Consider the following 72,089-nt stretch of genomic DNA (forward strand, 5'->3'; position numbering starts at 1 on the left):
CTGCTGTCTATATTTTGAATAACGTTCCCTCTAAAAGTGTTTCAGAAACACCTTATGAGCTATAGAAAGGGCGTAAAGGCAGTTTACGTCACTTTAGGATTGGGGGATGCCCGGCACACGTGTTGGAGCAAAATCCTAAAAAATTGGAACGTCGTTCAAAACTATGTCTATTTGTAGGTTATCCAAAAGAAACAAAAGGTGGTCTATTTTATGATCTTCAAGAGAATAAGATATTTGTATCGACAAATGCCACATTCTTAGAGGAAAACCACATAAGAAGTCATCAACCTCGCAGTAGACTAGTATTGAATGAAATTTCCAAAGACGCTACAGATAGAGCTAGTTCATCTACTAAAGTAGTAGATAAAACTAGGGCATCTGGTCAGTCACATCCTTCTCAAGAGTTGAGAATGCCTCGACGTAGTGGGAGGGTTGTTCATCAGCCTAACCGTTACTTGGGTTTTACAGAAACACAAGTCGTCATACCTGATGACGGCATAGAGGATCCATCGACCTATAAACAGGCAATAAAAGATGTGGACTGTGATCAGTGGGTCAAAGCCATGGACCTCGAAATGGAGTTTATGTACTTCAATTCTGTCTGGAAACTTGTAGATCAACCAAATGATGTAAAACCAATTGGTTGCAAGTGGATCTACAAGAGAAAATGAGACTAATTTGGTAAAGTACAGACTTTTAAGGCTCGACTTGTGGCAAAGGGTTATACCCAGAGAGAGGGAGTGGACTATGAAGAAACTTTTTCTCTCGTTGCCATGCTTAAGTCGATTAGAATACTCTTATCCATTGCCACCTTTTATGACTATGAAATTTGACAGGTGGATGTCAAGACAGCCTTTCTAAACGGCAATCTTGAGGAGAGTATCTATATGGTTCAACCAGAGGGGTTTATTGCACAAGGTCAAGAGCAAAAGGTTTGTAAGCTTCAAAAATCCATTTATGGGTTGAAACAAGCTTCTAGATGTTGGAATATAAGATTTGATACTGCGATCAAATCTTATGGCATTGAATAGAATGTTGATGAGCCTTGTGTTTACAAGAAGATCGTCAATTCTACGATAGCGTTCTTAGTTTTATATGTTGACGATATTTTACTCATTGGGAATAAAATAGGTTACCTAATTAACATCAAGAAATGGCTAGCAACGCAATTCCAAATGAAAGATTTAGGAAATGCGCAGTATGTTCTCGGGATTCAGATTATTCGAAACCGTAAGAATAGAACACTAGCCATGTCTCAAGCAACTTATATAGACAAAATGTTGTCTAGGTATAAGATGCAAAATTCCAAAAGAGGTCTGTTACCTTATAGATATGAAATTCATTTGTCAATGGATCAATGTCCTAAGACACCTCAAGATGTTGAGGATATGAGACACATTCCCTATGCTTCCACAGTAGGGAGCCTAATGTATGCAATGTTATGTACTAGACCTGACATATGCTACGTAGTAGGGATAGTCAGTAGGTATCAATCCAATCCTGGATATGATCATTGGACTGCCGTTAAAAATATCCTCAAGTATCTTAGGAGAACGAGGAACTACATGCTTGTGTATGGTACTAAGGATTTAATCCTTACTGGATACACTGACTTTGATTTTCAAACTGATAAAGATGCTAGAAAGTCTACATCTGGATCAGTGTTCACTCTTAATGGAGGAGCAGTAGTGTGGAGAAGTGTAAAGCAAAACTGTATTGCGGACTCTACAATGGAAGCTGAATACGTAGCTGCATGTGAAGCAGCAAAGAAAGCAGTATGGTTGAGGAAATTCTTAACAGATTTGGAAGTTGTTCCAAATATTCATCTGCCTATCACCCTATATTGTGATAATAGTGGTGCAGTTGCAAATTCAAGAGACTCAAGAAGTCACAAGCGCGACAAAGCATATTGAGCGCAAATACCATCTAATTCGGGAGATTGTACATCGTGAAGATATTGTAGTAACCCAGATATCTTATGAGCAAAACATTGCTGATCCTTTTACAAAGGCCCTCACAGCTAAAGTGTTTGAAGGTCACCTACAGAGTCTAGGTCTACGAAGTTTGTAAACTAAGACAAGTGGGAGAACTTTTGGGTATATGCGCTAGTTTATTGTATTTATATGTTTATTGTACTCATATGTTTCTCACTTAAATTCAACACTGTGATACTCCACTAGGAGTTTTAGTCCAAGTGGGAGTTTGTTGGATTTTATGTTCTAAAACTCGTAGTTTGTAAATTAATAAATATATTCTGTTTTATTTTTCGATAAAGTTGTTATTGAAATTGTAATTTTGAATCCAATAAACTAAGGTCCTGAGGCTATTTAATGTAGTTTGAACTTTATGTAGTTACATAAAGGTGGATCAAGTTCAAATATATAGCCAAAATGATCTATAGTATATGAATAAGGTTAGGCGTCTTGTTCTGGGGACACTATGGATGTAGTCCACTTTGTAGTTAGTACAAACGATGTGATCCTGAATCGTTCAAATATAGATATGTGAGTGGGGGGATCCTATGCAATGAGTTTGCATAAGACTGAACCATGAAATAGTCACTTTTTACATTCGAAATGACGTTTTATGTATAAAACTGACTATTTCGTTGATTGATGACCTAGGTAACATAATCTTAATCTTAAGCTAACTATGAACTCTTGTTCACTCGAAATTATCCTTAGATCTGCATAGGTGAGGGAAGCTCATCATCCCTGGCTCAATAAGCCTCCCATTTTAAGGGTAAGATTAGGTGGATAGCTGAGATCATAGGGTGCAAGACGGAATTCACTCCTAGCCATTATAGGGATAGTAGATAAGTTGTTCTCTTAGTACTGAATCCAGGTCTTGAACAAGGGGCCACACCCTCTCATTGGCTCGAGAGGGGTTCGGTTTATAGGTTGGACCTTAAACCAATTGTTCATTAGAGGATCAGTGGAACTTAAGGAACAAGATGTAGTCTTGGGGGTAAAACGGTTTTTATGACCCAGCCGAGATTACGAACAACCTGTGAAAGATTAGCTTACTGATTATGGTTATATCAGATGGACAGAAATACATCTACAGTGAGGGGACTGTAACTACGGAACTTTAGTGGAATGACCCGTTAGTTAACAAATGTTGATTAATTAGGTCAAAGAGTTTTATTGATTAATCTCGAATTGTTGGAGCCCATGATCTGTAGGTCCATTAAGTTCTCCTACTAGCTCATATGAAATAAACTTAGAACAGTATGATAGAATAATTCGAATTGCTCGAATTAGGTGAAGAGAGAAAAACCGACAAGTATATGTGATATAGTGGTCAGGATTTTCAGTTTAGAGATACAACGTTAATATTTAAATGTGATTTAAATATCAAGAATATGAATACGTTCATATTCGGAAGCTCGAAAATAATGGAAATGGTCAAAGATGTAAAAAGTCAAAGAGTTGACTTTTTTACTTTGAAAAGTCAAACTTCTACCGACCTTATATTCAAATGTGATTTGAATTTTGAGATACTGAATTCGGATTCATGCTCGGGAGGTCAAAATAAGTCAACATGGAAAAATCAGAAAAAGTCAAAATGTTGACTTTTTGGTCAAAGTTTAACTTTGAAAAAATAAATATTTTGCCCTTTGACTAAAGTTAGTGGGAAAATCCAAACTTTTATTGGATAATTTCATTAACAAAATAGTGGGCTAGGTATTGGCTTATAGTGGAGACATTACGCCCACTAAGATAGTGGATTATAGGTGTTGGGTTTTTATGGATTTGGTTCATACAATTGTTGCATGGCTTTTTTCTATAAATTGGGCTTTTTAATTTGGTTGAAAAACTTTTGCCCATTTTTTCAAAATTGTTTTTCAAATTTGGGCTAAAAAAAAAAAAACCTTTTCTTTGAGGAAAATTCATAACCCAAAACCCAACCCAAAGATCCATTTTTTTTTCCATCTCTTTCTCTCTCTTGATTTTCTTCATCCATCGGGTCCCACAACCCAGTTCTGAGTCCAGAGGATAGTAGGTCAACTCTAGTAGTGGTCCGTTTGTGTTGGGGTCGAGATTCAGTGAGGAAAAACGGTTTTCGGGAGCTTCAAAGGTACGTTAATTTACTATTTTTTCCTTCATTTTGCTTGCTAAATTTCTTTTAAATTAAAAGCAATTAGAGTGTAATTAGGTTCTAATTTTGCTGCATATGTCTCGTGTTCCATCAATAAAACATACTTATAAAAAAATACAATTATTTACTCCCCCTCACGAAAACATCAATTAAGATCTCTTTATCACCGCATTCCAATGTTGTGCACCAATTTTTCAAAAGTTGTTGTTGGTAATGCCTTTGTAAATAAGTCTGCTAGGTTATTTTTCGAAAAAATTTGGTGTACAGTGATGTCGTCATTTTCTTCAAGATCATGAGTGTAGAAAAGTTTTGATGAAATATGATTCGTTCTATCTCTTTTAATATATCCTCCTTTTATTTGGGCTATGCAAGTTGTATTGTCTTCGTATAATACTGTTGGAAGATTTTTATTAGAAGACAAACCACACGTTTCATGAATGTGTTAGGTTATTGACCTCAGTCATACACATTCTCGACTAGCCTCGTGAATTGCAAGAATTTTAGCATGATTTGAAGAAGTGGCCATTATGGTATGTTTCACTAATTGCCATGATATAGTAGTTCTTCCATATGTGAATAGATACCAGTTTGAGATAAATATCCAGAATCTGGATAACTCACTAGATCAAAATTTGATTTATTTGAATAAAATAAACCCATATCAATTGTTCCTCCGAGATAACGGAGTATATGCTTAATTCCGTTCCAATTTCATTTTGTAGGAGAAGAACTATATCTAGTAGATAAATTACTGAAAACGTAGCTGCTTGTGAAGCAACAAAGGAAGCAGTATGGTTGAGGAAATTCTTGATAGATTTGGAAGTAGTTCCAAATATGCATCTGCCTATCACCCTATATTGTGTTAATAGTGGTGCAGTTGCAAACTCAAGAGAACCAAGAAGCCACAAGCACGGCAAGCATATTGAGCGCAAATACCATCTGATCCAGGAGATTGTACATTGTGGAGACGTTGTAGTGACCCAGATATCTTCTGAGCAAAACATTGTTGATTCTTTTACAAAGGCCCTCACGACTAAAGTGTTTGAAGGTCACCTACAAAGTCTAGGTCTAAAAGTTTGTAAACTAGGACAAGTGGGAGAATTTTTGGGTATATACCCTAGTTTATTGTATTCATATGTTTATTGTACTCATATATTTCTCACTTAAATTCAACATTGTGATACTCCACTAGGAGTTTTAGTCCAAGTGGGAGTTTATTGGATTTCATGTCCTAAAACTTGTAGTTTGTAAATTAATAAATATATTCTGTTTTGTTTTTCGATAAATTTGTTATTGAAATTGTAATCTTGAATCCAATAAACTAAGGTCCTTACGCTATTTAATGTAGTTTGAACTTTATGTAGTGACATAAAGGTGGATCAAGTTCAAATATATAGCCAAAATGGTCTATAGTATATGAATAAGGTTGGGCGCCTTATTCTGAGGACACTATGGATACGGCCCACTTTGTAGTTAGTACAAACGATGTGATCCTGAATCGTTCATATAGAGATATGTGAGTGGGGGCATCCTATGTAAAGAGTTTACTTAAGACTAAACCATGAAATAGTCACTTTTACGTTCTAAATACCGTTTTATGTATAAAACTAACTATTTCGTTAATTGATGACCTAGGTGACTTAATCTTAATCCTGAGCTAACTATGAACTCCTGTTCATTTAGAATTATCCTTAGATCTGCATAGGTGAGGGCAGCTCAATATCACTAGCTCAATAAGGCTCCCATTTCAGGGGTAAGATCGGGTGGATAGCTGGGAACATAGGGTGCAAAACGGAATTTACTCCTACCCGTTATAGGGATAGTAGATAGGTTGTTCCCTTTAGTACTGAATCTAGGTCTTGAACAAGGGGCCCCACCCTCTCCTTGGCTCGAGAGGGATTCGGTTTATAGGTTGGACCTTAAATCAATTGTTCATTAGAGGATTAGTGGAACTTAAGGAACAAGATGTAGTCTTAGGGGTAAAACGGTTTTTATGACCCAGCCGAGATTACGAACAACCTGTGAAGGATTAGCTTAGTAATCATGGTTATATCAAATGGACACAAATATATCTATAGTGAGGGGAGTGCAACTACGAAACTTTAGTGGAATGACCTGTTAGTTAACGAATGTTGATTAGCTTTGTCTAAAGACTTTAGCTAGCTAATCTCGGATCGCTGGAGCCCATGATCTATAGGTCCATTAGGTTCCCCTACTAGCTCATATGGAATAAACTTAGAACAGTATGATAGAATAATTCGAATTGTTTGAATTAGGTAGAGAGAGAGAAACTGACAAGTATATGTGATATAGTGGTCGGGTTTTTCAGCTTAGAAATACATCTTTAATATTTAAATGTGATTTAAATATCAAGAATATGAATATGTTCATATTCGGAAGCTCGAAAATAATGGAAATGGACAAAGTTGTAAAAAGTCAAAGAGTTGTTTTTTGACTTTGAAAAGTCAAACTTTGACCGACCTTATATTCAAATGTGATTTGAATTTCGAAAAAATGAATGCAGATTCATGCTCGGGAGGTCAAAATTAATCAACACGGATAAAATCATAAAAAGTCAAAATATTGACTTTTTGGTCAAAGTTTGACTTGACCAAATGACTATTTTGCCCTTTGACTATAGTTAGTGGGAAAATCCAAACTTTTGTTGGATAATTTCACTAACAAAATAGTGGGCTAGGTGTTGGCTTATAGTGGAGACATTAAGCCCACTAAGTGAGTGGATTCTAGGTGTTGGGTTTTTGTGAAGTTTTTTCATGCAATTGTTGCATGCCTTTTTTCTATAAATTGGGCTTTTCAATTTAGTTAAAAGACTTTTGCCACTTTGAAAATTAGTTTTTTGATATTTGGGCTGGAAAATTACAACTTTGTGAAAAACAAAGGAAACACCCAAACCTACTCAAAATTCCATTCCTTATTTTCATCTCATTTCTCTCTCTCGGTTCTCTTCATCCACGGGGTCCCATAACTCGGTTCTGACTCCAGAGGATAGTAGGTCAACTCTAGTGGTGGTCCAAAAGAGTTCGGGTCGAGATTCAATAAGGAGAAGCGGCTTTCGGGAGCTTCAAAGGTAGCATCTCTACACTTTTAATTCACTGTTTTCCCTTCTATTGCATGCTATTTTCTTTTAATTTAGAAGCAATTAGAGTGTAATTAGGTCCTAATTCCGCTGCGTATGTCTCGTATTCCATCATTACAGCCTTGCTAACTTTGGTGGCTATGAACTTATTTTATGTTGTTAAAATTGCATAAGCTCAACCCTATAATATGGGAGCTTTGTTACACATACATAACACAGATTCAATGTAGATTAAAGTGAAGTGGAAATAAAAGTACATACCTGGAATGCAAGTGCAAATCCCTTTATACAGTAATATGAGGTATGATGAGTATTTTATGCTATCTTTGTCTCATGTGCCTCCTTCCTGCGCATGACAGTCTTCATGTTATTCATTGTACATTTAAAAAAGATGGACGACCAGTCATAATGTAGAAAGACTGTAGGGTCATCGACATGAAGGAACCAATGAAAGTCCTTGAACCAAAGCATGAGATCAGACCAAATACCCAAAATTTATAGATCATAAATTTTACAACAAGAACATACAGATTATGCATTTAAAAGAAAATTGCAACATGCTTTAAAACATAGATTACATAATAGAAAATAGGTTTAATAAATCTTACTGTTGAAGAACTCTTTTTCACGAGATTCCATCTCCAAAATTTGTCACGAACAATCTTGAACCCTGTAACCGTCTACGAGGACACCTCCACAAAAGATTCCTCTATATTCTCTGAATGAGAATCCAGGAGTTTTGTAGGTTTTGACTATTTTGGAAAAGAGGGATTTTAAGAATGTTGAGAGGAAGAGATGATACTCCAATTTTCACATAACTTTTCTGTCTCTATCTCTTGTGAAAAACACACCAGGAAGAAGAACAACAACTTCTCTCTTTTTTTTTGCACTACTAGGTTTTTAGAGAGAAAAAAGGAGGAGGGAGTTACAACTTCATCCCAAAATGATTTTTAAAATAAAATAAATTTATTTTTATATATAAATTTAATATATATTTATATGATAACTACCTTATCATATTATATATATATATATTAAACTATATGTTATATCAAATATAATACATAACCTAGATTCTATATTATATCAAATATAATATAACCTATAGTTTCTATTCTCTCACCAATGATATTGAATATAAATCTCATTTATATTAAATTCAATTATATGAATCAAATTCATATGATTAATATTTAAACTGTTGGGGTTGATACCCTAAATCTCGTAGGGTCTTATAGTTTGTAAACATTGTATGAACAAACTCTTATGTGATTAATAATATATGATATTTTATTCAATTTATCTATAAAATATGTGATATTTTAGTTATATTAACCACAAACCAATAAACTATTATCCAAGGTTATCATTGTAACTTAAACATGTATGTGGAGACATACAGGTGGATCATGTTTAAGTGATAACACAAATAATCTATAGTATATGGATAAGGTTAGGTACCTTATCCTTGTGACACTATGAGTATGGTCCGCTTTGTAAGTGTTACAATTGTTGTAAAATGGTACAAATGATCTGACCCTAATCATTCATGTATTAGACATGTGAACGGGGATATTCTATACAAAGGAGTTTGTATATGACCGGACCACAAAATGTTTAGTTTCATTATATAACACCGTTCATAATAGAGACTTTCATTTCACCAGGATGACTATAGGTAGTAAGACCTGAATCCTGAGTGAGTTACGAACTCCTGCCTATGAGGGCGGTCCTTTGATTTGTATCGTGAGAGTGGCCAGATCACCGACTCAACAAGCCTACCACTTTGGGAATTTGTCTGATTGGGGAGCTAGGAACATAGCTACACAAGATGGAATTCACTCATTCCCAAAGAAGGGGTAAGTAGATAAATTGTTCCCTTAAGGGCTGATTCCGGGTCTTGAACAATGTGGCACCATACCCTCTTCTAGTCCGAGGGGGGTTTAGTCATAGTAGAACTATGATCTATTGTTCATTAGAGAGATCAGTGGTACTTAATGAGTTAGGTGTAATTACAGGGGCCGTAATTTGACCCATCTGTACTTATGAGCAATTTGTAAAGAGTCATTGTATTGTTGATTGGTTATATCCAATGGACACAGAAATATATTTCTAGAGCGAAGAGTACAGCTGTCTGTCTTTAGTAGAATGCCCGACAGTTAACGGATGGGGGATAATGTAATTAAAGATTTAATTAATTATTCATGTACTGTTGGAGCTTCAAGCTGCAGGTTCATAAGGGCCTCTTGGTAGCTCAAAAGGATTTAGTTGAGAACCAGTTTTTGGGTTAATTTGAATTATTCAAATTAATAAAAGGGATTTAATTATATATGATATAATTAAATTGTTTCAATTATATATGATATAATTGTCATAATGTATTTGATACATCATAGTTTAATTGGAGGAAATAAACATTTGAATGGGATTCAAATATATTTTCTATGTATGTGATTCATAGTTGTTAAATTTAATATAAATATGATTTATATTAAATACCATAAAATAGAGAAAGGAAACTATAGTTTATATTGTATATGATACAATATTAAAACTATAGGTGTTATACTTGATATAATATATAGTTTAATATAAATGTAATATGATAAGTTAGTTATCATATTTATTTTTATTATTTTATTATTTTGAATAATAACTTCCCTCTTTTCTCTCCAACCATCTTAGTTGGTGGTTATTGTTTTTGTGGCAAGAGGAATAAAAGAAAATTAGTTTCTTCTCTTCCTCAACGGATAACATTGGAATTGCTGAATGATTGAGTTTGCAGAAAAATTATATGTGTTCCTCAATCTTTTTCCTCCACCCAAACTATCCCTCCTAACCAAAATAGTCAGAGTGCACCACTCATGGGTTCTAACCCCAAGAATACCAAAGGCTCATTCTGATAGTGTCCGATCTATTTGGTTCGAGAAATTTTTGAAGAAGGTCTTCAAGAGTTGCTGTTTCTGTTCGAGGCTCATGATTGTTCGAGGGATACGTGAAGAGAAAGATTCTTCAAGGGTAATGTATCTTGAACCCTTTTTCTTGTATCAAACATGCTTCAATTTATTTTGAATGCATATCTTGTATGTTTACTGCAAATTATGTTTTCAATAATTAATGGAATTTGGGCGATTCACTTCCGCTCAAGGATCTCCTTCAATACGAGCTCCTTCATGAATCATATTCAAAATTTATTTCCTTTCAAATAAACTTTCTATTACAATGTATCATATACATTATAGTAATTAATCATATATAATTATATTAAATTAATTATATCACATATAATTAATTTCCTTAATTAATTTGAATAATTCAAAATAATCCAAAAATTGATTCTCATTAATTCCCGTTGAGCTACAGAGGGGATCTAGCTTGAAACTTCAATGGTACATGAATAATTAATTAAAACTCTTTAATTAAATTAATCACTATCCGTTAACTATCGGGCACTCCACTAAAGACCGACAGCTACACTCTTTGCACTATAGATATTTTTATGTGTCCATTAGATATAACCAATCAACAATACGATGACCCTTCACAAATTGCTCGTAAGTACAACTGGGCGAAAATTAGCATTTTGCCCTTGTAGTTACATCTAACTTCTTAAGTACCACTGATCCCTCTAGTGAACAATAAATCATAGTCCAACTATGACTAAACCCCTCTCGGGCCAGGAAAGGGTATGGCACCGCATTGTTCAAGTCTCGGAATCAACACTTAAGGGAGCAATTTGTCTACTTACCCCGACATTGGGGAAGGAGTGAATTCCTTCTTGTGTAGTTGTGTTCCCAGGTTCCCAATCAGACAAATCTTCAAAATGGTAGGCTTATTGAGTCGACGATCTGGCCACTCTCACCCATATAATCAAAGAACCACTTTCATAAGAAGGAGTTTACAACTCACTTAAGATTCAGGTCATGTTACCTACGGTCATCTTGGTGAAATGAAAGTCTCTATTATGAATGACATTATATAATGAGACTGAACTTTTCATAATCCGATCTTATACAAACTCCTTTGTATAGAATATTCCCGTCCACATGTCTCCACATGAATGATCAAGATCATATCATTTATAGCACTTTACAATAATTGTAACATCTGCAAAATGGGCCATACTTGTAGTGTCACCAAGATAAGGTATCCATCCTTATCTATCTACTACAGACCAGTTAGGTTATCACTTAAACATGTCCGCCTATATGATTTTACATACATGTTTAAGCTACAAAGGTAATCTTAGATGTTAGTTTATTAGTTTGTGATTAATGCAACTAATTTTGAAATAAAGCATCACATATTTTATTACATGAATAAAATGTTTGTACATTACAATTACAAACTATGGGACTCTACGAGATTTAGGGCATCAACTCCAACACGACAATCCTAAATGTCTTCACATCAAATTGAGTTCTTGTCCTTTCCAATCATCACTGTTTTGATGAATAATATCAATGTAACCTTGATGGCATTTTCATCATTTGTAAAAGTAAACTTCTTGAATGTTGTCTCCACGTCCTTGTAAGAACTATCCTTATCGTTTGGGTCCTTCAATCAAAGAATGAGTTGTCGCAGCCTCTTACTGCTTGTTTCTTTTTTTACTAATTTCTTGGTCGGTCGCAACCCAGTTATCAAATTAAAATTGCCGTAGGAGAATGTTACCTTCTTCTCCAGTATGTTGAAAGATATAACGTCTTGGTTCGCATCTGTTACCTCTCTTAACAAAAAATGGTGAAAAAGTTGCCCATTAAATATCAAGAACTACGTCCAACAATGGACCCAAGGATGTTTTTCTATACATTCTCATCTTCTCCTCTGTCATCTTATTCTTAATCACCGATGCAATTTTGTAGACTTGGTAAGAAACTATAGCAGAAAAGTATAGAAAGGACAACCATCTTAGTAATCTATGACAAACGTATACATTACCACAATAGGTAAACGGTCACCTAAAATAAATAAACAATTGCATAACAAAAACTAAACGATCGCATAACAAATAACTAAACGGTCGTTTAACAAATAACTAAACAATCACATAATAAATAACTAAACGATGGCGTAACAAAAATAAATAGATCGCATAACAAAAAACTAAATGATCGTATAACAAAGAACTAAGTGATCGCATAACAGAAAACTAAATGATCGCATAACAAACAACTGAACGATCGTATAATAAATAACTAAACGATTGCATTACAAAGAACTAAACGATCACGTAACAAAAAACTAAATGATCATATTCCAAAGAACTAAATGATCGCATAACAAAACACTAAACGAGTGATTAACAAGGAATTAAACGATCCGCGTAAACAAAACTAAACAGTCGCACATCTTTATCTAAACGATCGTTTAATTTTCTCTAACTGATCGTTTAGAAAATATTAAATTCTCGCCTAGGATATCGATTATGAATTAATACACGATCATTTAACAAAAGTTGCGAGATCGTTTAATTAAAGGTAGGCACGAGCCCTAAACGACCAACGAGAACCCTAAACAAATATCAATATGCATTCAATAAGAAGAGTCATGTACCTTTCAGATCACGATGATGGTAGGAAATGTGTACAAATGACTGGCGAAATGGTGGCCAAATGCTCGGATGAAGATGGGAGATGACGAGAGAAAACGAGAGAAACTTGGGAGCAAAATCGTACAATGAGATAGATAAGCAAATAGTGGAGTAAACGACTTCATAAAGCATTCGTAAGCGGTCTGACGAGTTTTTTTAATTGAGGTAAAATTGGTATTTCACATGGGCAAAAGGTTAGCATAGATAAAATTTTAGGAAGAGGAAATTCATAGAAAAGTTTTTGAGATTTTGGTTATTTTGTAAAATTTTCCATGCCCTATTTTAAAAATGTAATATTAGTATTAAATATAATGGAAAAAAAACTTAATTTATGTTGTAGGGACCTTTTAAATCTATTTATTAATATTCAAGGACTAAACTGATCAATTTTAAATCTTAGAAGCCAAATGCACGTATTCATTAAAACTTAGAGACTAAAAAATGTTCTTTTTCCTTTCTTTTTTACAAACGCTTTAAATAAAAAAAATGGAAATTATGAGGTCAAGATATTGAGATTCTTAATACTCTTTATATTTTCTACTATTCATTTGGCCTAATTTGAGCTATTTTATCCTTTCAGTGAAACTGAAAGATCCTTTCCATTTCTCTGCAACCTTATTAAAAGACCCTTTGAGAGTTGTTTATAAAATGAGAAGATATAAGATATGGAAATTGAGGATGTAGAAGAAAGATAATGGCAAGATATAGTGCAAGTGAGATGCGTTCAAGGGGTTTGCGATCAGAGGAAGAAAGTGGTGAATGGTCTGTGGAAGACGTTGAGCTTGAAATAACCATAAAATCCTCTCCACCTTTCATCTTCCAATTACCTGAATCTGTCCGCAGCGCAAACCCAGATGCCTTCCTTCCTCGTCACCTCACCTTGGGACCTCATAATTGGAAGAACAAGATGGAGGATTCTTACAAACTCTACTTGGCGAAGAAGGCTCGCGAGCAGCTTCATCTTCCTCAAGTCCGCCAACTTTGTCGCCAACTTATGCCATTAGAGCTCAAAATTTGAGCTTGCTACAACACCCACTTGGAAATCAACGGCCATCACTTGGCTAGGATTATGCTCACCGACGCTCTGTTTCTCCTTGGATTGTTTCTCAACATCTCGGGTCAAATGGAAACTTGTGAAATTACTCCTACGCTTCCTTTACAAAACTACTTGTTGAACGATGTAGTGAAGATGGAGAATCAAGTTCCACTTTTCGTCTTGAAATCCATTTTACAACGACCCAATTCTCCTAATGTCAGCTTGCCTGTCTTGCTATATCGTTTTGGTAACTCTGTTTCCCCTGTTTCTTTCGGTTTGTTCAAGCCTAATCAAATAGTTGGCGAAATAATTGATCCAGATATACCTGGTGTTTCTGATTGGTACAAATCCCGCCTTCGTATTTTCCCTGAAATTATGAGTCAATCTCATCATTTTCTGCATTTTATGTACATTGCAATTTTAGTCTCTCCCCTGTATCGTTCAGGTTACGAATTGCAGGGAGCGTCATTTAGCTTTGCTCAAACCTTCTCCCAGAAGTGGTTGAGTAAATTGGTACGTGCTGTGGAAGTTATTGAATTGATCCAGGAAGCCTTTGGCTTAATCCACAAACTATTTGAGCGAAAAAAAGTGCTGCCCCCAAACCCACATCCTCTGTGATCCCCTCTGCTTCCCAATTTCATCAACTTCTCTTCAAATTCGAACCCACTGATGAAGGAATTCTACAAACTAAATTCATCAAAAACCCAGGCACTGAAACTCAAATTCTCCGTACACGTAATGTACTCGAGAACTGGGAGGTCGAAGTCCAATTACCACCCACTCTCACTCTACCTGTAATTACAGTCGATGCTTTTACAGAAATAGTGTTGGAAAATCTTTTAGCATTGGAGGCAATGGCTAACATAAACCCACCTGTGCTTGCCCGATATATTGAGTTGATGAAGGCTTTGATACTCACTCCCAAAGACTTGAAGATTTTGAAGAATGCAAAAATCATCAAAACAACCCATGATCTGGAAAATGATGAACAGGTGGTGAAACTCTTCAACAGAGTTGGGAATTCCATATTTAACCTCAAGAACAAGAATCGTTATCCCACCACAACAAATGATCTCCATCGCTCATTTCAACCAAAGAATGAAATTTTTGAAAAGATCAATGAGAATTATGAGAAGGGGTTGAAGGGAATGGTTGAGGAGATTAACCAATGCTATGAGGGGTTCTGGATTGTTAAGGCAAAACGATGTGCGAAAATGTTATGGAGTTATGTTGTGGTGAAAATGGTGAAAATGTTATGGAGTTATGTGGTGAAAATGGTGATCATTTTCCAAATATTTGAGGTGGCACGTAGGTTGGTTACTAGTATTATTGGAGATGATATTGATGAGGAACCAACTATCAAACACCACCCTCTGTTGGGTTTTATGTTCTAAAAATTTGCAGTTTGTAAAATGATAAACATTTTCTATTGTCAATATACTTGTTATTGATCTAAAAAATTGTATGAAAGTCTAAATTCAATAAACTAAGACCCATGACTATTGTATGAGTACTTGAACTTTAGTGGGGACATAAGAGTGGATCGGGTTCGAGTAAATAGTCAAAATGATCTATGGTACATGAATGAGGTTAGGTACCTTATTCTGGTAATACCATTGGATGCGGCCTACTCTATAGTTGTTACAAAGAGTTGTAAAGTGTTACATATAATGTGATCCTAATTCGTACATGTTATGACATGAAGAGTGGGAGCGTCCTATGAAATGAGTTTGAGGACCAAGAAATAAGTCACTCTTACTTTATAACGTTGTTTACTGTTTAAGACTGACTATTTCACCTAGATGACCTAGGTTAACTCGATCTTAATCTTGAGCTAGCTATGAACTCCTATTTGTTCGAGATTATCCTTTGATCTGCAAACAGTGAGAGTTGTTCTCTCAAGTACAGAATCCAAATCTTGAATAAGGGGCCCCACCCTCTCACTGGGTTGAGAGAGTTTGGTTTGGTGATTGGATCACAAACCAGTTGTTCATTAGAGGATCAGTAAGGACTTGAGAAATAAGACGTAATATCAGGGGTAAAACAGATATTTGACCCAACCGTTATTACGAATAACCTGTGAAGGGTCGACTTGTTGATTATGGTTAAATCATGTGGACATAATATATCTACAGTGAGGGAGTGCAACTATGGGTTTTAGTGAAATGACCCATTAATTAACAAATGAAGATTAATCTGGTTTAATAAGTTTAGCCAATTAATCTCGGATCGTTGGAGCCCATGATCTGTAGGTTTGTGAGGTCCCCTACTAGCGTGTAACGGACTAGCTCTAGAATAGCGTGATAAGTTAATTTGAAACGTTCAAATTATAATTAAGGGAATTAGTAATTATATGAGATATAATTATGTTTAATTTTAGAATTAAATGGTATAGGAGAATTTATATATTTAAATATGATTTAAATATATAAAGATTGATATGTGTTAAAATTAATTTAATATTTGATATTAAATTAATTAAATTTTATTTATTAATTAATTAATTTATGAAATTAATTAATTTTTTCATTTTTAAAATCAAATAGATTTATTAAATCAAATTTTGATTTTTAGATAAAATTAAAAAAGAAAAAAAACACATTTAAATGGAAAAATGGATTTTTCCATTATCCATCGCTTAACTAGCTCAATCATAAAGCAACTATTTGGCCTTGTCTTCTCCAAATATGAGCTGCAACACATGCAGCTCTTCTCTTTGCATGTTGATTTGCAATATAATGAGAAGATTGGAGTGAAAATCGGACATGCAATCTACAGAATTTTGAGAGAAAAATCGGTTTGAAGAAAGGTTCTTCAACAAAGGTTGTTGCAGTGAGCTATTCTCCTTCATCCCTTGATTCAAGTTTGTTTTGAGTCCCACAACTCATTCTAGAGCACCAAGAGAATTGAGGTGGTCTATAACAAGATATGGAGAAGATTGCAGCTGGAGATGGAGCTTTGAAGAAATTCTTCAAGAGGTATGTCTTGAAACCCATTTTTCTGTAGAAGCATATTTTATATTATGCCAAAATTAGTGAATTTGAATGTTTAGATGATCCTTGTTCTTCCACTACGATTGATATCCTACCTCCTCTATTTTACTTTGGGAACAAACCAAATTTATCATGTATTTTATTGTTGCTCACTTTCTTATTTCTGTTTGAGCAATAATATTGGGTGTATCCCCACTTTATTTTCTTTTAATTTGTTGTTAAAGTGGAAAAACAAAGACATAACCTAGCATTTGAGTATTATTCAAGTGAGTCAAAATGAGTTTAGCTTAATGATAATTGACATGTCTTTTCTCCCTAAAGTCTCCCTAAAGATTGAGGTTAGGTACCGTATCCTATTCTTTTGCAGTTGTTCTAAAAAAATGTATTGTTTGAGTGAGGACATCTCCACTACCGACACCAACACCTAGAAAGCAAAATGGAAAAAAAGAAAGAGAGAATATAGAAAAGAAGAAAGAAAGAGAAAGAAAGAAATAATAATTGAAGCAAGAAACAATTTCACTTGAGGTCATCGATAAAGTCGTGATTTTTTATTTAATACAACAAATTTGAGAATGGAAATCAAACATTCAACCTTTAAAAAAGGAAACTTTTGCCAACTACCATTTAAGCTCACTTAAGTAATTTATGATTAATTTCGTAAGTTTTTTAAATAAAATAAAATAATTCTTAAAACTTTGAAATGGGGATAAGATTTCTTTTGTAAACAATTCAGATTATGTGTCATTTTTACTTTTCAAATTCACTAAATTTAGCCAATTATTTTTGATAAAAAGTCTAAATTTGGTTGTTAGAAACACTTTCTAGATCCAAACACCGCGAATTGTGAAAAAACAACTTTTTCTCTTTTTATATTTTAATTTTGAATATATGTGAAGACTTCCGACATTTTCAAGTTGAATGTCCGAATTTTCCAAAGAAACAGAATCAAAATTATGTTCTTACCGGTCTATTAATGATTCTGATAAAAGTAGCAATTCTGAGGAAGATGTCAAGACCTTTGTTAGTAACATCTCATTTGACAACTCGTTTTATGAGAATCCTGAGTATGATATGTGTCCATCACTAATAGATTTTGATATTTTTCTATATTTATAAATATTTTCAGCAGTTTTGTCATTTAAAATAATTTTTCTATATATAAATACCTCTAACTTTTTATTTGTATTTATTCTCAAATTTAATTATTCCAATATATAATAACATTTGTTCTATTTATAGAGGAGTAAAATCCTTTTGAATCATACTAAACATGTCCTCTTTTGAATCATACTAAATATGTCCACTTTTATTCCTCCTTTTCAAAAATTAAAAAAAAAAAAAAGAAAGAAAAAAGAAAACAATAAATCAGTAAGCATCAAAGATATTTTGCATAGGTTAATTACTTGATAATTTATATTAAGTTCTTTCTTTACTTTAAATTTCATATTAATTTTATGTTGATTCATAATTTGTATGTCACCATAAAATATGTGTTCTAAAGATCTTCAACTACTTGAAGTCAATAAAATCTACATTTTTATTTATTGAAATTTTACTAAGAAAAACGATTTGTAACCATATATATAGCAAGTGTTTTGTTATTAGTATTTTTCTTGATAGAGTGAGGATTGAGGTGAAATGGAAAAAAGAAAGAGAAAACAAGAAAAATAGTATAGAAAAGAAGAAACAAAGAGAAAGGAAGAGATATAATAATTGAGGTGAAAAATAGTTTCACACGAAGTCGTCGGAAAAGTCTTGATTAATTTAATACTGAAACTAGGAGCAGTTCATGCTTTTAGATAATTAAGAATTTAATTTGGTAGGCCTTTTTTTTTAATAACCAATGAAATAAAATTAAAATATTTTTAAAACTTGAAAATATGGACAATTAAGGCTTTGATTAGTAACTATTTGGCTTTCTATTTTTTGTTTTTGAAAATTAATGCTATAAACACTATTTTTACCTCTAAATTTCTTCATTTCTTATCTTCTTTGGTTAAAAAGTCAAGCCAAAATTTGAAAACTACTAAGAAAAATATCTTTTGAAACTTGTTTTTGTTTTTTAAATTTAGTTTAGAATCCAACTGTTGTATTAAAGAAATATGGAAATAATGATGAGAAATTGGAAAGAAATTGACTTAATTTTTAAAAATAAAAAATAAAAAGTAAAATGGTTACCAAACATGGACTAAATGTTTGTTTGGTGTGTTTTCAAATTCACTTTGTTTGGGTGACAATTTTAATTTTATTTTCAATAACCTTTTAGAGATTCTATTATGCAAACAGTCAAATTCTGAATTTAAAATTTTAAAGTAAATAATTATATTAAAAAAAGATAAAAACGTTAAAATATATATATATATATATATAGTATTTTATTGTATTGTTTTCAAATATAGGAAATTGAGCCAACTTATTTACAAATATATACATTGATACATGTCTATGAGTGTCTTATCACTAATAGACAATAATATTTTGTAATGTTTAAAAATAGTTTAAGTAGTTTTGACATTTAAAACAACTACCCTTATCTTATTTTATAAATTCAACTATTTCATTAAATTAAAATGTTTATTATATAATATTAAAATAATAATTATACAAAATCTTTATTAGTGAGTAACTATAATTAGTTTTATAGTTTGTAAATAGGGGTGTTTTCAAATTTAATAAAAAGGCCCAAATTATTTATAATAAATAGAAAAATTCAAAAAAAAGCTAAAACAGATGGAAAAAAGCTCAGCCCAACATGTGAAATATCGAAAAATCCCTGCTCATACAAAAAAATCGCGACCCACCCAACGATTAATTGGATTATCTAAATCCACCCGATACCTACGTCCACCTTCATCATCTTCTTCTTGCAACGACAACTGACAGCCATTTATGTCTATCTATCACCCTCTATCTCGTCGTCTTTTCCCTTTTCGTTGCTTCATTTTTTTTTCTCCCGCCACTGCTGCTTCATTTTTGCTATCTCCTTCTTCCTCTTTCTCTTGAACCTAATTTTGCTTCATCTTCATCTTCTTCTCTCATTGCTGTTTTCAATTCTCAAGATTACAAGCTATCATCAAATCCTTCAAAGTTATAACATTCTCTTTTCTTTCATTTCATTAATTCTTCTATTTAATCATATTTATTATACATTATCGAACATAATTTTGTTTAACTAGATGGTAAGCGAAAAAAATAGACAAAGTTGATGGAAGCAAAGGAAAAGAAAAGAAAATAATGAAAGTTGAATCATCAATAACCAAAGCAAAAGCAAACAAATCTGAAAAAAAGAAGAAGATAAAGCTAAAATAGTTGATAACTTCAAATTCTCCATGTATCAATTGAACTTTAACATCAATATATATTTGTTGTGCATTATGTCAACTATCTATCTTAGAAACTTTAGCAAAAGCTTTAACATCAATCCATCTATTATTGATAATTTTGATTTAATATAGAGATAGAGTTCTCTCTCTAATTATCTTAAATAAACAGTGATAAAGTTCTAACATTGTCTATCCCAAATAGACAAAGATACACTATCTCAAGATAGATAATGATAAAGTGTTATCTCTATCTATCTGAGATAGACAGAGATAAAACTATCTCTATCATTGATAACTTTGAATTGAGATTGATAGAGATAGAGCTCTATCACTGTCTATCTCTTTATTTATCTCATATAGACAAAGATAGACTTCTCTCTATCTATATCAGACCGATAGTGATAGAGGGATATTCTGTCTATTTGAGATAGGCAGAGATAGAATACTATCCCTGTTTATCTCAGATAGATAGTGTTAGACTTCAATGGTAAACATTAATATCTGCTTTTATAGTTTCTATACGGTTTGGACTCTATATTTGTTTATTTGAGTGGATCTATTATTTATAACTTTGAATTGAGCTAGATAGAGATGTGATAGAAAGTAATAGAATGTTATCTCTATCTATCTGAGATAGACAGTGATAGAACTGTATCACTATCTATCTCAAATAGATAATGATAGACTTCAGCGGTAAACAATAATATATGTTTCTATCATTTCTATATAGTTTGCACTCTATGTTTGTTTAGTTGAGTGAATCTATTATTGCTAACTTTGAATTGAGATAGAAAGAGATAGAGCATTATCTTTGTCTATCAGATAGACGGTGATAAACTTAAATGGTAAACACCAATATCTGTTTATTGTATGGTTTGCACTATATTTTTGTTTAAAGATGAGATAGACATTGATAGAGCATTATCTTTGTCTATCTTAGATAGACAGTAAGATAGATAGTGATAGTTTTCAGTGGGAAACACTTGTTTCTATAGTTTCTATATGATTTTCACTCTATATTTGTTTAATTGAGTGTTATTATTGATAACTTTGAATTGAGATAAACAGTGATAGAATACTATCTCATTTAACTGTAATGGCCATATAGCATAATTTTGGTTGAAGGAATTTTGTTTAGTAACTGGATTGAAAGACCACAAATTTCCTCAACTAAATTTAGGACAAAGAAAAGTGTCTGAACTTATGAATATTTTTTTTCTTCATGACAATCATATAATTAGGAGAGATATAAAGAGAACTTTCAAAGCGCTAGCAATGAAGAGGAAGAGTCATTGAAAGTTAAATTAGTCAAACTCTACATTCTGGAAGCTATTTTAATCACCAAGCAACAACACAACCATGTTAATCTCAAATATCTAGACATTTTGGATGATGAACAAGTCTTCAAAGACTATCCTTGGGGAAGATTGTCTTACAATCCAACCTATCAATTCTTTAAAAGAGCATCATATACTAAGAAGGATATTGTCTATCTTTAAGGATTCCCATTAGCATTAGTTTTATTGGGCTTTTGAGACAATTCCAAAACTTTCTGATTTAGATGTTGGATTTGGAAGGAAACTTGGAATCAAAGGCCTAAGAATTATTACATGGGAATGCTTGGAGTCAGATGAGTGGATGGCTCTAAATGAGAACATTTTCGAAACCAAACATGTAAGTAAATTCTTAAATGAAAACATTTTCATTGTCTATCACTTTAAAGATAGGCAGTGATAGTGTTCTATCTCTGTCAATCACTGATAGATAATGATAGATTAATATCACTGTCTATAACTGATGGTGCTAGTTTTTTCCTCTAATAATTTAACATTTATTCACTTGTAGTTTTGCATGACACCATTGCATCCAACAGAAGAAGAAGATTGTCAATCAATTTTCAAATATTTCATAGAAATTGAGGCATGGGAGGAGAAAGAGAGGGAAAAAGAGAAGGAGCAAGAGAGGCATATGAATGAAGAAACGAATGGAAAAATTCAAGAAGGAGCAAATAGAATAATGAAAGAAATTAGTGAATTAAGAAAAGGGCAATAGAAAATAATAGAAGAACAAACTTTTGAAACAAGACCAAGAAGAAATAAAAACAATGTTGAGGTCAATTATGGAAACCCTGAATTGTAGACTTACCTTAGAAAATCTTCCACAACAACAAGAACATGAATAATGTGTGGAAAAAAATAAACCGCCTTCTCTTAGCCTTCGAATTTTGGAAGAAAGTCATGATCTTGATACAATGGTTGACTATGCAATAACATATTTATCTAGGGTAAATATTTGGTTTGTCATATATTATTATTATTATTATTATTATTATTATTATTGCATATTTATTCACTAAAATTGCTTTTTCCTTATATATCGAAGTTGAAAATGAGAGTCAAAGGGAAAGAGAGGTTTGTATGCATGATAGACAGTGATAGTCCTCTATCACTGTCTATCTTAATATTATATCTTTTAAATTTCTTACTTTCTTTGATAGAAAAAAATAGATTCTTAGATAGAAAACAATAACAAATTATTTTCTTGTAGGAAACTGAGATGCAAACACAACAACTTTGAAACAGAAGATGATTTGGATCCGATTCCAACTACAAATTGTAACCATATATATACATTTTTATTTATTGAAATTTTACTAAGAAAAACGATTTGTAACCATATATATATCACGTGTTTTTTTGTTTGGTTAACAAATGTAAAAAATTTATATGTGATATATTATGATTGAATAATTTAATATATATAAATATTGTCCGTGATAGAGAGATTGAGGACACATCTCATTCTCTACTACCAACACCAAAACCAAAAAAGTGAAAAGGAAAAAAGAAAGAGAAAACAAGAAAAATAGTATAGAAAAGAAGAAAGGAAGAGATATAATAATTGAGGTGAGAAATAGTTTCACACGAAGTCGTCGGAAAAGTCTTGATTAATTTAATTTTATCTACTTTGGTTAAAAAAGTCAAGCCAAAATTTGAAAACTACTAAAAAAATATATCTTTCAAAAACTTGTTTTTATTTTTGGAATTTAGCTTAGAATCCAACCATTATATTTAAGAAATATGCAAATAATGATAAGAAATTAGGAGGAAATAGACTTAATTTTCAAAAATCAAAAATAAAAAATAAAATGGTTACCAAACGCCGGCTAAATGTTTGTTTGGTGTGTTTTCAGATTCACTTTGTTTGGGTGACAATTTTAATTTTATTTTCAAAAACCTTTTTGAGATTCTATTATGCAAACGGTCAAATTCTAAGATACAATCTTTTGTGTTTTTAGTATATTAATAAACTCGTAGTTTGTAAATTAATAAACATATTCTATTTTGTTTTTCGATAAAGTTGTTATTGAAATTGTAATCTTGAATCCAATAAACTAAGGTCCTAGGGCTATTTAATGTAGTTTGAACTTTATGTAGTGACATAAATCTGGATCAAGTTCAAATATATAGCCAAAATGGTTTATAATATATGAATAAGGTTGGGCGCCTTATTCTGGGGACACTATTGATGCGGCCCACTTTGTAGTTAGTACAAACGATGTAATCCTGAATCGTTCATATAGAGATATGTGAGTGGGGGCATCCTATGCAATGAGTTTGCATAAGACTGAACCATGAAATAGTCACTTTTTACGTTCTAAATGCCGTTTTATGTATAAAACTGACTATTTCGTTAATTGATGACCTAGGTAACTTAATCTTAATCCTAAGCTAACTATGAACTCCTGTTCATTTAGAATTATCCTTAGATCTGCATAGGTGAGGGCAGCTCAATATCGCTGGCTTAATAAGGCTCCCATTTCAGGGGTAAGATCGGGTGGATAGCTGGGAACATAGGATGCAAGACGGAATTCACTCCTACCCTTATAGGGATAGTAGATAGGTTGTTCCCTTTAGTACTGAATCCAGGTCTTGAACAAGGGGCCCCACCATCTCCTTGGCCCGAGAGGGATTCGGTTTATAGGTTGGACCTTAAACCAATTGTTCATTAGAGGATCAGTAGAACTTAAGGAACAAGATGTAGTCTTGGGGATAAAACGATTTTTATGACCCAGCTGAGATTACGAACAACCTGTGAAGGATTAGCTTAGTAATCATGGTTATATCAAATGGACACAAATATATTTATAGTGAGGGGAGTGCAACTACGGAACTATAGTGGAATGACTCATTAGTTAACGAATGTTGATTAGCTTCGTCTAAAGAGTTTAGCTAGCTAATCTCGGATTGTTGGAGCCCATGATCTATAGGTTCATTAGGTTCTCTTACTATGGAATAAACTTAGAACAGTATGATAGAATAATTCAAATCGTTCGAATTAGGTGAAGAGAGAGAACCCGACAAGTATATGTGATATAGTGGCCGGGTTTTTCAGTTTAGAGATACAACTTTAATATTTAAATGTGATTTAAATATCAAGAATATGAATACGTTCATATTCGGAAGCTCGGAAATAATGGAAATGATCAAAGATGTAAAAAGTCAGAGTTTACTTTTGACTTTGAAAAGTCAAACTTTGACCGACCTTATATTCAAATGTGATTTGAATTTTGAGAAAATGAATGCGGATACATGCTCGGGAGGTCAAAATTAGTCAACACGAAAAAAGATCATAAAAAGTCAAAATGTTGACTTTTTGGTCAAAGTTTGATTTTGACCAAATGACTATTTGGCCCTTTGACTATAGTTAGTGAGAAAATCCAAACTTTTGTCGGATAATTTCACTAACAAAATAGTGGGCTAGGTGTTGGCTTATAGTGGAGACATTAGGCCCATTAAGATAGTGGATTATAGGTGTTAGGTTTTTATGGATTTGGTTCATGCAATTGTTGCATGGTTTTTTCTATAAAATGGGCTTTTGAATTTGGATTTAACACTCTTGCAATTTTGTCAAATTTTTATTTTTCAAAATTGGGCTAAAAAAAAACAAAGGGAAAACCAAAAACCAAAATTCCATCTTATTTTTCCATCTCTTTTTCTCTCTCGATTTTCTTCATCCAATGGGTCCCACAATTCGGTTCTGAGTCCAGAGGATAGTAGGTCAACTCTAGTGGTGGTCCGAAAGAGTTCGGGTTGAGATTCAGTAAGGAGAAGCGGTTTTCGGGAGCTTGAAAAGTAAGTTAATTACTGTTTTTTTCCTTCAAATTGCATGTTTTTCCTTTAAGTTAAAAGTAATTAGATCCTAATTTCGCTGCGTATGTCTTTTGTTCCATCAGTTGCATCTGCAAAACAAGAAAACTCAATAATTGAATAAATGAGATAATCTTCTTTTTCAAGATCTTGAAGAAGAGAAGCTTGGTTACCTAGATATGAGATACGAAGACGATGGAAAATTTTCAAGAATACATACATCAATAAGCAAATTTAGCTCATACTTCAAACCTCAAAAGTTGTCACAAAGACTACCATGGTGCATGAATAACCCACAAACTACCATAGTGCAACCTACAAACTCGAACACCTTGAATCAAATCTAAACTACAAATAAATAGTACCCATGAGTCATAAACGGGTGTTACATTCTAATCCAATATGGTCCAAAGAGAAATAAGCACACTATAACTTCTCAAACAGGAATTTTCATATCATTAGAGTCACTTGAAAACACTTAAAAACTGTGCTTAAAACTGCAAGCATTCAAAAATGTACTTACCAGGAACAATTTTCACCTAAATCCCTTGTTGTTGCAAGAAACAACAGCAACTCATAAAAATCCCAAAATAATAAGAGATTCAACTCATTTCATTGCAAGTCCTATTTTGCATCCTTTAAAAAAAAACAGTTAACCCAACTCGCAAGCTATCAACCAAGATAACCCATCACTGAAGTTAAATTCATTAAATTTCTATAAAATACAAATTCAAAGTCATATATTAGAAACTACAAAGAAAAATGTGTACAACTGGCTGTTACACTCAATTCACAAAAATCAAAACAAAATTTACTTCAAAAGTTGTATTAATGAGTAACCTGAATAAATAAAGAAAAACTAATACAAGTAAATGTCACCTCTTTGTTCTGCTTGGAAGTCCAATTAGGAATGGCATATGGTAAGGCAGCAAAATTTCACCCCCCACTCTTGAGTGATAAAACTGCTTAAAGGATTCGCAATCTTCCAACGGTTAACCTGGCTACGGTCGAGCGATTCTTATAGAGCCTAAGCGAGAGATAATATAAGCTATTCATCTTTCTACCATATTTTAATGCTTCCTGGAATGTAGTTCTCACTGGAGGAACGAACATGCTCCAATGCAAATTTGTAAGTGAAGAAACCTAAGTTATAAGCTCCTTACGCGCTGTCTTTTTGCCAAAAAATGATCGCTATCATTAATATTCTTCTCACTGTGTTCATTATCGAAACTCCAGCCAGCGAAATCAGACTCCGAGAACAAGGTGGTGGGGGTGCTTGGTAGAATGCCAGAGGGACTCGCTTCAGTTTCTTTTTCAACTGCAACTAAGAACACCATTCAGAACAAAAAGAACATTTGAATTTTATTTTATCTAATTTTTATTCTTTGTTAGGAAAGTGATGCAACAGATGGATTTCAGAGACGATATCAAAAGTTGTAAATAGCTAGGAGATTCATCCCGAACAAAGGAGAAAACATCCACTCTTTCTATGGAATAATAGTCGATAATCTTAACCATTACAGTTTCAAAAAGGACAAAATATAACCTTACAAGAATATATAAAATAGCTAACTAATTATAGCGAAATTACCGAACCAATGAAACTTACCTCCTGCCCGAGTATTGTAGAGTATGAACTGGCAACAAAATCTTTAACATCAATTTCAGTTGTTTTTTATCTCACAGTCAGATCATTCTCAAGAGACAAAACTAACCTACAAGAACATAAGGACTAGTTGTCAGTATGAAATCCAAAGCAACAAAAGTTTCTGGATCAATATTAAACTGCATACCTTGAAACAGGATGACAATAATGGTGTCGAAGACTATCAATTTCCCAAAGTGAACTTCCAAGACCAATAATTCTTGTTAACAAGGATCAATCATCAAATATTAAACCACCACACAATAAAAATAAAGCGGCCACCAGTAGGATTAACTCAAAAAGGCATGATTCAAATGGAGCACGCATGGACTATTGTGGAACAAACAACCACGACACGTAGCTAACTGTATTTTCAGCCATGAAATCTGACAAGACTTATGAATTAAAACATCTTGTGTAAACCATTGGAAAGTAAGTCAAGAAAGCAATTTTGACAAGTGATGGTGATATTAACAGTTCACCATAGGAATACTAATTAATCCACATGTCCTTGTCCTCTTCCCTCCAACAGAGAGAAAATCCAATTGGAGGGCACAAAATAAATTATCAAATGCATTATGATAAGAATATAATCCAAGAAATTAAAGGGAAAAAACCACAATTTTACAAAGTCAAAAGGAAAAAAGAAAAAGACAACACTTACTCAAGGCGCTAGATTTAATAGGATCAGTTTTCTCATAGTTAAAATGGCCGATGCCTGGCTTCATTTGCGCCTTTAGCAACCTCTTCACTTTTTGAATCATCGTTCTTACTCTCACTAACATTCTCCTGCTCACATCATACATACATTACATCTCAAAGAAAATAAGAGAAGTTGATGCACAGGTTATAGAATCTATCTATAACAATTAGATTAAAAACAGTGCTACCTTTAATCATAACCAATATCCTACGATGAAGGACAGTTTTCAAATAAAAATTCAAATCTTCAGATCTTATCATAGAAACTGCCCGTTATAAATTTATAAAGATATTAAGAGAAAATGAATTGGCAGAGCATCAAGCAAACATCCACTCACTCAAACTGCAAGGGAAAAAAAATCTACTCCACCCGCTGCTGCCTATGATCAAAGTTTTGCCGAAGAAATTGAACAGAATCAGAAGGGGAAAGGGGTGTAAAATTTAATACCATCTCGTCGAAAACCAGACAAAGGAAAATTAATCGTTAGAGAAGAAAATGGATGGAAGAAGAACGAGTTTCAACTTTCATATGAAAAGAGGTTGATGGCTAGGCAAACACACCTGATCTGGCGGTGGAACGAATGACGAACGACGACAAAACAAACGATGAACAACGGCGAAACGAACGACGAACGACGATGGAACGAATGTCGAACGACGACGGCGACGGATTTGGCGAATGATAGCTGCAGATCTGGAGACACGCGAACGATGACGGCAGATCTGGAGACACGCGAACGAAACGAATAGCAGATCCGACGAACCACAGATCTGAAGACACGCAAACTACGATGAGATGAGCAGCAGATCCAGTGGAACGACCAGCAAATCCACTTTGGAAAGGAGGAGTGAGAAAAGAAATGAGCAGCAAATATAGCAAAATGAGCCAACTTATTTACATATAAAGCAAAATTTTACTATCTTTTAGTGATAGACCATGATAGACATCTATTAGTGTCAGTGAAAAATGTCTACCGCGATTTATCGTGGTCTATTACTGATAGACAATGACATTCTGCTATACTCGAAGACATTTTCATCAGTTTTACCATTTAAAACAATTACCCGTTTTAATATCCTTCGATAAATATATGTCTTTTTCAAAGATATTTAAATAACCTTTGATAAAAAGTAGATATTTATCATAGTTTTTTTCAACACTTCCGATAAATATATATCTCTTTCAAAAGTTTTTGATAACCTTCAATATGAAGTACATATTTCTCAAAAGTTTTCCCAACCCAATTTGAATCATTCAAATCGGAGCTCAAACGAAGAAGGTAGGGTTGAAAAAAGCTTAATAGAAAAATCTCGAATTGATGATGTGGCAAATTTGATGTCACTTGAAGCAATGGAGGAATGATACATGGTGGGTTTGGCACTTAGAAATAGCTCAGCTTTCTTGTAGTGATAGTTGGGCATAAAAAAGTAAAATAAAAAAAAATAATAAAAATAAAGACACCTCTAGCTTTGAGTTTGGTGTACTTAACATATTAATATATATTGAGCATGCTTTCAGAGCTGGGAGTGTGGTTTCAAGACATATCAATTAGTCCACCAACCTTTCAATAACCAAAGTAAAACTCATTTCAGTCACATTTGACAAATAAATTCTTTTTTTAATTTTAAAAAATTGAAAAAAAAATACCTTCTTAACCCTTAAGCTTTGGTTATAGTTTCCATTTAGTCCTTAGGTTTCTTACTATATTTTTACCCCTAAATTATGAGTTTTATTCTCATTTGGTCATTCGATTCCAAAATGTTACACTTTTATCCTTGAATTTTTTTAGTTTCATTTTCTTTTGAACAAAGAAACTAAAGGAAAGCAATGGATTAGTAGGTGCAGCCGAACATCTCAATTAAGTTGCACATCCATAGTTCTTTGATCGTACCTTCGAACCCAAGAGCACAGGATCATTGCCTTAAAATGAGTAATACAAGATAAAATCAAGAGAAGCACTCGACAATAAGAACAAAATACAAACAAAATTAATTTTTTATTTGGTACCTAACTTCTATATTTTATACTTTTACTTCTAAATAATTAATAAACTTACATGTGAACATGGAATTAGTAGTGTTTGTAACTATAAATATATATATACGACTGTCAAAAAACCAAAAAACCAAATGAATTACCAAACAAAGCAAAGGATCATGTGGTAAAAAGAACATCCTATATATAATTTAAATCACAAAGGAGAGAATTTTGAATGGTAAAGAAGAATTAGACAGTTTTTGGATTGCAAACACTGGTCTCCCATCTTTACACTTCCTTAGTTTTATATAGATAAATAAAATGTTATAACATTCTAGGACAAACTACCCATACTATACCTATTTTTGTATATCCCACCAAATAAGTTTCAATTTGTCATGTGGTAAAATTTCTTATTTTTTTTTATGCATGTGATATGAGTGAGATACATGAAAGTAGATATAAATCTTGAAATATAATGTATCTAAGTATTACTCTTTCATTGATGATGCACACGTGCCTCAGCAGATTCGGGACATGCATGACTGCCACCCCACATAGCTCCACAACTATAGCAAAATTTAGATCCACACCTACAAAGTATATAAGAGCAACCCTCAATCCTCTCCACATAAATCCTACAATGTGGGCATCTCTTCCAATTCTTCTCCGCCGCAAAATTCATTGCTATCAAATCTTTTCTTCCCTCTTCATTCAAACTCAGCTTTTGAAAGTCCTCGCAGTTTACTCCCAGATGCCACTTCACATTACATTTGGCGCAGAACTTTCTTTTACAGCTCGGACACTCTGCGTCCGTCACTACCTCGGCTCCGTCGTCGATAAGCACCAACGAGCATTCCGGGAAGGGACAGTAGACTTTGCGGAGCCTGAGAATGTGGGCCTGGCATAGCACATCTCCCCAGCGATCCAACACGTTTTGGGGGAGGAATGACTGGCAGATATCTAGATCTAGCGTTGCCTCACAGCCTGGCTGTGGACACTTGACGTTGGCTATGTTATCTTCCACTTTAGCCGCGATGTGATTAGAGATGCAATCTTTGCAGAAGAAATTATGGGGGCACTTGCCGTTTGTGAACATGTTCAACCAGGCTTTGTCTTCTGTACAGATATTGCAAGTGGTTTCATTATTATTTGCCATTATGGAATGAATTGGGAAGAATCTTATATTAGGCCGGGTGAAACGATAACTATACTATATATTATAGAAAAAGAGTGGTATTATATTTCCTTAAAAACATAAAAGAAATAGATTTGTGGAAAAAAAATAATAAAAGAAATCACAACGCCCTTCATGTCTGGGTGCCATTTCCCAAGCAAAGACGATGCATTCCAATTTTCAAGAAGACTTTTCGAAGAGAAAAAGAAATATATACCTTATTTTTCTAAATTATTTTAAAACCACCCTTTTTCATCAATTTCATTCCAAAACTACGCTGTTCATTTTCGAGGGATAGTTCTTTTAATGTGGCCAAATTCATGGCATGTTTGGATTGGTTTGAAAAAATACATTTTTTCTTTATATAATCCGTCAATTTTTATATAAACAGCTTTTATTAAAGCGATATAAAATAGAAGTGTTTTTTTCTATCTTATTTTTTTAAGAGGCATTGAGACGTTGAGTTGGTTATTAAAGTCAGAAGTTGATTATAAATAGTCTATAGGTTATGATAGTTTGTGTTTGAAGTGAAGACTATTTTAACCATCTGGGTTATAATATTGTGTTTCATGTACAAACTATTTTTATTTGAGTAGTAAATAATAAACTGTAACGACCCAGATCTGTACGCATACAGGAAATTAAATATCAAATAATAAGCAGGATGAAATTTTTTTTAAAGGAGTGGAAATTTAGAAAATAATAATAATAATAATAATAAATAAATAAATTGGAAATTTATTCATTATCCAAAAGATAATGAATAAGGGAGCGAGCGGGAGCGAGAAAGTGAGAGAGAGCGAGAGCCACACCAGCGAGAAATCTGGAGAAAACGAGATTCTGAGAAGAGAGTTGCGCGATCGAAGGAAGAATTGGAGAGCGAGAAACCCAGCGAGCGATGCTAGCGAGATTGGGGCTGGCGAGAGTAGAAAGAACGAGATCCCTAGAGAGAGCGAGATTGAAGGAAACTTGGAGAGAGCGAGAATTGTAGCAAGGAAGTTGGAGAGAGCGAGAGTAAAGAGAGCTATTCTTAGCTAGACAGTAGGAAAGAGCGGGAGCGATTGAGAGAGCGAGTGGGAGCGGGAGCGAGAGCGGGAGCGGGAGCGAGTGCGAGAGCGAGAAAGCTGGAGAGAGCGAGACGGAAAAGAAAATTTAAGAGCGAGAGTGGAGAGAGCGGGATTTCCAACAAGAAAGCTCCAGAGTAAATTCCTAGCGAGAAAACGGGAAAGAGCGAGATTTTAAGAGCAGAGTAAGCGAGATTTGGACAAAAGCGCAAATTATACGTTGAATTTGGCCACGATCTTATAGATTATACATGAAAAAACCCTAAAATTGAATACAAACAAAGAATGATGACGTAAGGGCAAACATTAGCCAAAATTAGGTGTCTTATTGAGAGGAATCCATAAACCATAAGTAATTTTAAAGAAGCCACTTGTACGATGATTTGTCACACTAAGAAGAGCTGAAAACTACTATAAATAGGACCCTTTGTCGAAGATTTAACCCATTCTCAAACAAATCTCAATAACATAGTATCGTGTGAAAAAGTAAGTGTGAGTGAGGAAGTTCTGTGAAGAAGAGAAAAGCTCGGGTACAGTGCTGCCCAAAATTTCTTCTTTTGATTTAAAAAGGGAAAACTTTACTAATAAAATCATAAAGAATAATAAGGAATAATTAGATCACAGTCAAGGTAAGTAGTTTATCTCACCCTCTCTTTATATGTTCTATGGTAGTGTACCTTTATTATATTGCATGGTTATGTTAATTGTTATATTGCATTACATGTTTAGAACACGTTTCTCTACAAGGGACCCCATGCATTATGTTTGTTCACGATTACGTTAAAACCAAGTTTTAATTAGGTGTAAGTTATGCTTCCAGTCTAATCTTATGGTTATGTTAATTGTTGATGTTGGATGCGACTCTAGCCCTACTGACTGCATGACCTGCTAATCATCAGATGGGTTAGTTTCCGCTTAAGTACTCATCTTCCTATCAGGGCGGAAAGATTTATGTTGGAAGCATAACATTTATGCTAATGGTTGATGTTGGATGCGACTCTGGCCCTACTGACTGCATGACCCGCTAATCATCAGATGGGTTAGTTTCCGCTTAAGTCCTCATCTTCCTATCAGGGCGGAAAGATTTATGTTGGAAGCATAATGTTTATGTTAATGGTTGATGTTGGATGCGATTCTGGCCCTACTGACTGCATGACCCGCTAATCATCAGATGGGTTAGTTTCCGCTTAAGTCCTCATCTTCCTATCAGGACGGAGAGATTTATGTTGGAAGCATAACCGATCACCACATGTTATTATATGTTTTCGGTCCCAATCATATGTTTTCATGACATGTTACTTGTGATTGTGCATTTGGTCACTACCCTACGTGAGAACTACTTACTGGGTATATTATGTACTCATCCTATATTTTTACAGACTTTGTAGGTAAGAACACAGCGTAGAAGGCAGAGTTGGACGTCACTCAAATGCCCAACCATCAAACTCACTATTATAGACACATGCATTTTGTACCACCACGCTAATGTTTTATGGATCCTGGTGTTTTGATAAATAAATTTCTATATAGTTTTTCTATCTAATTAATAAAATTTAGATATGTTCTTTAAAATTTCAACCAAAACTCATCTCATGATAGAAAAGTCTAAGTATGCATGTCGTAGCAGTCGGATCATAAAGTTTAAGGATTCGGGCATTACCTAGATGACAACGACGACGACCCACTCCACCAATTTTTTTATGCATGTGATATGAGTGAGATGCATGAAAGTAGATATAAATCTTGAAATATAATGTATCTAAGTATTACTCTTTCATTGATGATGCACACGTGCCATGAATTTGATACATTATCTTGAAATATAATATATCAAATTCATGGCATGTTTGGATTGGTTTGAAAAAATACATTTTTTCTTTATATAATCCGTCAATTTTTATTTAAACAACTTTTATTAAAGCGATATAAAATAGAAGTGTTTTTTTCTATCTTATTTTTTTAAGAGGCATTGAGACGTTGAGTTGGTTATTAAATTCAGAAGTTGATTATAAATAGTCTATAGGTTATGATAGTTTGTGTTTGAAGTGGAGACTATTTTAACCATCTGGGTTATAATAGTGTGTTTCATGTACAAACTATTTTTATTTGAGTAGTAAATAATAAACTCTAGATGACAACGACGACGACCCACTCCACCAATTTTTTTATGCATGTGATATGAGTGAGATACATGAAGGTAGATATAAATCTTGAAATATAATGTATCTAAGTATTACTCTTTCATTGATGATGCACACGTGCCATGAATTTGATACATTATCTTGAAATATAATGTATCAAATTCATTGCATGTTTGGTTGGTTTGAAAAAATACATTTTTTCTTTATATAATCCGTCAATTTTTATTTAAACAACTGTTATTAAAGCGATATAAAATAGAAGTGTTTTTTTCTATCTTATTTTTTTAAGAGGTATTGAGACGTTGAGTTGGTTATTAAAGTCAGAAGTTGATTATAAATAGTCTATAGGTTATGATAGTTTGTGTTTGAAGTGACACGATTTTAACCATCTGGGTTATAATAGTGTGTTTCATGTACAAACTATTTTTATTTGAGTAGTAAATAATAAACACTAGATGACAACGACGACGACCCACTCCACCAATTTTTTTATGCATGTGATATGAGTGAGATACATGAAGGTAGATATAAATCTTGAAATATAATGTATCTAAGTATTACTCTTTCATTGATGATGCACACGTGCCTCAGCAGATTCGGGACATGCATGACTACCACCCCACATAGCTCCACAACTATAGCAAAATTTAGATCCACACCTACAAAGTATATAAGAGCAACCCTCAATCCTCTCCACATAAATCCTACAATGTGGGCATCTCTTCCAATTCTTCTCCGCCGCAAAATTCATTGCTATCAAATCTTTTCTTCCCGCTTCATTCAAACTCAGCTTTTGAAAGTCCTCGCAGTTTACTCCCAGATGCCACTTCACATTACATTTGGCGCAGAACATTCTTTTACAGCTCGGACACTCTGCGTCCGTTACTACCTCGGCTCCGTCGTCGATAAGCACCAACGAGCATTCCGGGAAGGGACAGTAGACTTTGCGGAGCCTGAGAATGTGGGCCTGGCATAGCACATCTCCCCAGCGATCCAACACGTTTTGGGGGAGGAATGACTGGCAGATATCTAGATCTAGCGTTGCCTCACAGCCTGGCTGTGGACACTTGACGTTGGCTATGTTATCTTCCACTTTGGCCGCGATGTGATTAGAGATGCAATCTTTGCAGAAGAAATTATGGGGGCACTTGCCGTTTGTGAACATGTTCCACCAGGCTTTGTTTTCTGTACAGATATTGCAAGTGGTTTCATTATTATTTGCCATTATGGAATGAATTGGGAAGAATCTTATATTAGGCAGGGTGAAAGGATAACTATACTATATATTATAGAAAAAGAGTGGTATTATATTTCCTTAAAAACATAAAAGAAATAGATTTGTGGAAAGAAAATAATAAAAGAAATCACAACGCCCTTCATGTCTGGGTGCCATTTCCCAAGCAAAAATGATGCATTCCAATTTTCTAGAAGACTTTTCGAAGACAAAAAAGAAATATATACCTTATTTTTCTAAATTATTTTAAAACCACCCTTTTTCATCAATTTCTTTCCAAAACTACGCTGTTCATTTTCGAGGGATAGTTCGTGTTGTGTAAAGTTTGAAATGATAACTTATTCTGAATAATAGAATTTTGTTTTCTAAATATGTCAAGAAAAAAATATTTATAAAAATTTTTAAAGTTGGGAGAGGTAAAAAATAATAGTTATTTTATGCTATCACAAATTAAGTTTAAAATCTATTATAAAAGCATATATAAATTAAACATGTATAAAAAGAATAACTTTGAATTAATTTTTTTTTTTTAAGTATATTTTCAATATCGTGATAATCCTACCTTATTAAAAAAGTATATATTGATTTGATAATTTGAATTATTCAATTTCCAGTAAATTAAACAAAATATTCTTTTTCTTTTTATTTGGAAGATTATATTTTGTTCTATTCTTATTTAATATTTCGTGATAATCTAGTAAAAAGAATAGTTTTTTTTCTTTTTATTTGGAAGATTATATTTTGTTCTATTCTTACTTAATATTTCGTGATAATCTAGTAAAAAGAATAGTTTTTTCTCTTTTTATTTGGATGATTATATTCGGTACTAATCTTTTTTATTTTTTCGTGATAATCCAATAAAACAGAATATATTTTTTTCTTTTTATTTGGATGAATATATTTTGTAATATTCTAATCAATCTACATCTCAATCTAAAACAAAATTTATCTCACATAAAGGAATAAAAAAAATAAACTAAACAAAAATAAATATAAAGAAGATTGTGTTTGATCTGACCTCCTTCTCCTTCACATAGTTTATGGTTACACTATTTAAAAAGAGAAAATAACATATAAAGTGACAAATTTAGTTGAGAACAATAGAAATATATGAAGAACATTTGGTGAAATGACTACTTATAGAGGTACAAAAAGAATAAAACAAATTCATTAACGAAAAAAAAAAAAAAGATACCTCAATAAAGTTCTATCAAGTTGTAAAAAGAAAAACGTGTTGATGATAACAAAATAAAAAGGACAAAGATATCAAATAAAAGGGATTAGTGTATATATCTCAAATAGAATGAAAATGGGAGAAAAGAGTTGGGAAGGGAAAAAAATATAAAAAAATATAAAAATGAGAAAGAGAATGAATAAAGAAAAGAAGGAGTGCTATTCTAAAAAAAAAAAGACCCAAAGAAAGGTAGAAAAGAAAAAGAGATACCTTAAGAAATTGCGAGCGTAATTTAATTCATTTATATAAAAAAATTAATTCAAAATTTAATTCCACTTAATCTTAAATTAAATCTTGAAATTATTATATAAAATGACATAGTCTTTTTATTAATGGTGATTTAATCTTAAATCAATTCTCGGAATTATTAGATAAAATGACATAGAGTTTTTTATTATTATTATTATTTCTTTTAATGTGAATTAGAGGGATAAAATGTAACTTTTTTTTATTAAAAAAAAAAATCTTTATGTGATAGATTTCTTTTAGAAAAATTGTTTTTTTTTCTTTTAATTTGAATTAGAGAAATAAAATGTGATTTTTTTAAAAAAAAACTTTTAAACGTGAATTATAGATAAAATATTAGAGATAAAATGTGATTTTTCTTTTCTTTAATCGTGAATATCAAAAAAAAAATAGTGAAAACATTATGATTTAATAATTTAGATGTAAAATTACCTAAAATGTCAATTAAAAGGAGTAGAACTTCCCATAGTCCATTTGAAATATTACATATATATATATATATGCTAGTTTATCACTTAGGTTGTACGTTATATTTCAATTTTATTCGTCAAATATTAAAATTTATTTAAAAATAAAATAAAATTGAGTGTGTATTAAATATTTTACTTGTTTATATTTGTAAAATTATAATAAAATATTAAAAATTGTAATAAGTTATTTTCAAAATATTCGAAACCTAATTTTTTTTATTTAGATTTATTTTAATACATCTGTTAGTTTTTTTTAGTACAATATTTAGTAGTTAAGCTTATTAGAATTATATCATTTCTTGTATTTTTAATTTCTACGTTGAAACTTATTCTAAATTACAACTTCTAGGTCTTAAATATTGTCATTTATGATTACGTTATTCTAAAAGCTCATTTTTTTCAAAATTAATAACAATATATTTAAAAAGACACGAAAAGTTAATCCAATTAATATTACTAGTTTGATACTACGTGTATTTGCATGTGTTGCATAAAAGTTTAAAAAGAGAGCTTAATTATAAAATTTTAGTAATAAAACATTATTTTATAAATAAGAGCCTAAGAGAGCTTTATTTTTTAAATAAGTCATGAAAAAATATTTATAAAAATGTTGGAAGTTGGGTGATAAAAAAATAGTTATTTTAATTGAATATAAAAGATATTATAAAAGAATATATAAATTAAGTATGTATAAAAATATATATAGACTAAAATATTTTGTGCCATTTTTTAAAAACATTTTATGATAATTGTCATCTTAGTAAAAAAATTTGTTTTGTTTTAATCCATGATTGTCTTCTTACTTTTGAACTTCAATATGAATATAAATATTATATTGTTTTTTTAAAATTTGTGGTCAATTAGTTAAAAAACGTATTTTATATTTGATTATCCTCTTAATTTTGTAGTATCTTTTTCTTAAATTTCATGATAATAAGTTCTTAGCTAATTTTTTGTTTTAATTTTAATTATTTGATTATTTTCTTAATTTCAAACTATGATTTGAACCAATAATTATTTTTTAAGATTTTGTAATAATCCTTTATTATATTTTATAAAATTTTCATATTAGATGATTTGATTACTCTCTTACTTTTAAACTTTAAATTAAACTAAAATATTTTTTTATTTTTTAAATTGTATGATAACTTTTTCTTATTTAATAGAAAAAATATTGGATGATTTGATTAGCCTCCTAAACTCGTTAGTGTGTATTTACAAAAATTAAAACATAAAAAAAACTACAAAACCATTAAAACAATCACTCTCTCCTAACTTTTAAATATTCCAAATATTCCAAATTCCAAATTTAATTCTTTTATCAAAATCTCCAAATATTGGGAATAGCCTAAAACTCGTAGTTCGTAAGTATTGGAAACATATTTTATTTATCAATAAAAGTATTATTAAGTTGTTCATTCAATAAGATGTTATTGACATTGCATTCTGTTGTAAAATCCAATAAACGAATCCATGACTATGTTATGAATACTTTAAATTTTATGTGGAGACATAAAAGTGGATCAAGTTTTAGCATATAACTAAATGATACAAATGGTCTATAAGTATATGGTTGAGATTGGGTACCTCGCCCTGTGAGACATTATTGGATGCGGCCCACTTTGTATATTGATACAAATGATGTGATCCCAAAATCATTTATGTGGAGACATGCAAGTGGTGGCATCCTATGCAAAGGATCTTTGCATAAAGACCGGACCTCGAAATAGTCACTTTTCTTTATAATGACCGTTTACTGTTAAAACTGACTATTTCAAATTCGATGACTTAGGGTAACTCGATATTAATCTTAAGCTAATTATGAACTCCTGTTTATTCGGGATTATTCTTTGATCTGCATATAGGTGAGAGTAGTCTAATAGCACTGCTTAAGCCTCCCATTTTGAGATACCGGATAGGTAGCTGGGACATAGTCCTGCAAGATGGAACTCACTCCTACCATGTTTAGGGTTACCAAATAGGTTATTCTCTTAAGTACTGATTCCTAGTCTTGAACAACAGGGTCCCACCCTCTCATGATCAAGAGGGACGGTTTATTCGTTGGACTATAAACCAATAGTTCAATAAAGGATCAGTAGGAGCTTAAAGAGCAATATGTATTTACAATGATAAAATGGTATTCTTTTTACCTAGCTGTAAATACGAACAACCTGTGAAGGATCGACTTACTGATTATGGTTAAATCAAGTGGATAGAAATATATCTACAGTGAGAAGAGTGAAACTATCAAGCTATATTGGTGTGTCTCGGTAGTTAAAGAATATTGATTAATACGGTCTAAAAAATTTAGCCAATTAATCTCAAATCGTTGGAGCTCATAATCTGTAGATTCATAAGGTCTCTCTACTAGCTCATAAAACATTAACACCTTGGATTAGTGAATAGAGTGGTTTTGAAATGTTCAAATTCAAAATAAAAGTTAAGATTTTCCACTTGAAATGTTCAAATTGAATTTAGGGTTTTCAATTTGAAGTGTTTAAATTTCCAATTAGAGTTTGAATTTGAAATGTTCAATTTTAAATTAGGGTTTAGATAATTATATTTCATATAATTAAACGTTTGATTTTGCTAAACTTAATGAAATTGGAGAGTTTAAAATATTTAAATATTAAAATACATGAATAGGATTCATGATAAATTAGGTGTTTGGTTTATTTAATATTTAATTATTATTTAATTAATTAAAATGGAATTTATTTTCAATTTTTAAATTTTCAAATTCAATTTAAGTAATTGAATTTTTGTATTTGATTAATTTTGAATATCAAAAAGAAATAAAAAATTAATAATTAGAAAATAGAAAATTAAATTTGATAGTGGAGAATTCCAAACTTCTTTTGTTTTTGAAGTAGATTCATTTTAATCCAACACCTAGCCCAATTAGCAAGGTCTAATTGAAGTGTCAATTAGCATTATGACAATTGCTTGCATGTATTAGATACATAAATACTTCAATTTTAGACTTGAAAGAAGGATGCTTGATGAACTTCAGAATTTCTGTAGAAAAATAATTTCTGCTCAAACCCTCTCCATCGTCCTTCACAATTCACTTGAATTCTGAGTTCCACCACTCAAATCCAAGGCTGAGAATAGTAGAGAATACACTATTGGTGGTCTACTATTATTTTGAAGGTCAAATTCGTGGAGAGTAGCTTGAATTTGGAGGATTCTTCAAAGGTATATTTTGTAGAAACTCTTTTTATCTGAAAAATGTTTCTTTGCATGCTTTTAGAACTCAAATTAAGTGTAATTAGAGTGCTTATTGATTCTGATTGCTTCCGTTGCATGCTTGTACATTCCTTCAAATTCCTAAATTAAATTCAAAGTCTAAAATAGTTTGTCCAATTTTCCTTAAATTAAATTCAAAGTTCCAAATCTCTCAATCTGCACATTATCTTTCACCAATTAATTTCAAATTTCTCTTTGACTTAGTTTAAATTAATTATCTTCTCAAATTTGGGGGAAAAAAACATATAATCCAACCTATTTAAGATCATTATTTTAAAATTATTGAAATCTGAGGCATTACAAAATGTATGTTTGTTGACTTTACACAAGGGGTGAAAGATTTCAAGATGTGGCATCCTATTTAGAAGGGATTTATACTCAATAAGGATGTGACTTTTAGGAAAATAAAATATTTATGTAAAAGGAAGACAAACAGTTAAATCTACAGAGAAATCCATCAATAGAATTGAGGTGGAGAAAACTGATGATTTACCTACCGTTGCTAACCCTCATAGTGAATTAGAAGAGGTAAAGGAATAAACAGGGGAGCAAGATGTAAATGTTTATTCTGATTTGAGTAAATACTCCTTAGCTAGAGACAGACAAAGAAGAATTATTATACCTTCTACTAGGTACTAAAAAACAAACCATATGAACTTAGTTCTAAATGCAACGGTGACCCCTTTTAATGAAGAACCATAAACTTTGAGGAAGTTGTAAGTAGTTTTGTTGCTAGATCATGGATTGAAGTTATAAATGAAGAAATGTTAATGTAAATGATGCATGGTCTCTAGCTCTTCTACCTAAAGAGCGCAAACTAATTGCATACAAATGAATCTACAAACTAAATGAAGGAATTACAAGAGAACAGATGCCTAAATATAATTCTAGATTGATGGCTAAAGGCTTCTCATATAGGCATTAGTGACTCAAAAATATTCTCACAAATGTTTAAACAAACTTCTATAAGGCTCTTACAATCAGCAATAGTACAAAACAACTTGGAATTGGATCAACAAGATGTCTAGACAACCTTTCTACATGGACATCTAAATGAGACAATATATATGTTGGGATGTATGTCCTAAAGCCTCGTATAGTTAAGTTACTTGGAAGAATGATTGATTATTTTATATATGCAATTATTCATTAAGGAAAAAAATAATGTTATTTCAGAGACTTGAACAATATGTAGTGGACATACAAGTGGATCAAGTTCAAGTAATAACTTAAAGAGTCTATAGTATATGGATAAGGTTGGATGTCTTATCCTGGTAACACTATGAATACAACCCTCTTTGTAAATATTACAATTGTTGTGATGTGTTACAACGATATGATCCAAATCATTTATGTGGAGACATGTGAGTAAGGATATCATATATAAAGAGTTTGTATAAGATTGGACCGAAAAATATTTAATCTCTCTTTATAACACCGTTAATTGAAGAGATTAATATTTCATAAGGTAATTCGATCTCAATTCTAAGTGAGTTATGGACTCTTGTCTATAAGGTTAGTCTTTTGATTTGTATGGGTGAGAGTGTCTTGAGTTGCAGACTCAATACGCTTACTATTTTGGGGATTTGTCCAAGTAAGAAGCTGGGAACATACACAAGATGAGATTTACTCCTTCCTATCTTTAGGATAAGTAGAGGAGTAGTTCCCTTAATTGTTGATTTCGAGTCTTAAACAAAGGGTACATGCCCCTCACTGACTTGAGAATGACTTGGTTTATGGTAGGACCATAAACAGGTTATTCATTAAAGGGATTAATGGTACTTAAGGAGTAAGAGATCATTATAGGGGTCAAACAGTAATTTGATCCTATTGTAATTATGAACTGCTCGTAAAGGATCAACTTATTATAATGGTTAAACCCACGGACAAAAAAAGATTCTATAGTGCGAAGAGTGCAGCTGCGGGTTTTTAGTGAAGTGACCCACGGTTAATGAATGTTCATTAACATAGTTAAAAATTCTAGTTAGTTAATATCGAATCATTGAAGCTTCTAATATGTAGGTCCATTAGGTTCTTCTACTAATTCACAATGGGTAAACAAGTACCAGGAGTTTTGAAAGAATTTGAATGGTTCAAATTAAATAAAGGAATAATGTTAATTGTATATAATATAATTAATATATACATTATAATATAAAGTTAATTTTGAATGAGATTCAAAATTAAACTTCATGATAAAAAGAAATTTATAATTTGATATGATTCAGATAAATAATATGAGTACTAAAACTATGGGCTAAAATTTAATATGAATGAGATTCATATTGAAACTATAGGTTATGAAAGAGATAAATATTTGAATAAGATTCAAATATTTAATAAGTTAAATATAATATATTTAATTTTGTAAATTAATTGATTATTGAATTAATTTAATTTAATTATTAATTATTATAATTAATATTTAATTAAAATAAATTGTTTATTTTAATTAACTGGGTTGTTAATTTTCATTAACTCCCAACTTCACATATTATTCAAATAGATGGGATGGGGGAGGAAGCTTTTAATTTGGAAGATCGGTTGCACATTTCTGAGAAGAGAGAAAGATGGATGAGATTTCTCTGAATCTCTCTGTAATTCATCTTCTTCCTCCCAATCTTTCTCTCTTAAAACCTTTCACAAAGAAAAATTCTCTATGATTCTTCTCCTTGCTAATTCCTTCTCTTTCAAAAGACAGTTCCAAAAAATTGGTCTTTGCCAAGAGAATAGCAGGAAAGATTCGATGGTAGTGTTCACAGTTTGTTCGAGGGAGATGTATTGTAGAGTTTCTTTGAAGATCGGGATAAGAAAAATGTCTTCAAAGGTAGGGATTTATCTTCCTCTGTAATTTCAAGTCTATTATTTATGCATTATGAATGTTGTTTCTCTGTTCTATGTTTTTAAGTTCTAAAACAAAAACCAAAAGCAAGGCGTTCACGCGCTTCCACAAGGGATTTGATCCCTTCAATATATGGTGCAACCAAAAGGCTTTAAAGTTAAAGGGAAAGAAGAATTATACTGCATACTAAATTGTTGGGTTTTATGTCCTAAAAACTCGCTGATTGTAAAATAATAAACATTTTCTATTATCAATATACTTGTTATTGATCTCATAAATTGTAAATCCAATAAACTAAGACCCATGACTATTGTATGAATACTTGAACTTTATGTGGAGACATAAGAGTGGATTGTGTTCGAGTAAATAATCAAAATGATCTATGGTACATGAATGAAGTTTGGTACCTTATTATGGTAACACCATTGGATGTGGCCTACTATGTAGTTATTACAAAGAGTTGTAAAGTGCTACATACGATGTGATCCTAATTCGTACATATTATGACATAAGGAGTGGGGGCGTCCTATGCAATAAGTTTGCATAAGATCAGACCAAGAAATAAGTCACTCTTACTTTATAATGTTATTTAATGTTTAAGACTAACTATTTCACTTAGATGACCTAGATAAATCGATCTTAATCCTGAGCTAACTATGAACTCTTGTTTATTCGGGATTGCCCTTAGATTTGCATAGTTGAGGGTTGGCTCAACAGTGCCGGCTCAATAAGACTCCCATTTTAGGGGTATGATCGGATAGATAGCTGGGGACATAAGGTGCAAGAAAAAGTTCACACCTACCCGATTTAGGGATAGGAGAAAGGTTGTTCTCTCAAGTACTCAATCCAGGTCTTGAACAAAGGTCTCCAACCTCTCACTGGGCTGAGAGAGTTTAGTTTGGTGATTGGATCACAAACCAGTTGTTCATTAGAGGATCAGTAGGGACTTGAGGAATAAGACATAATCTCGGGGATAAAATAGATATTTGACCCAATCATTATTACAAACAACCTGTGAAGAGTCGACTTGCTGATTATGATTAAATCATGTGGACATAATATATCTACAGTAAAGGGAGTGCAACTATGGGCTTTAGTGGAATGACCCATTAGTTAACTAATGGGGATTAATTTGATCTAATGAGTTTAGTCAATTAGTCTCGGATAGTTGGAGCCTAGGATGTGTAGGTCCACGAGGTCCCCCTACTAGCTCGTAACGAACTAGCTCTAGAATAGTGTGATAAGTTAATTTGAAACGTTCAAATTAGAATTAAGGGAATTAGTAATTATATGAGATATAATTATATGTTTAATTTTAGAATTAAACAGAATAGGAGAATTTATATATTTAAATATACAAAGATGGATATGTGTTAAAATTAATTTAATATTTGATATTAAATTAATTAAGTTTTATTTAATAATTAATTTATGGAGTTAATTATTTTTTTTCATTTTAAAATCAAAATAGATTTAATAAATCAAAATTTGATTTTTTGAGATAAAATTGAAAAGGGAAAAACAAACAACACACACAAAATGGAAAAAAAAGATTTTTCCATTATCCATCACCTAAGTAGCTCACACATGAAGCAATATCTTGGCCTTGTCTTCTCCAAGCATGAGCTGCAACTCATGCAATTCTTCTCTTTGCATGTTCATCTGCAATATAATGAAGAGCTTGGAGTGAAAATCAAACATGCAATCTATAGAGAATTTTAGAAAAATTTTGGATTGAAGAAAGGGTTCTTCAACAAGGTTGTTGCAGTGAGCTTTTCTCCTTCTACCCTTGATTCAAGCTTGTTTTGAATCCCACAACTCAATCTAGAGCACCAAGAGAATAGTGGGGAAGATCTTGAGGTGGTCTACAACAAGATTTAGAGAAAATTGCAGCTGGTGAAGGAGCTTTGAAGAAGTTTTACAAGAGGTATGTCTTGAAACTTTTTTTTTTCTGCAAAAACATGCTTTATATTATACCAAAATTAGTGAATTTGAGTGTTTAGATGATCCTTGTGTTGCTGCTGCTATTGATACAATCCTACAATTAGTATCAAAGCATCAAATAAGCATTCAATTCAGTTTAATTTTGGTTTGGTGAGTGTTTTATATGAGAAATATGAAACTGGTGCACTGATATGGTTTTATGAGTTTTAGCTGTTTAATTCTCTTTAATTTCTCATTTAAATTTGTAATTGGCTCTTTCTTGATGAGCTTTAATGTGTTCCCAAGAGCCTGTCATTAGAGTTGAAATTAAGTTGTAAATCGAAGAAACAAGCGAAAAGGTTTAGTTGTAGTTCTAGAAAATCAGCCTCTATTCTTATCGTTGTTGAGCTTCAGTAGCTAAATGATCGTTTAGCTTCATGTGTTAAATGATGTGAAGAAAAGCTAGATGGTCGTATAGCAATGGGCACTGGTCGTTGTGATGTTGAACGCTAGACGATCGTGTACCTACGGGAGCTAAACGATGCGTTCAATTTGCTATACGATATCATTAAGGGATCGTTTAGCTTTGCCGTGGGAACTAAACGATACATTGAATTTACTATACGATGGTATTATGCGATCATTTAGCAACGATGCATGCTAAGTGATGCGATGAAGTGCTATGTTTAGAAGCAGAGCTAAGCGATCGTGTAGACGAACTGCTAAGCGATGCATTGAAGTTTCTATGCGATGGAACTAAAAAAATCGCTTACTTATGATGCTAAACGACGCGATGATGTTCTATACGATGGAGCTAAGCGATCGTTTAACTACGACGGATCTTAAACAATGACATGAAGCACTAGACGATGGTGTTAAGTGATCGTTTGGTTCTATATGATAGAACTAAGCGATGCAATGAAGAGTTATATGATAGCCCTGAGCGATCACTTACTATGATTGTTTATCTTTGATCAGGAGCTAAACGATGCATTGAGTTGCTAAGCGATAACACTAAGTAATCATTTACCTTTATGCGGTAGCTAAGCGATGTGTCGAGTTGCTATGCGATCGCATACTTTTGTGCGGCAGCTGGGCGATGTGTTGAATGCTATGCAATGGCCTTAAACGATCGTTTGTCTTTTGCACGCGCTAAACGATCAGCTTCATGTGTTAGACGATGGAGCTAAGCGATCGTGTAGTAAATTGTCCGTGCTAAACGATGGACCTGCGCGATAGTGTGAGACACTAAGCGATCGTGTAGCTTCATTCGACACTAGATGATGACACTATGCGATAGTAGGAAAATACTACACGATCATATAACTTTGCTAAACAATCAAGCATTTACTAAACGATCAAGCAAAATGCAAGACGATGGTTGTCATTGCTAAACGATGATACTTAGCGAGATGTTGAACATGTGCAAAGGCTGTCGGTGAATAAGAGGAAGTTGTTCAAACATAAGTCTATTATACGATAAATAGATTTCAATTGCCACGTCTTCACATAGTTTACACCGTGAGATTCATATGACGCTTCGTGTCATCCTAGAAGTGGTCTCCCTACAGAGAGTGTTTTGTATGAATGTTTGTTGATTTCGTGATTCGAGCTTAGGAGTGTATTATATAAAGTAACTGGAAAAATAAGTGTAAATATGAATGATGCATTGATGCATTAGTGATGCGTTGATTCGTTAGTGATGCGTTGATGCATTAGTGATGCGCAACAGGACGTATGACACTCCTCTATAGGCATTCAAGTTTTCCTGAATCAGATCCAAGTATAAATCCAACTCGGGTTCCTAGTAAGTCCAGGGTCGAACTTAGGGATTCAGATTAAAGCTAATGCAGACCTTGCATTGTAACTATTGTAGAATATCCTAAGTGAATGTAGAAATGAGTTATTTACACTAAGCTGTTGTGTGCGTGCAAAAAGATACAAAAGGGTCAAGCAGAGAATGAGGGGTCATGTGAAAATGGAGTTTGATGCAGGTGATATGCATCGATCTAAGTTAGATGTACACGAACAAGAATATGATGCGAATGAGATGACTTGTTTATCTCCGTTTATGCGTTAGACTTCTATTCGACACTTCTCAATGCGAATGTCATACAATACCTATCTCTAGGATGTATGCGTTAGTCATAGGATGCAATAAAACACCAGTGCGTCTATCTCTAGATGTACTAAGTGTTTCTAACTTAATGTTGGCTTATTTATTCTCTTGAATGATTTAAGCTAAAGTTGCTTTTACCAATTGATTTAGTTGGTTTAAGCATTTCGAAATGGAATTTTGCATGAAGTTATAGATGCATCCAACATAAAACAAGAAATAAGCAATGGTGAAGTAAGATAGATCAAATATGTGAATTTATAAAGAAACTGATTGTCTTTACAAAACCAACACTTAATCAAATGAGATGATGACAACGATAAGTAAGATGAAATGAAAGGAGTCAAGACGCAGAGTACAATCTCTTGTCCTCTTTAGCTCAATTCTAGTTCGTGTACAACCACTTGTGGAAAATTTTGAAGAAAGTTCTCTCTCGAGCTCAACTTTCTCCGCTCTTTGATCGGCGATGGTGGTGGTTCTCTTCCCTTTTGTTCTTCTCGTCACCACAGTACAGCTCTAAAGTCTCAAGATTTCAGAATTATGCTATGAGCTTAAAGGTTCGTTCATCTGGTGGGATTTCTTCTATTTATAGGCGTCGGTCTTCTCAAACTTGATGATGGACAGCATTAAATTCCATACCTTGGTTAGCCGGCTAACACTCAGATGCTTTTTAGATGCCGCCCGTTGCAGATGCCCATGCTTGCAAGTGGTGATTTGACACAAACAACCCCAATCAATGAATCTTCCCTGCGTTGAATCCCTCCGACGCATGCCCCATGCGTTAGACTTTGCCTGCGACATTTAGAATATTTGTTGAGAACCTGCAATATCATGTGTTAATGCCACAGTATTTTAGCAATAAACATTCTTTTGCATGAGTTTGATAGTGTTCGAGCAATTCCATGCGTTTTCTCTAAAAATGATGAGATTTTATCATTAAAGACCCTAATTGTTCCAACTTTTGAGCCACAATAACTTGTATTTCTACAAGTTATCACACCCCCAAATTTGAACAATGTTTGTCCTCGAGCACTCCACAAATAATTCTTTGTTATCTCCATTGTCTTTAGTGCACAGGGTTCACCTCTCATCATATTCACTTATAAGCTTGAGACTGGAGTTTGGAAAATGTAACGCAGGTTGATTCTTTTCTAAAAGGAAGAATGTTTTATTTCAGGTGCAGTAAGCTTTTTGTTAACTCTTTTCGTTTCTTAAAACATTCTCATTTTTTCTAAACTAGCAATGTGTTAGATGCTTTTCCTCTTTTTTTTTTTAAAAAAAAAAACAAATGCCGGTTAAAAGAAAAATTATGAATTTTGGGTTACCCATGCGTTGTTCCAGGTATTCCATCGTTTTGGCTTGCTCCCACGGGTGTCATGCGAGCATCCAACTACGAGTGAGAGCCTTTCACAACTAAACTCATATCTAGCATGCATGCGTTTCAAGATACAGCTCTTTTAAACTAGATAGCAGAGTTTTGGGACGCATTGGTCTACGAGACTTAACTTCATTTTGGCTTGCACCCACGGGTTTCATGTGAGCATCCAAATACGACTAAGTGTCTGTTCCAATTTTTAACTCATGCCAATTTGAAGTGTTCTTTTAGAGTAATGACAGAGGAGTTTACATTTAACATCTTTATATTTTGTTTCCTTTCTTTTTGATGTACTCAATGAATGCGTCTTAATTCGGATTTCCCTTACCTCTAAATTTTGGAGATCAGTTAAATCCTCATTGCTAAAAGAGAAACAAAATTTTGAAAAATCTTTGAGAATTTAGAAAGGAGTTTTGATTTAGAGCTTGCATGTGTTAGAAAGAAAACATGTAGACTTTTTAGAAAAGTTCAGGCTTTGTTGATTTTCCTAACGCTACTTTGTACTTATAAATTTCATATTACTAATATCATTGAGGTAAAACAACGCACAAGACGAGAAAAATAGCTAAAGAACAAAAAAGGTAAGCTAAGGACAAACGCAAATATGAAAAGTGATAGAAATTTCTTTCATTTCATTGGATAACTTAGTAATGGAATAAACAAACATAACAAACAAATACAAAAGATTAATAAATAAAACAAAGTAGCCAACACCCCCAAATTTATTATGCTGGTGCGTCATCCCTATGTTCTTCTGTAGGGTCTTCATCCATGGAGCGTAGAGGGTTCCTTAGGTGAGTAGGTAGCGAAGGCAAGGCAAACATTCCAACCATGACCTGATTAATATATTGCGTTGTATAGAAGAATTAGTCCTGCATTCTTCTTGTTTGCTGCCGCATGTAATCCCTTAGAACCCTATTTTGCTGTTGGAGAGTTTCAATGGACGCAACCAGTGGTCTAAGTTGATCGCTAATGAAAATTTTCAACTCGTCAAGATCAAAGCGTGGTTGTGGCGGTGTTGGCTCTTCAACTCTTTCAATTGGGTCTTCAAGATTTCCTACATTGCTTGACCCTAATCCAGTTGGTTCAGAAATAATTGGAGGAGGTACAAAAGTTGGAATTGGAGCTGGTAAGGGAGAAGGAAAGGGATTACGGTTTTCTTGATCTAAATTGGTAGTCTCGTGCTACGTTGGATCAAGAATCCATTCTTGCAGGGCCAAAGGTGAGTTTGGGAGAGGGATATTTAAGTCTGGCCACGCTTCTTCATCAGTAAACGCATGCTTCGCTTTGTAATCTTCATTTTTCGAAGCCTCATCACTGTGTTCAATTACCCGGACACGTCTTCTTTTGGGGGCACGTTAGGAGGGTCGAGGTCTTGCTGCTGCGTCCTTGTGAGGTAGGGCAGGCTGGTGTGGCGAACCACGAAGCAGACACCTGATTAATTTCATATCCATCAGACCATCGATTTCCTCATAATCATCCCCCAGAGGGATGCCCCCGCGTTCACACAACGCACATATCAGCCAAGGAAAGTAGAGTTGTCCCCGTGGTTTATAGCTTTGATCTGGTTCATGATTATCCTCCATACGTCTAGAGGAATGTGTTGCATGATGCAATAAGTGGCCAGGACGTGTTCTCTTGATAAAGTTTCATCATGTGTTGTAGGCATGGTGCTTTTCTTAATCAAGTAATACCATAAGTTTGCATCTGGTTTCAGATTTCTAGAAGCTAAGATCATTACTCCACTTCTTGATGTTTGCTCTATGCTTCCAGGTTTGGCCACTATTCTTAGCGCGTCTTCTATCTGGCATGGAGGTGAATGTTCCAAGATGCGGTTTCCCCCTGCGTCCAAGTTGCTTGCAATATTAAACACTTCATTAATTTTGTCGGTTGAGAAACGTACCAAAACACCATCAACGAACGCCGTATTTTTCTCCATATCAAACTCACTGCTATAAAATTGACGAACAAGGTTGGGCCAAATCCTCATGTGCCTAACGCATAGTTGATCCCAGCCCATTGCATCCACAGTTTCGATTATATATGGCAGAAATGGGTTGCGTTGCAGAAAGAAGCCCTTCTTGGCAAGGATATCAATAAATTGACGCTTCCTCCCTTTGGTCTTTTTAGGTAACGCGGCAGTTACCTTGCGTCGGTTGGGTCAGGACGCATCACTTGCAATGACCCAACCCCCTAGGACTTATGTTAGGCTGTTGCTAAATACATGCATGCATGGAACTCAAAACGACACTCGATTATGGCGAAATAAATGCTAATTAAATAAGGTAAATTTAAAAGACTTTCATTAAATTCAATTACTAAATCAATAGTAAGGTATCCATAAATCATAAAGGATAATAAATAAATCTGAAAAATGATTCTTAAAAGTAAGTATTAAACATTAAAACTAAAAATTAAGAGAAACATGAAAAGAACTTTAAATCTCATGAACGGAAACGTAAAAACTAGTTCCAGTGACTCGATAACGAATTCCGCTTGTCCATCGCTAGTGCATCTCTACCTTACCTAAAACCACAACATGAGAAAGAATGAGTATAAAATACTCAGTAAGTAACCCCACTATTGGGGTCAGGCTAGGCATCTATGTTCTCTAGATACCCACCTCTGGTGAAACATATAAACTGCTCTAGTCCTCATAGGACACATATGCACATGAAACAAGAAGGAGACTGAGTCCTATCCTACTGTAGTTAAATATGCTCACTACCTCTGGTGAATCCTGAAGGAGACACAAACTGGGGAATTCCAAAGGAGACACAAACTTTGGACGGCGTCGGACGGGCTCACAAACATGAGGAAGAAAAGGGAGGTGGGGTTTGACTTTTTATATAAAAAAAAAAAAAAAAACAACAACAACAATAACAATAATAATAATAAAACAAAAAAAGAAGTAAATATAATTACATTTAATTCCTTTCCTTTTTATACTATTAAATTCCTTTCCGTTTCAAAAGAAAATTAATTCCTGCCATTAATTTTCAATTTGAATTTCAAATTGAATAATTTCACACCAACAATTAAATTCCTGCACTTATACTTGAAGTCCAAAATTCCAAAAATGCCCTCCAACTAATAACAATTACTGAAATTCCAAATAATAAAGTTACTAAAATTACATTATTACTAAAAAATGTGCGGCATGTTACATCACTTACTCCTCTTCGACTTGGCCGTGATTTAAACTTGCCAAAATTACTCCAAAAAGTTCTTGCTTGTCTCTTCGAGCTAACTCCACAAGTTCTGCGCTATTTTGCTTTGACATAGGACTATCAGAGCTGGGTCTAGGAGGAGTGATTGGTGGTGTGCCGGATGGGGTATGCGCGACCCGAGAGATGAAATGATAATGGGTGAAGGCGGCTGAAGGGGTTGGGTAGCTCTTTCTACTTCAATGGGGTAAATGGTGGCTAAGGGTTGGATGGATAAGGGTGGAAGTGAACACACGACGGGCGATGGTGCGGTGTAGAGATGAGCGGGAATAGGGTCATGCTTCGCACCCCCCGGCATAATATTTGGAATAAACGGTGGTGGAGCGGGCTGTGTGTAGGGCTTCTCAGCAGCTGCGGAGGTAGAGGGGCGTTGCCGCCTTGGTTTGGTGGGAGTTTTGGGTTTATGTTGGCAGCGATTTTGGGTTTTCAGTGGGTTTTAGACAATTTTGAATTTGTGGTGGTTTCGACTGAGATGGTCGCTGGGATATGGATGAAAGTCTGCCATGTGAAGGCTTGGTCGGAAAGGGAGTTTTTGAGGTTCGGAGAGGGTTTGGATAAGGTGACATTGAAGCGGAAGAAGATGAAAAGGAACTTATCGGCGATATGCCTCTGTAACTCAGTGATTGGTTTTGGCTGTCAGATGCTGAATACATTGTTGCTAAAGGCTAACCGGAGTAACGGACTTGATCAAAGGGGCGGTGAAGCTTTGGGAGTTGGGTTTTCACGAAGTAGGGTTGAAGGAGGTGGAAAAAGAAAGAATGTTGAAAGTATGCGTTTTATAGGTCTGTGGGAGAAGACGTGGTGACATCAGGCGGCGCCTGACATCCTCATTTATTACACAGACGAAAGAACATGCCTAGGGTTTCTAGACAATCGAGTGCTTTGTGCTTTTGAGATGCATCCTTTCAGTATGGGCCATGCGTTGGCTTAAGTCTAGCGCGTTAGTTTTATTCCCACCCTAAGCTTCTTCTGAGTGTACACATTTTTTTATTTAAAATTAAATAAATCTCTTAAATAAGAAAGCAATAACAATCATCAATCAACTTAAAATGTAACGCAAAGACAAGAAAACAATCAGAGTAAATACCAACGCAGTCATAAAATACATAATGCAAAAGAAATGAAGGTAGAAGAAGCGTCCCTGGAATATGTGTTGATGTGAACGCAGGGGTGCTTCGATGCAAGCCTCAGTTGGCTTCGCGTAATACAAGAGATGACTTCTATCGTTCTACACCATCTTCAAAGTAGGGCTTCAATCTTTGCCCATTAACCTTGAACGTATTTGTGCCATCCTCCCACGTCAACTCTACTGCTCCGTAGGGAAAGATTGTTTTGATAATGAATGGTTCTGACCACCTTGACTTTAATTTTCCTGGGAACAAATGCAATCGTGAATTGAATAATAAAACTTTTTGGCCAACAACAAGCTCTTTCTTACTAATGCGTTGGTCATGCCAACGTTTGGTCTTCTCCTTGTACAGCTTGTTGTTCTCGTATACGCTCAACTTCCATTCTTCAAGCTCATTGAGCTAAAGCTTGCGTGATCACCCACGACATCTAAGTTTAAATTTAACTTCTTTACTGCCCAGAAAGCTTTGTGCTCCAACTTCAGGGGTAAGTGACAAACTTTTTCGAATACTTAGGAGTATGGAGACATACTTATGGGAGTCTTGTAGGCAGTTCTGTAGGCCTAGAGTGCTTCATCCAGGCTTTGTGCCCAATCTTTCCGCGATGCATTGACGAATTTTTCCAATATTGATTTTATTTCTCGATTCGATACCTCAACTTGACCGTTGTTTTGCAGGTGGTATGCGGTAGCAATCTTGTGCCTTACATTATATTTGGCAAGCAATTTTGAAATGATGCAGTTAATGAAATGCGTACTTTTGTCACTCATTAGGGTTCTTGATGTTCCAAAGCGTGTGAAAATGTTCCTAGTGAGAAATTTAGAAACAGTCGACTCATCATTTCTGGCACAAGCTACTACTTTCACCCACTTTGATACATAATCTACTGCCAGCAGGATATATTGTTGACCGCAAGATAGAAGGAAAGGTCCCATAAAATCGATGCCCTAGACGTCAAATAATTCGACTTCAAGAATATTGTTCAGAGGCATTGCATCCCTTGATGAGATATTTCCTGTGTGTTGGCAAGGGTCGCACTTGTGAGCATACTCCCTTGCGTCTTTGAAGAGGGTAGGCTAGAAGTATCCGTTTTGAAGAACCTTCGCAGCAGTTCTTTGCCCTCCAAAATGCCCTCCGTAAGGAGAGTCATGACACTCGGCCAGGATGCATTGTGTTTCTTCCTCCGGAACGCATCGACGCATGATGGAGTCGGGATCTTGTTTGTAGAGAAACGGTTCATCCCAAAAATAGAATTTGCTATCGTGTACCAACCGTTTCTTTTGCTGAGAGTTGAAGTGTTTGGGGAATTGTTTGGTAGTTAAGTAATTAATTATGTTTGCGTACCAAGGTTCCCTACCTTCAACTTTGAATAAGCTTTCATCAGGAAATGCATCTTTGATTTCATCCTCTTGGTCTTATATTTACTGATTCTCTAATCTGGACAGGTGGTCGGCCACCTGATTCTCAGTCCCCTTTCTGTCTTGAATATCGATTTCGAATTCCTGCAATAGCAGCACCCATCTAATTAATCTTGGTTTCGTGTCCTTCTTACTCATCAGGAACTTAATGGGCGAGTGGTCTGTATAGATGGTTGCTGATGCACCAACTAAATAAGATCTGAACTTTTCGATGCCAAACACTATAGCCAACATTTCTTTCTTTGTGGTTGTGTAGTGTTCCTGAGAGTCATTCAGTGTCTTGGACGCATAAGAGATGGGGTGTAACAAATTTCCTTTTTTTTGCCCCAACATGGTGCCTACTGCAACATCACTTGCGTTGCACATTAGAATGAAATGTTGTGTCCAATCCGGTGCTGTTAGTATCGGAGCTGTAGTCAACGCATACTTCAGTGTTTCAAATGCGTCGCAACAGTCGTCATTGAATTCGTAGGGCCGGTTCGCTTCTAATAATGCGCTCAAAGGTTGCGCAATTTGAGAAAAGCCTTTTACGAACCTTAGTAGAAGCCAACGTGTCCTAGAAAACTTTGTAGAGCTTTTACATTTGATGGCATAAGAAGTTTAGCTATGACATCTACCTTGGCCTCATCAACTTCCAACCCGACTTTAGATACCTTGTGGCCCAAGATTTGTTTCCTCGTATCGAGTGAGGACGACCTCCAAGTTATCTAAGCATGATTGAAATGAGTCTCCAAAAACTGAAAAATCATCCATAAAAACTTCAACGGTCTTTTCCAAGAAGTCAGAGAAAATTGCCATCATGTACCTTTGGAATGTTCCAGGTGCATTGCATAGTCCAAAGGGCATGTGTCTGAACGCGAACGTTCCAAAGGGGCAAGTGAATGTCGTCTTTTCCTGATCTTCTGGGTCGATTAAAATTTGGTTATAGCTGGAGTATTCATCTAGGAAACAATAAAATTCTTTTCCAGCCAGTCTGTCAAGCATTTGGTCAATGAAGGGAAAAGGGAAGTGGTCCTTCTTGGTTGACGCGTTGAGTTTCCTATAGTCCATGCAGATGCGCCAACCAGTGATAGTCCTTGAAGGGATGAGCTCATTGTTACTATTGACTATCATTGTTGTTCCTCCTTTCTTGGGGACGCATTGAACTGGGCTTATCCAGCTGCTATCGGATATAGGGTAGATTACTCTTGCATCCAATCACTTTAAGATTTCTTTCTTGACTACTTCCTTCATTATGGGATTCAGCCTTCGTTGAGGCTCAATTGATCCATTCTTCCCTTCTTCTAGCCTGATTTTGTGCATCCAATAAGATGGGTTGATGCCACGGATGTCAGCCAGCGTCCATCCTATTGCACGTATGTGCTTTTGCAACATCTGCAAAAGAGAATGTTCGTTAGGCTCAGAAAGATTTGCTTAAATAATTACAGGTAAGGTTTTGTTTGATCCAAGAAAAGCATATTTAAGGTGGTTAGGTAACGGTTTCAGTTCTAGTTCTTGTGGTTTTTCTAATGATGGACACGCTGGTTTTGTCTGCCGCTCACTCAAACTTGGCGGTTCGAGTTCCTTCATGTTTTCTTCCAACACGAGGACCTCACAAACTTGGGTCGCTTATTCTTTAGGCAACTCTATTTTGTTCAGTTGACATTCTTCATTATCCGGGAACTTTAATGCGTTTAACACATTAAACTTCACTTATTGATTGTCTATGAGCATGGTCAATTCTCCCTTGTGCACATCTATTAATACTTTCTCAGTGGCTAGAAAGGGTCGTCCAAGAATGATTGGTACATCCCTGTCTGCTTCATAGTCTAGGATGATGAAATCTGCTGGGAATATGAATTTATCAACTTTTACCAAAACATCTTCAATCTTTCCTTCAAGGTATGTGATCATCCTATCAGCTACTATCGGAGACAGTTGACAAAAGGTGAAACAATCTTTAAGGTACGGACCGGGGAGATTGTTTCAGCGAAAGCAGTGGGAGATATGAAGTTATTTATAGGAGATAAGTACATTTATTTGAAAAATATATATTATATTTCTTATATGAATAGGAATCTAATATCTGTCTTTTTTTGCAGAACAAAATTATAAAGTTTATTTAAAAAATGGTGAAGTGTTCATCAAAATGGGAAATAAACAGATTTGCTATGCAAAATTAGAAAATAACTTGTACATGTTAAAACCAACTAAGGTCAAAGATGTTTTGAACATAAAGATGTTTAAAACTGCTAGGACTCATAAGAAAAGGAAGATTTCTCCAAATGCCTATCTTTGGCACTTGAGACTAGGTCACATAAATCTCAATAGGATTGAGAGATTGGTTAAGAACGGTCATCTAAACAAGTTGGAAGACAGTACATTACCACCATGTGAGTTCTGTTTTGAAGGTAAAATGACAAAAAGATCTTTTTCTAGAAAAGGTCTTAAAACCAAAGAACCCCTAATGCTGATTCACTCAGACCTTTGTGAGCCCCTAAATGTTAGAGCAAGAGGAAGGTATGAATATTTCATCAGTTTTATAGATGATTATTTTAGGTATGGGCATCTTTACCTAATGCACCAAAAGTTTGAAACTTTTGAAAAGTTCAAAGAGTATAAGGTTGAGGTTGAGAACTAATTAGGTAAAAAGATTAAAACACTTCAATCGGGTCAAGGTGGTGAGTATATGGACATAGAATTCTAGAACTATTTGATAGAATATGGAATTCAGTCTCAACTCACAGCCCCTGGCATACCTCAGCAGAACGATGTGGCAGAAAGGAGAAACAGAACCTTGTTGAACATGGTTCGTTCCATGATGAGTTACGCTCAGTTACTAAATTCTTTTTGGGGACACGTAGTTGAGACTGCGGTGTATGTTTTGAACGTGGTTCTCTTGAAAAGTGTTTCTAAAACACCTTACAAGCTCTGGATGGGACGTAAAGGAAATTTATGTCACTTCAGGATTTGGGGTTGTCCAGCATATGTGTTGGTGCAAAATCCTAAAAAGCTGGAACATCGTTCAAAAGTATGCATATTTGTAGGCTACTCAAAAGAAACTAAAGGTGGTTTCTTTTATGATCCTCAGGAAGATAAAGTACTTGTATCGACAAATGCAACCTTCCTAGAGGAAGATTATATAAAGAACCATCAACCTTGCAGTAAGCTAGTAATAGAAGAAATGTCCAAAGAACCGACAATTGTATCAATAAAAGTTATTGATCGAACAGGTCCTCCAACAAGAGTTGTTGATAGAGCAGGTCCGTCAATAAGAGTTGTTGATGAAACTAATATTTCACATCCTTTTCAAGAGTTGAGAATGCCTCGTCGTAGTGTAAGGGTTGTGCAACAGCCTGATCGGTACATGGGTTTAACTGAAACTCAAGTCATTATACCAGATGATGGTTTAGAGGATTCATTGTCTTTTAACCAAGCAATAAACGATGTGGACAAAGACCAATGGATTAAAGCCATGGACCTTGAAATGGAATTTATGTATTTCAATTATGTCTAGAATCTTGTAGATCAACCTGAAGGGGTAAAACCCATCAGTTGTAAATGGATCTACAAGAGAAAATGAGACCAAGCTGATAAGGTACAGACCTACAAAGCTAGACTTATGACAAAAGGGTTTACCCAAAGAGAGGGGTTAGATTTTAAAGAAACCTTCTCTCCAGTTACCATGATAAAGTCTATTAGAATACTCTTGTCCATAGCACATTTTATGATTATAAAATATGGTAAATGGATATCAAGACAACTTTTTGAATGCCTATCTTGAAGAGAGTATCTATATGTCTCAACTAGAAGGGTTTATAAAGCAGGGTCAAGAGTAAAAAGTTTGCAAGCTTAATCGATCCATTTATGGATTAAAACAAACTTCTAGATCCTGGAATATGAGATTTGACGCTGCGATCAAATCTTATGGCTTTGAACAAAATGTTGACGAACCCTGTGTATACAAGAAGATCGTCAATAAAACTGTCGCTTTTCTGGTGTTATATGTTGATGATATTCTACTCATTGGGAATGGGGTAGAATATCTAGTTGACGTTAAGAGATACCTGGCTTTACAATTCCAAATAAAAGATTTGGGAGAAGCACAGTATGTTCTTGGAATCAAAATAGTTCGAAATCGCAAGAACAAAATATTGGCATTATCTCAAGCATCTTATATAGACAAGATGTTGTCTAGATATAAAATGCAAAATTCCAAGAAAGGATCTTACTTTTTAGGCATGGAATTCATCTGTCTAAGGAACAGAGTCCAAAGACACCTCAAAAAGTTGAGGAGATGAATCAAATTCCATATGCATCTGCAGTTGGGAGTTTGATGTATGCAATTTTGTGTACTTGTCCCGATATATGATATGCCGTAGGAATTTTCAACAAATTTCTGTCCAATCCTGGTCATGACCATTGGACTGTTGTTAAAAACATTCTTAAGTATCTTTAGAGAACGAGAGATTATATACTCGTGTATTTTCCTAAGGATCTGATCCTTACTAGATATACTGATTCTGACTTTCAGACCGATATTGATTCGAGAAAATCAACTTCGAGGTTAGTATTCACTCTTAACGGAGGAGCAGTTATGTGGAGAAGCATCAAGTAGAGTTGTATTGCAGACTCCACAATAGAAACTGAGTATGTAGCTGCAAGCGAATTAGCAAAAGAACATAGTTGATCCATTTACGAAGGTCCTCTCGGCTAAAGTTTCGAGGGTCATCTAATAGGACTAGGTCTACGAGTTTTGTATCACTAAAGCAAGTAGAAGAATTTGTGGGTATTGTAAGCCTTAGTTTATTGTATTTATACATTTTATTCTCTCTATGTAAACTCAACATTATATATATTTGTATATATTGATCCACTGGAGTTTTAGTCCAAGTGGGAGTATTGTTGGGTTTATGTCCTAAAAACTTGCAGTTTGTAAAATAATAAACATTTTCTATTATCAATATACTTGTTATTAATCTCATAAATTGTAAATCCAATAAACTAAGACCCATGACTATTTTATGAGTACTTGAACTTTATGTGGAGACATACGAGTGGATCGGGTTCGAGTAAATAGTCAAAATGATCTATGGTACATGAATGAGGTTGGGTACCTTATTCTGGTAACACCATTGGATGTGGCCTACTCTGTACTTGTTACAAAGAGTTGTAAAGTGCTACAAACAATGTTATCCTAATTCGTACATGTTATGACATGAGGAGTGGGGGCGTCCTATGCAATGAGTTTGCATAAGATCAAGACCAAGAAATAAGTCACTCTTACTTTATAAGGCTGTTTACTATTTAAGACTGACTATTTCACCTAGATGACCTAGGTATCTCGATCTTAATCCTGAGCTAACTATGAACTCTTGTTTATTCAAGATCTTAGATTTTCATAGTTGAGGGTTGGCTCAACAGCACCAGCTCAATAAGACTCCCATTTCAAGGGTAAGACAGGATAGATAGCTGAGGACATAGGGTGCAAGACGGAGTTCACGCCTACCCGATTTAGGGATAGGAGAAAGGTTGTTCTCAAGTACTCAATCCAGGTCTTGAACAAGGGTCCCCACCCTCTCACTGGGCTGAGAGAGTTTGGTTTGGTGATTGGATCACAAACTAGTTGTTCATTAGAGGATTAGTAGGGACTTGAGGAATAAGACTTAATCTTGAGGGTAAAACAGATATTTGACCCAACTGTTATTACAAACAACCTATGAAGGGTCGACTTGCTGATTATGGTTAAATCATGTGGACATAATATATCTACAGTGAGGGGAGTGCAACTATAGGATTTAGTGGAATGACCCATTAGTTAACAAATAGGGATTAATTTGGTCTAATGAGTTTAGCCAATTAATCTTGGATCGTTCGAACCCATGATCTGTAGGTCCACGAGGTCCCCCTACTAGCTTGTAACGGGCTAGCTCTAGAATAGCGTGATAATTTAATTTGAAACGTTCAAATTAGAATTAAGGGAATTTGTAATTATATGAGAGATAATTATATGTTTAATTTTAGAATTAACTAAAATAGGAGAATTTATATATTTAAATAGGATTTAAGTATATAAAGATGGATATGTGTTAAAATTAATTTAATATTTGATATCAAATTAATTAAGTCTTATTTTATAATTAATTTATGAAATTAATTCATTTTTTTCATTGTAAAATCAAATAGATTTAATTAAATCAGAATTTGATTTTTTGAGATAAAATTAAAAAAGGAAAAACAAACAAAGCACACAAAATGGAAAAAAAGGGTTTTTCCATTATCCATCACCTAAGTAGTTCACACATGAAGCAATATCTTGGCCTTGTCTTCTCCAAGCATGAGCTACAACTCATGCAATACTTCTCTTTGCATGTTGATCTGCAATATAATGAAGAGATTGGAGTGAAAATCAGACATGCAATCTATAGAGAATTTTAGAGAAAATTCGGGTTGAAGAAAGGATTCGTCAACAAGGTTGTTGCAGTGAGCTTTTCTTCTTCTACTCTTTATTCAAGCTTGTTTTGAGTCCCACAACTCAATATAGAGCACCAAGTGGGGAAGATCTTGAGGTGGTCTACAATAAGATTGGAGAAGATTGTAGCTGATGAAGGAGCTTTGAAGAAGTTCTACAAGAGGTATATCTTGAAACTCATTTTTTTCTGCAAAAATATGCTTTATATTATGTCCAAATTAGTGAATTTGAGTGCTTAGATGATCCTTGTGTTTCCGCTACTGTTGATACAATCCTATATAAATAAGTTTATCTATAGACTTAAACAGTCACCTAGATGTTGGTACATGAGATTAAATGATTACCTAGCTAGTAATGGGATTTTGAGTAATTCATTTGGCATTTGTGTTTATGTAAATACATCTTCCTATAAGGATAAGGCGTATTTGCTCCTCTATGTTGATGATATGTTCCTCGCAGAAAGTTCTAAGACAAATTTGACTCATGTCAAAGATCTCTTAAAGAGAGAGTTTTGACATGAAAGATATGGGTGAGTTAAGAAAGATCATTAGGATTGAAATTAGTAGAAGAAGAAATCAATCTTTCCTAACTATTAGTCACTTAAGCTACTGTGAGAAAGAAATCAGGAGATTTCACTTAAGTGAAGCAAGATTTGTGACTATTCCTATTGCTTCATATTTAAGCCATCTTCAGTTAATTTACCTAAAGAAATTGACACAAAACACCTAAATCAGATGTCATAATTCCTTACAATCAAGTAGTAGGCAACCCAATGTATCTAATGATTTCAACTAGACCTGGTTTATCTTATGTTGCAAGTTTAGTAAGTAGATACATGTCCAACCCTGGTATAATACATTGGGAAGCTACAAAGTGAATACTATGGTATCTAATATGGTCCAAAGAACCTAAGCTAACCTATGAGAGTTGAAATAATTGACTCTCACTATGTAGAGGACCTTGATAAAAGACGTACCCTATTAGGTTATGTGTTTTTGTATTAACCTAATTTACTAAGTTGGAAAACAACTTTATAGTTGGTAGTAGCTTTATCCATAACAGAGGCAGAATGTAACAGTCGACTTTTCATTATACTTCCAAAACGTTACTACATGCATGCATAAGCTTAACAACATACATTTCTCGAAGAAAAATTGAATAAAAGAAACAAAAATTTTATTTCATTGAATAAATCTCTAAAATAATAATATCATAAAAACACTATTTGGGGTACCCCTGACTCTAATTTAGAATAAATTGAGAAAACCAATAAATTAACAAATGAATAAACGAAATAATCAAGAGTTTTAAATACCTAACTTCTAAACCAAATCATGCAAAATATATATATATATATATATATATATATATATATGCAAGTGTGAAAGTGTTGTCATGTTTCGATGAATATTGTAGTGGGATAAGTGAGATAAGTGACATTTTTTGGAATCAACACTTTGTCAAATGAATTATTCACTAATTCACTAAAAGTTGAATTTTTCCACCAAAAATCATTCTTGGATCTTTCCACTAAGTGAAGTCAACATTTTAACTTTGACTAGCTTGAAGTCAACATTTGACTTAATTAAATTTTAATTAAATACAATTTTAATTCAAAACTAATTTTAAAATTTACCATTTAGTGAAGTAAACTTTTGACCTTTGACCTTCAAAGCTAGGTGAAGTCAACATTTGACTTTGACCAACTTTAATTAATTTCATTTAATTCAAAATTAATTCAAATAATTAATTTTAAATCAAATTAATATTAAATATTTAATTAATTTAATTTAATGTTCAATTATTAAATCCAATACTAATCTTGATGAATCCTTATTCATAGTTTTGATATTTAAATCTTATTTAAATATCTTCAACTTTCTCTTTATCATTCAATTCCCAATTGAATGATAGGCCATTAAATATATCGCATATATTTAATGCTTATTTCATAATTCGAATATGAACGCTTCAAACTCAATCATCACACTAATCTAGGGTTTAGTCCGATATGAGCTAGCAGGGGGATCTAATGGACTTATAGATCATGAGCTCCAATGATTCGAGATTAACTGGGCCAACTTTTTAACCTAATTAACCAACATTCATTAACTACGCCATGACACTCTACTAAAGCCAGTAGCTGCACTCTTCTCGCGATAGATATATTTCTGTCCACATGATTTAACCTTGATTAGTAAGTCGATCATTCATAGGTTGTTTGTAATTACAGTTGGATCAAAATTATCGTTTTACGCCTATAATACATCTTGTTCCTTAAGTCTCCACTAATTCAATAATGAACAATTAATTTGTGGTCCTACCACTAAACCAAGTCCCTCTCAATCATAGAGAGGGTGGGACCCTTTGTTCAAGGCTAGGAGTCAGTACTTAAGGGAATAAGTAATCTACTAATCCTGAAATCGGGTAGAAGCAAATTCCATCTTGCAGGACTATGTCCCCAACTATCTACCCGGCCTTACCCCTAAAATGGGAGGCTTATGTTGGATTGTATGTCCTAAGACTTCAGTTTGTAATGTTAAACATATTCTATTTGCAATAAAGATATAGAATATGTAAATGGCACTTGTAAAGACTAAATCCAATAAACTAAGATCCATGACTATTACATGAATACTTGGACTTTATGTAGAGACATAAGATTGGATCAAGTTCTAGTAAATAGTCAAAACGGTTTATAGTATACGAATAAGGTTAGGTAATTTATTCTGGTAACACTATTTGTAGTAATTTAGTCAATGTAGTTCTAAATTTATAACAATTTAGTTTATAAACTTTAACAAGTATCAATTTAGTCATTACTTTACAATTTATAACCATTTTTAGCTTCAACTACAAAAAATACTAATAAGATTTAATGAAATTTCTTACACATATAAATTGATAAATTAATTAAGAGTTTTTTTTAAAAAAAAAAATAAATGGGGCAATTGCAAAAATGTCAAATTGATTTGTTAAAACTAGGCTCGTAGCCTATGTTTTATGATTTTATAAAAATGGTAAAACCCTTAAGTCCAACCCAATTTCGCTAATGGACTGAAAAAAGTAAAAAATGCCCTTACATATTTCTATCAGTTTGCGCTCACTACTTCTTCACGTAGCTTAGGTTTTGATTTCCTTTCTTTACTTCTTCACACCGATTTCTTCAGTTCTTCAATGTCGATTACTTCGCTTCTTTTTACTTCTTCAATGTTGATTTCTTCACTTCTACCACCCATTTGATTTCTACAAAATTACCCACTCAACTTCTTACTCGAATCACCGTGAAATTTCTTCCGCTTCCTCATTCTCCTCTGATTTCTTCCTCTTCTGATTTCAACGCATCCAAAGCGAAATTTCAACTCCCAATTACACTTCTCTCCATGCATATACATTAGGGTTGTTGTTTTTGCTTCAAGCGGGAGAAAGAATCAGGTGAGATTTTTGCAACTCATCTACATAAATAATTTTCCTTTTCTTACTATTTTCATCACCCAATTCATTTTTTCCAATGCCTCTTTCATTTTTTCTACTGTTTAGTTTTTTATTATTGAAAAATGCAATTTACTATTACCTTCAATTTATTGCCATTTGATTACCTTTTGTTTTTCTTCTGATTACCTCTATTTTGTGTCACATATTTACTGTGGAGTAGTAGTTTTCTATAACTATAACAACCTCTCTATTCTAGATTGTTATTGAATTCTAATTAGGTATTTGAGTTGAAAACTTATTCTGTTGTTTTAGTTTTGTTCTAAAATTTTAATAAGAATTTGTTTTAGGGCTTAGTGATCTTGTTGAAATCTAATTTGAGTTTATATTATTTGATTGCTATCTGATTATCATATGATTGTAATTTAATTGTTATGTAACTGCTATTTGATTACTATCTAATACTTATTTCTAATTCATTCTTTATTTTATTAGGTTGTTGTGAATAAAAGCCTGAAGTGGAGAATGAAAACCCAAAAAGAAAATTGAAACCCACACCTACTGCTAATTTGGAAACGACAAAAGAACATAAATCTCCAAAAAAAAAAAAGGCATGAAAGATATATATAATATTATTAAAGAACTTAGTTTTGTATTAAAGATTTCACAATCGAAATGATATGCTTTTCTTTTGGAACATTTATAGATTTTGATGTTCGATTATATTGTTTTTTTTTTTTTATAACATATTGAACAATGTTGTCATATACTTTATGTTAGACTTTCATGTTAGCACATTTTTTATTGATAATGTACTAATGAAAATCGGATATCAATAAGATAGCAATCAGATGACAATCATATGTTAATTAAATAGATATCACAAAGTACTTAATTTCTAATGAAAATCACATGACGATCATGTTGGGTTTTATGTCCTAAAACTCGTAGTATGTAAATAATAGAACTTATTCTGAAAATTCAATAAGGTGTTATTAAATAGATATTTTGTTTAATAGAAATCCAATAAACCTAAAAGTCCCTTGATTATTGGATGAGTACTTGAACTTTATTTGGAGATATAAAAGTGGATCATATTCGAGTAAATAGTCAAAATGATCTAGTATATGAATAAAGGTTGGGTATCTTATTCTGGTAACAATATTGGATGTGGCATACTCTGTAGTTGTTACAAAGAGTTGTAAAGTGCTACAAACGAAGTGATCCTAATTCGTTCATGTTGGAACATGAGGAATGAGGGTGTCCTTGTGCAAAAGGATTTGTACAAGATCGGACCACGGAATGTCACTCTTACTTTATAACGTTGTTTACTGTTTAAGACTAGCTATTTCAAAGCAATGACCTAAGTAACTTGACCTTAATCCTGAGCTAACTATGAACTCCTGTTTATTTGGAATTATCCTTAGATTTGCATAGGTGAGGGTTGGCTAAACAGCACCGACTCGATAACCTCCCATTTCAGGAGTAAGACCGGATAGATAGCTGGGGACATAGAGTGCAAGATGAAATTCACTCCTAACCACTTTTAGGGATAGTAGATAGGTTGTTCCCTTAAGTGCTGATTCTAAGTCTTGAACAAGGGGTCACACCCTCTCACTGCCCCGAGAGAGACTCGGTTTTGTTGATTAGATCACAAAACAATTATTCATTAGGGGATCAGTGAGACTTAAGGAACAAGAGGTAATTTCGGGGGTTGACCCAACCATTATTACGAACAACCTGTAAAAGGTTGACTTACTAATCATGGTTATATCGAGTGGACATAATATATCTACAGTGAGGGAAGTTCAACTATGGGCTTTAGTGGAGTGATCCATTAGTTAACGAATGGGGGTTAGATCGGTTTAATGAGTTTAGTCGATTAATCTCGGATCGTTGGAGCTCATGATCTGTAGGTCCACGATATCCCCCTACTAACTCGAAAATGGATTAGCTCTAGAGTAGCGTGATAAGTTAATTTGAAACGTTCAAATTAGAATCAAATGGAATTGGAGAATTTATATTTAAATATGATTTAAATGTATGAAAATGGATTTGTATAAAAATTAATTTAATATTGGATATTGAATTAATTAGAATTATTTAGATTGTTTAAATAATTATTTATTAATTTTATTAGAAAATTAATTTGCAAAAGTAATAAATTTTGATTTTTAAATCACATATGATTTTAAAATAAAATTTTAGATTTTGGAAATAGAAAATTACACAAATGGAAAAAAGAGTTTTTCCAACTCCATTTTCAAGTAGCTCACACTAAACCTATTATCTTCGAGCTTCAATTACTCCAAGCATGAGTTGCATCTCATGCAACCATTCTTTTTGCATGATATCTGCAATATATTGAAGAGATTGGAGTGAATTTGAGAAAATGCAACGATAAAATTTTAGTTGAAAATTCGTGTGAAGAAAGTGTTCTTCCATTGGGTTGCTGTTGTGAGTATTCCAAATTCCCTTGATTCCAGCTTATTTTGAGTCCCACAACTCAATCTAAAGCACCAAGAGAATAATGGGGAAAATCTTGTGGTGGTCTGCACAAAGATTTGGAGAGAATTTGCAGTTGAAAATCGAGATTTTAAAGGTTCTTCAAAGGTATGACCGAAACCCATTTATTTTTGCTTGAGCATGCTTTCGTTTCTGTCAAAATTAATGAATTAGAATGCTTATCGATCCTCGTCGCTTCCATTGCGTGCTTATCTTGTGGTGGCCTAGCTATACTTACGAGCGGTTTGTAAATAGTCATTGTACTGTTGATTGGTTATATCCAATGGACACAGAAATATATCTGTAGTGCGAAGAGTGCAACTGTCAGTCTTTAGTGGAATGCCCGACAGTTGACGGATGGTGGATAATGTGATTAAAGAGTTTAGTCAATTATTCACATACCGTTGGAGCTTCAAGCTACAGATTCATAAGGTCCCCTTGGTAGTTCAATGGATTCAAGTTGAGAATCAGTTTTTGTGTTAGTTTGAAATGTTCAAATTAATAAGAGGGAATTTGATTATATATGATATAATTAAATTAATTCAATTATATATGATATAATTTATATCATGTATTTGATACATTATTGTTTGATTGAAGGGACTAATATTTGAATATGATTCAAATATAAATTCTATGAATAAGATTCATAGTCATTAAATTTAATATAAATATGATTTATATTAAATGCCATAAAAAGAGAAAAAGAACTATGATTTATGTATTGTATATGATGCAATATTAAAACTACAGATTATAAATATAATATGATAAGTTAGTTATTGTATTTATTTATAATTTATTAATTATATGATAATTAAATTTCTTTTTCTCCAATAACTATCTTAGTGGGTGGTTATACGGTTTTATGGCAAATGAGTGGAATAAAGATGAAAAATGATTTTTCTAATCATTCTACGAAACTACTAAGATAATTGACTATCGAGTGACTACACAATAGAGTCGAGTTTACTATACCATAGTACTCTTAACTAAATGATCGAGCATTGAGTCTATGCGATAGACTTCCATCTTCTACATGATTGTGCTGCCCTTTACTCGATCATCTACTCCAATCTTTCCCTCAAACCAAAATAAGCCAAATCCCACCACTCTGGATTCTCACACCGAGAATACCAAGGTAATCTAGTGGTAGTGTTTGGATTTGTTCGAGGATCGAGTTGTTACTCGTTGCTGGTGTTTGAGGGAGTTCGAGTTCTTGCTCGTTGCATTCGTGACTGATCAAGGGATACAATTGAAGAAAGGTTCTTCAAAGGTATTGTTTCTTGATCCTTTGTATTTAATTCTGAAACATGTTGTAATTTATGTTTAATGCACAATCTGTTTAGTATGATTGTAAATGTTTGAGTTCTTTCACAATGGAGTTTGGGACGATCCACTTCCGCTCAAAGGTCATCTCTATTTAGAGTTTCTGCAGGGGCATCCTATGCAAAGGAAGTTTGCATAAGGTCGGACCTCAAAATAATCACTTTTTCTTTATAACGACCATTTACTATTAAAACTGACTATTTTAAATTCGATGACCTAGGGTAACTCGATCTTAATCCTGAGTTAGCTATGAACTTCTATTTATATGGGATTGTCCTTTGATCTGTATAGGTAAGAGTAGTTCAACAACACTGCTCAATAAGCCTTCTATTTTAGGGACGGGATAGATAGCTAGAGACATAGTTCTGCAAGATGAAATGCACTCCTACCTAACTTAGGGATAGTAGATAGGTTGTTCCTTTAAGTACTAACTCCTGGTTTTTAACAAAGAGGCCCCGACCTCTCATGGTCGAGAGGGATATGGTTTATTAATTGGATTTTAAACTAATTGTTCAATAGAGGATTAGTGGGAGCTTAAAGAGCAAGATGTATTTACAGAGATAAAACAATATTTTTGACCTAACTGTAAATACGAACGAACTGTGAAGGATTGACTTATTGATTATGGTTAAAGTGGATAGGAATATATCCACAGTGAAAAGAGTGCAACTATCGAGCTATAGTGGTGTGTCTCGGTAGTTAACGAATATTGATTAATTCGATTAAAAAAGTTTAGTCAATTAATTTCAAATCGTTGAAGCTCATGATCTATAGGTCCATAAGGTCTCTCTACTAGCTCATAAAATTATACCTTGGATTAGTGAATTGAGGGGATTTGAAATGTTCAAAATCGAAATTAGGGTTTTGAATTTGAAGTGCTCAAATTCAATTTAGGGTTTGGTTAATTATATTTGATATAATTAAACGTTTAATTTATTGAAATTAAATGTAAATAAGAGAGTTTATAATATTTAAATATTGATTTAAATATTAATTAACATGAATGAGATTCATGTATCAATTAGGTGTTTAATTAATTTAATATTTGATATTAAATTATTATTTTATTAATTAATTATTTAAATAAAAAATTTTAATTTTGTAAAATTAAATTCAGATTTGATTTTTTTTTAACTAAATTTAATTTCGATGAAAATTAAATGGAAATTGAAAATGGAAAAAAGGAAAAATTGGAAAAATGTAGAGTTAGTGGATTAATCCGAAATTTGTTAGATTAATCCACTAACTAACACCTACGCTATTCACTTAATGCTGATTTAAGTGTCAATCAGCTGATTAAGTGAGTAGTTACATGTTTAAACTCCTTAATACTCCAATTTTTCAAATTGGAAAGGGTCATGCATTTTGAATTTTAGAATTATGCACTCTCTCTTAAACCCTCCTCACTCCCTTCACTTAATTGAGCTAATTTAAAGATTCCACCTCTCGATCTAAGTTAGAAGATAGTAGAGAAGATATTTGTGGTGGTCTACTGGTGTTTTGGAGATCCAATTCGTGGAGAGGAGTTGTGACTAAAGAGATCTACAAAAATATTGCCTTTTGAAACCCTTTTTTCTTGAAAACAGTTTTCATGCATGCTTTTAAACTCAAATTAAATATAGTTAGAGTGCTTATTGATTTTGATTTCTTCCGCTGCATGCTTGTACATTCTATCAAACAAGATATCAATGATATAGCAATCACATGACAATTAAATAGAAATCATACCGAAATCAGATATCAATCATATAGCCATATTTGATTCTCTATGCTTAAACAATTCACTTGTGCTTCCAATTCTCAATTTAATTTTCACATTTTGTATAATATATTGGATTTTATTGAGTATCATTTAATAGTCTATCACATTAATACTAAGTAGTTTGTGAGGAGATATTATAATACCTACCATGAAATTAAAAGCATTAGTTAGATTGGAAAAACTACAAAGTATATATATTTATAACTAGGGATTATTTAGTGCTGATACATAATTAATGTACTTAAAAAATAACTCAAACAATCTACTAATACATTAAAAAACTACTAAAACAATATATTGTTGTACTCACATGAAAACAAATAACTAAGATATCTTTGATGTCCATAATATGATTGTTCAAATAGGTGCAAATTTACACGTTCTTATATTCTGACCAACATGCTAACAACGACTATACTTTGTATACTTTGCCAATTTAACAATTTAAGGAATTCTTTACTTCTGAGGTTTTCTTGTTTGACATTTAACAATCAAAGACCTCTACAATATTTCATTCATTCACCTCTACAACTTTTCTCTCTATATTGCTTAACATTTAACTTTCTCTAAAGATGGTAATTAGATATCAATCAGATAGCAATTCTATGACAGTTGGATGCTAATCAGATAACAATCACAATGTAAGTTACGGTACTCAATTTCTAGCTAAAATATGAATTAAAAAAACTCAAATAAGACCCCTATTGATTCTACATTCCTTAATCTCTTCAAATTCCAACAAAATCACCTCAATGGAATACAACATCAACAGATTAAGTAAAATTTGCATGTGAACAAATTAAGAAGAATCTTCAATTAAATACAACAAATTTATAGCCAAATTTTTATTATAGAGGATGATCATTGGGAACAAAATTTTATCAATCAACAAACAAGATTCTTCGAGCAATGATGAACTTCAAGGAAACAATCAAATAAATTCTCCAATCTTAAACAGGATGCCACGTAAAATGCCTTTACGATGACAACAACAATGGTTGTACTAATTTCATTGTTGATGACAAATGAAATGACGGTGATGGTGGTAGGAGGCAGTGGCTTAAACTGGAGTTTAGAGAGAGAGGGAGAGAGAGAGAAAAACTCACAGAGGTAGCTTACTAATAGTGGCAACTAGTGACTAGCAAGCAACATGGTTGGCGATCGACAGATGAGCAACTAAACGACGAAGGCAGGCAACCAACAATTAGTTAGGCAACTTGGAGATGGAAACATGAGAGCAAAAGAGACGACTTAGAAGGGGTTTCGATTGAAGGAGGGGTAACAAACCCTACTTCTAATGGAGGGGTAATTTTGGAATAATTTTTTTTAAAAAATTAGATTGCTTGGAAACATGATTTTACTATTTAACATTTTACCATATTTGAAAATTTTCAAGAATTGAAGACACAGTTGCTAAATTCTATTTATAATTTGCTATCCATTGCAAGTCAAATCATAAAGCTAACTCATTACATAATCAAAATTGACAATTAAGTTTGATGAGATTTCTTGTGATAAAGATTGTTTAGGGACTAAATTGTTATGAATTTGAAAGTTAGAGAGTAAATTGTTGCAATTCTAAAGTATAGGACTAAATTATTACATGCTAAAATTTCAGAACTAAATTAATATAAACCTGAAATTAAATGGATTAAATCGTTACAAATCAAAGCTTAAGAAGTGAATAATTACTTTGATGAAAGTTTTGAGAGATAATTATATAGAAGCCAAAAAAAAAAAAAAAATTGCCCTACTTTTTTAAATTGAATAATTTAGTCATTTTACTTACATCATCATCAACCAACATTACCAAAATACCTTTAGTGTCGTGCATTCACGGGAGAGGTCATGGGCTTGTTAAAAAGGGGTATGAAAGGTCATCAGAGCATCAGATGTGTGATTTTTCGCTAGAGCGTGGGTTTGTTGGGTTGCAAAATTTTTCTATCGGCTAGATTTATGGTTTTCGGGCAAAAATTAGTGTTGGCATGAGAACGAGGGACATGAGTTTGGCGTATAAGATTTGTGGGTTTTCGTTGAAAAGGGGCGAGATCAAGAGAGCGAAGATTGAGAGAGTGAAGTGGAAGCATAAAAGTGAGAGACCCAATCCGCATGCACAATATTTTCTTTAGGTAATTTCACTAAATATGACATA

General features: G+C 33.4%; 1 protein-coding gene and 1 long non-coding RNA gene across 2 annotated transcripts; both read right to left on the reverse strand.

Annotated features, from left to right (window-relative positions):
- Nucleotides 1-25,999: 25,999 nt before the first annotated feature.
- On the reverse strand, nt 26,000-27,592 carry LOC120089215 (uncharacterized). The gene is made up of 3 exons (XR_016530003.1): nt 27,084-27,592; nt 26,900-27,005; nt 26,000-26,608 (listed from the first exon to the last, which is right to left on the reverse strand). It is a non-coding gene; the product is annotated as an uncharacterized LOC120089215 (long non-coding RNA).
- Nucleotides 27,593-27,598: 6 nt separating this feature from the next.
- Nucleotides 27,599-35,413, reverse strand: LOC150035378 (uncharacterized). The gene is made up of 3 exons (XM_090314294.1): nt 34,578-35,413; nt 30,111-30,828; nt 27,599-27,724 (listed from the first exon to the last, which is right to left on the reverse strand). Exons 1-2 carry the CDS (start codon nt 35,220-35,222, stop codon nt 30,115-30,117), a joined length of 1,359 nt encoding a protein of 452 aa, XP_090170420.1. The 5' UTR covers nt 35,223-35,413; the 3' UTR covers nt 27,599-27,724; nt 30,111-30,114.
- Between the last annotated feature and the right edge of the window lie 36,676 nt (nt 35,414-72,089).

The sequence above is a fragment of the Benincasa hispida genome, chromosome 6 (assembly GCF_027475165.1).
Source record: "Benincasa hispida cultivar pf3 chromosome 6, pf3_genome.v1.1, whole genome shotgun sequence".
Lineage (NCBI taxonomy): Eukaryota > Viridiplantae > Streptophyta > Magnoliopsida > Cucurbitales > Cucurbitaceae > Benincasa > Benincasa hispida.

Bases quoted from the DNA above. Each gene is read 5' to 3' on its own strand.
- LOC150035378 (XM_090314294.1), bottom strand. From the start codon at position 35,222: ATGGCAAATAATAATGAAACCACTTGCAATATCTGTACAGAAAACAAA. The intron at 30,829-34,577 runs GTGCATCATCAA...TATAATATATAG, and splicing joins CCGAATCTGCTGAGGCACGT to TATAGTTATCGTTTCACCCG.